Genomic DNA, 60,225 nt, shown 5'->3' on the forward strand with positions numbered 1-60,225 from the left:
GTGTTGGGTAGCTGGTATACTGCCCGGATTGACTTTGATAAGGGTACATATCATATTAGCTTTATGCTGTAGCCATTGGTCAGTCATCGTGGTATCGACGTCTAAGTTGTAGGCTAGAAGTGTTATTTACAGTTGAGACTTGTGGCTGTGAGCTTATTCCAGCAGAGAGAACCTAGACTTTGATAAGAGTGTTATTTTGAGTTGATAGTCCCCACAGCTGATGGCTTACATCACGCGCCTCACACACGAGATCCAGGAATTCCGTGATATATGCAGCCCGAACAATGGACTGTCTGTTGTGTACCTAGTTAAACAGTAAATCTCTGGGCCATAAGTCGTAGAATGATTCGATGCTCATCAATCATTGTTTGTTCTCATGAGGCTTTGCCATCCCGTAGCAGCTTTGAGAAAGTTACGTACATTTTAGCCAAAGTTGAAAGAGTAACAACACGGTGACTATTCGTAGTGTAAACACATTTCCCATTACTTCAACTTCAACTGAGTTTCTTTCCTTTTCACAACCACCAGCCTCTTGTCTTTTTACACCCGCTATCTAATCTGCAATTTTCTTAGCACACTCAGCCTCTATTCAGCACTATTCCATCCAACACTATGGAGTCTGAGGAGTTCCACGACTGGCTTTTATGTCTAATGGAGGCAATCGCCGGTCCTTCACAAGAGGTCGAGTGGTCCCTGGAGGATATCTATATGAGCCACGGCGATAGGCTTAGATATGTCGCCATGTCTAATGATGAATATACAGCCTTTTTACAGTGGCGAGAATCACAGAAAGGGCAGACAGTCTTTTCCCCCTACTCATTCCTTATAAACCCTCTGATTGCGACTACTATTTGCTGTTTGATCTTCAACATCGCACTCCCATAGACTCAGGAGTTCACTTATGGTCTTTGTAACTAAGGTCAGGGGCTTGATGGACCGGATGGAGAACAACCCGAAACACAAGAGCCTCGAGGACTTTGACATAAAGACACCACCATTCTTGGAGATACGGGGGCGTACCACGATTCTAGCTAAATCATTTCTGTCTTTCGCTTTATTGTATTTGCATGAGATGAATGGCGATATCACAACAGCCTCACTTGCGCTGCGTCTTCGAAGCACGCCCTCAGATGAATAGGATATTAGGAGTCAGGTCAGCATATCACTGTTCACGAAAGTAGATCAAGCAATACTCTAGTGTCAAGATAGCATTCATTTCATTTCTCTGCTTTAGTTTGATGTTGATAATTCTTCAACTTGGAAAATTCTTGGCAATAGTACGTGACGAGTTTAGTGAGGACTCAATTCCCTAATTCTTTCGCTCTCTGAGCTTCTAATATACTTGTTCAGAACTACATACTCATCTGCTCATAATACGACTGTAATTCTTTTAATAAAAACCATTCGCCGTTTATACTCATACTATCCATTTCCGGGGAATGCTCTGGTCCGCTGATTACTCAGGACGATCACGTGTAGATACTACCGGGGTCTAGATCAAAACAGCGACCACTTTACAAGACCCCGAACCTCCCGCATTTCACTCTTGGCGGCTAACGATCCCCCCCAAACAGGTCCACCCCTAACAATACAGAGATAACCGAAATGGATGCTCCAGCTGAAAAGGCGCAGCAGCATCAGGTTGCATGCTTTAGCTGCCGTGCATCGAGGCAGAAGTGCGATCGCCAGGATCCTTGGTAAGTCGGTCTAGCCCTGGCCATCTTCCCGCAAGACTGACACGGCGGTTTTAGTTCTCGTTGCGCTTCCCATGATCGCATTTGTAAATATCCAGCTCGTTCGAACAGGGGTCGTAAGCATGGTAGCACAAAGTAAGACCATACCTCACTCATAAGGCGTCTCTAACCGCCTCACAGCAAACCTGATAGTCTGGAGAAGCTCCTCGCTCGCATTGAAGAAAGCGGTGCTCGCGAGGAAGTCCTCACAGCTCTTTTGGGGCAAACTCTTCCCAGTCCAAATACAACAGTGTCTATAAGAGGAACCCCGTGGACACATGGACAGGGTACTGATTCAGCGCCCGAGTATGGCCACGGTACGAGTCAATCGTCGCGTTCGGTCACTCACCGACGTTCAGTCAGTTATGACGAGAGCGATGATGCCGATGGTTTGGTGTCACCGATAACGATGGTCACTGCTGCTATTTCAATGAGTTCCTCTGCGGCTTGTGACAGACTTAGATCTCAGATGCCGATGCAGCCGGGTATGCGCGAAGCCATCATGGCGCCGATAAAAGAAAGACTGGCTTTGTATTTTGGTAAGCGTGAGATTACGAATACCTCTTTTGTCTGTCGTCTAACTCGTATCAGGCCCACATAGAGCACAGCAAAAAGACTGGGAGGTTCTAGCAACTCAAGCAGTTGATTCCCCATTCAAGTTGGAGAGAGACACTTGCGATCCACTTGCTTCAAGATTGATCGATGATAACGATGCTGCACTATACTTCCAACTGTAAGTCACCACCTACTTACGGTGTCGCTGTAATGCTGACGGATAGAACAGATTCTTCCAGATTCGCCATCCTTTGATCGGCCTTCTAGACGCCACATTACATACCCGTGAATATGTCTATGGATGCTCATTTACTTTATTCTCCGTCATCTGCGCTCTGGGGTGTGCTGTCTCAGCACGTCCTCGCGACAGAGCCATATATCCCGTTCTATCATCATTGGCCAGCGGTAATATTAGATGGTGTATCGCTGCGTCTGTGAAATCCCTCTCAACTATCCAAGCCATTATCGCCTACCAATACTGGGCACCTCTCTCAGCAAGGCAGGCCGATGATCCATATTGGCTAACACTAAGCCATGTAAGTCCTTTCATATAAGTCCACATGTGTAGGTACGTGCTGACTTTACAGCAGGCTGTTCAGTTAGCCAAAGAGATGGGCATTAACAGATCAGACGTTGTGAAAGAATATGTCAACGCAGAATTTCCCAATGCTTCGCCAGAGTTGGCCGATAGGTATGCCAGAAACTACGAGAGAGCGTGGCTGTACACTTTTATCGTAGATAAAGGCTTTGGAGCCCTCAATGGTCGCTTACAGTGTATGAGCTGGAGGGCAGTGCCTCGTACTGCAGTAGATTGGTGGAAATCACCTATGGCTGAACCAACAGATCGTATCATCAGTGGAGTAATCGAGATTAGGGGATTATTGGTAAGTTCGATACTGTCGCGGTCGACATCTAGCTGACGATCCTTGTCACAGCTCCAAGCAATGGAGAAACGTAGACATATAGTCTCCACACCAGCTTCCATCCTAGAGTGGCACAAAGAAGCTTACGAGCGCCTAACTCACGTCCGCAACGAACGCTGTCAAGCAGATGACCTGCCATCTTCGAAATATCTCCCTATCCTCGCTTTCTATATGGATCACAGCATTCTAGTCTTTAACGCTCAGGCTTTGCGAGACTTGACTGCCTCTGAGGATAGTGCGGCAGCATCTGCACTTTTGATCATCCAGAGAAAGAGTATTGAAGTTGCTGGTCGTATCTTTGATCACTTGGTAAAAGACAAAACAATGAACGACGTCTCAGTTGGCTTTCAGAATAACCAGTTTATTATGATCTGCCACGCCATGACTGAGATACTTCGGGTAAGTCTATGCTTTTCGTAGGCAATTGAACATCACTAACCTGTTACCCAGGCCGTAAAGAAAGGCGGCATTACAGCAGAAGAAACTGCCGCCGCTGCAGAAAAGGTTATCAGTGTCATTCCATTCTTTGACCGCGTGGTGCAACAGCTTCCGGCCTCATCATCTGTACATCTCTACTTTGATCTTGCTCGTTTCTTTGCATGCCAGATCGACTCTTTGCTTGCGCCACCTGATTCACAGGCTTCGCGAGAAACGATTGATCAAGGAATGTTTACGGATGAGTGGTTCAAATCTGTTGATTCGGGTGTGCCAGATGTTGCCACATATATAGATATGGGGTATTTGGGAATGGATCAGTCAATGATGGATGCTAATGGGTTCTTCGATTTTAATGACTTTAATGGTATGGCATAAAGGTTTGACGGCATTGGTGTCGGGGGGTCAGGCGTTGGTAATTTGTGGTCAATTATACGATATCGAACTTGAGACACTCTAAATCTAAACTCATCGGTTTCAGATCTTGCCCATCTTCCCTGGGTGTTGAGGTAGTATACCTTGCTCGCTCAGCACCCAAACTTCGGATCTTCCACCGTCTTACTCCAAGTACGCAAAAGGATGCAGCAATGTACATAAATCCAGTAAACAGCTGCGCGCCCAAGTAGCTCCCTGTTCCTGTATAGATCTCCAGAGCAATAGGAGCACTAAACGTCGACGGAGCAGCCATAGCGACCCAAAGACAACTCAACGCCGAGACTAGGTTCTCGAGACCCATAACCTCGGCAATGACGGGTGATATGTTGACCCAAAAGACACCAGCTGACAAACCTCCAACCAGTGCAAATGCCAGGAGCACGCCAAATGACTTTGCATTGATCCATATCGCAAAGGTCAAGATTCCGGTGATGAATGACATTATAAAGGTGAGGTTAATTCTGCCATACCGATCGCTAAGCCAGCCGATACAAGGACGGCCAATGGCTTGGCCGAACATGAAGAATGCTGGTATCATCGATGCTTGTGACGACGAGAGTCCAATAACATTCGCGTAGTTGGCGAGTGTGAAAATGAGGACGAAGTAACCGAGCATGCTGAAGGCGCCGTAGCTCAAGACAAGAAGATACTCCGGTCTGTGTAGAAGTGTCATGTCGAAAGCGAGTCTCGTTGCTTGGGAGTTGTATCGAGTTCGTATAAGAAGTGTACAGGTGATGCTCGCCACCGCTGATACGATTGCCAGAATCCGATTAGCCCATTCCAAGCCCATGTTGCGAATAATGGCCCCAGTAGCGAGTGAGTATGTCAACCCTCCAAGACCAGCTCCAGCGATGGCAATGCCGTTAGCCAAGGCTCTTCGTCTCGTGAACCACTGCGATATAATTCCATAAGACGGTAAAAACAGCAATCCCATTCCAATTCCAAAGAGTGCTCCCTGAGAGAGAAACAATTGCCATATTTCAGTTGACAAGCTTGCACAAACAAGACTGACAGACTGTACTATAGCCCCAATAAGCATCGTCGGCCTTGTGCCAAGTTCTCTAGCCATGAATGTCGCGAATGGGGATATCAGCATCATGACGCCTACGCTGAGGGATCCAGCCATGGCATATATAAGTGGCGTTGTGCCAGGGAATGTATTCTCTTTGACGAAGTGGGCTAGGAAGACAGAATATGCTGCGTTAATACCCCATGAGTGGCCGTTGATGATAGCCACTGAGGTTGTGACGATCCAACCATATCCTCCATCTGGGGCTTTTTCGGAAGTCGGCGAGATCTCTTGCGTCTCCAAATCCGGGTGTGTTGAGGTATCTTTGGCGTTCATGTTGAAGCTCTATAGGTTGGACCAGAACCCAACTTCTACTATACTTTGAGACTATATATCATCTCATACACTGAGATATGAGACATTCCGTAGATATGACCATAAGATCGGACCATCGGCAGACTTTGGGAGCAGGCTATTGTAAGCTCATGTCTTTTCTTAGCGTTGCCAAGTCCGTAGTTCCATCTCCGCCATAGCTAACCGAAGACTCGGGACCTTGACATAAAAGGCCCGATATAGACTAGCATATCCTCGGAATGATGAATGGTGAGTTCATCGAGGGTTCTTATTGCTTTGTTGGCTACTTTCATACTGGGTATACATGTACTCATGTATCGATCAGATGTTGGTATATATCTCGAGACCGTTCTTGGTGTCTGACTCCACTGGAGCTTCTTCTTCGCTCCCATAAGAAGTTCCAAGACTACATTACATATCATATTCTCCCGTCTAATTTTGTCAAAGGCTGCGGTAAAAGGTTCGTACAGGCCTTTAAAGCGCCAGGTTCTCGAACCAGTCAATGACGGTACATCGTCCAGGCCCCGAAGTTATTGGCCAAACAACTGACTTGTATGTGTCTCCGACATGATTCAATAGCTTCCCCGACATAAGTATTCTTCCAGTCCGCTGTAGGATTGTTTCAAGCTGGACTACTGATGCTAGTTCATTTCGAGCTTCATTGCTTAGCCGTGAACGACCCAGCATTGCTATTGAAGGTCTTGACCTCCAATGTTCAGAGCCAAGCTTGGGGGTAGAGCGAGATTTCTGTTTCTATCGACATGAAAGCCATTTTTATCATTGCCTTATTCAATACCTATGCGTACGTTCTTTTCTCTGTCCAACTGGGCTTCGTGCCTGATATGTAAGTAATTCGTTGCCTCTGGTCGAGTTCATCATTCTATCAGCATTGTCCTCAATGATGCCACTTTCAACTGAAGCCTTAATTCCAGGATTCCGTGTTCGCAACTTCTTATGCAATTCCGATAAAAAATGGTCGAAAATAGAAGACGAAGAAGTTCGGAAGAACAGACGCTCCTCCATGATCCATCCCGTTTCAATCTTGATCTAGACCCGACGATGAGAATGGTCCAACTCGACTCTTTGACTGGACATGGTCGAAAATTCCTTCGTCTAACCAAAGCTTACATACACTATCGCTGGCAGAGGAGCAAAGCTCATCAGTCATTCCGTGGGGCAGGCTTGCGTGCTTATAAACCATCGGGTTCGAGGCATTCGCTGTTCGCTTCCTCATTGCAGCATGCGACGGCTGTTGTTATTCCAAGACGACCGAGTGCGAAAATAATAACATCAAGTATTACAGGCAATTCGCTGCGAAATCGCTTTGTAACTTGTTCGGCAAAGAGGGCAATTAGTCTACAGGTGCAAGGTCCGTTGCGAAATTGTTGGCGAAGCGTCCCAAAAGTTTGTCTCATTATTGGCACCGCGCATTATTGCCCACGCTCGGAGGCGGAAATCGTGTGCATGGCCATGGACTTGGAGCCTTGACACTATTTTAAGCGCTGGGGTGCGCCATGAATGGGCTCTCGCTCCAATGGGCTGGCTGTGCAATACACCATTCATTGTCTGCCAACATGATGCAGGCTGACTGTAAGGCTCTCTGGGCTGACAGCAGCTGAAACCCGTAGCAGCTTCCAAGTTGGGCACCTTGATCTAGGGCAAGTTCAGGCTTTGATCTTTCTTTTCTGTACTTTCTTCGTTCTTGCCGTTTTCATCTCAATGGCGGACCCTCTTTCCATCTCAGCGAGCATCGCTGGGTTAGTTGCTCTTGCCGATCTCGTCTTCCGATCAGGCACGAAATACGTCAAGAGCTACAGAGGCGCCCCAACAGAAGTTGGGAACCTCATCCGCGAAGTTAGGAGTCTCTCTGTCATCTTACACAACCTTTCCCTTGTCGCTTTTGACCTAGAAGAGACTGGACCACCCGAAACAACTGCTGCTGTTCACGAGCCGCCAACTGTTCTTCAACCGCATTATCTCCACGACTGCCACCAGCTGCTGAGGCGCTTGGAGACAGGTCTTTCGCGTACAGAAGCTTCCTTAGATTTGAGTTCTGGGCGCTCAAGAATACAAGCTCGACTAAAATGGCCTTATACTTCAACCGAGTCCAGGGAAATGATCCAGGATATACAGCGCTACAACCAGATCATCCACACAGCTCTTGCCGCTGACTCTCTAGCCAAGCTCAAACATTGCTTATCCCGACAAGTCGAAATGAAGGATGGCCTTGAAAGAATCAGTCGCACCGCGGAAAAGATCTTGGACATACAAGTCAAGATTGCCCTCGATGCCAAAAGGAATAAAGTCCTCAAAGATTTTGGCCAAGTTAATCCTCGGGGTGAATACGAGACCAACGACAGCCTACGGCATGGCCTCACCGGCCTTTGGCTCACGCAAGGTCCAGAGTTTGACTACTGGTACTCAACTCCGGCTTCAAGGCTCTGGTGTAGTGGTATACCTGGTGCTGGGAAGTCAGTCCTTTCTGCAGCCGTGATCAAGGAGTGTTTGCAAAGAAACGCTCATGATGCACAAAAAGCAACCGCGTACTTCTTCTGCACCTATAGACATGAGCGCTCCCAGCATCTGGTCAATATTCTTTCTTCTCTTTGTATCCAACTCGCCCTGCAGAGCGAAAACGCTTTCCAAATCTTAGAAGAGTATCACGGCCAACTATTCTCAAGTCACCACCTCTCTACAAAGCCCACCGCCGAAACGCTCACACAGGTACTACATCGTATCTGTGCTTGCTTTACCCGCGTCTACATTATCGTCGATGGTCTCGATGAGTGTGACAATCGAGTCGAAGCAAATGTAAAGTGCTTGGCCGAGCTTGCGCTGCCACAAGGGTACGATATTATCAACATGGCGTTATTTAGCCGGGACGAGAGCATTATACGCACACGTCTGGAGAAAGACTTTCCTCATGTCGAAATTGAGGCCCATACCGAGGACTTGCAACTCTATGTCGCCTCGGAACTTAACGAGAGGATTGCTTCAAAACGGCTGAGGCTTCGTGACCCAAATCTGAAAGACCTCATCATGACGAGATTGGTTGGGGAAGCTAAAGGGATGGAAGTTCCACTTGTTCCAATACCACTCACTTCTAGCTGACGGGTCTCGAGGTTTCGCTGGGTAGCCTGCCAACTGGACTACATGTGTGAACTCCCAACAGACAGAGCTCGACGTGACGCCTTGAGCAAGCTTCCCCCTTCGCTCTATGCAACTTACGATCGTATCTTACTAAGAATTGATGGTTGTAACGATGCGGTAAAGCGACTGGTCAAGGGAGCGCTATTAGTGCTCGCGACGTCTTTCTCCTCACTCTGCTTCAAAGAAATCTGCGAGGCCATTTCCTTGGAAGACGGCGCAACAACTCTCGAAGATGATGAGATTGTAGAGGAAGATGAATTGCTGCGATGGTACAGTAGCCTTGTTCGAGTCAACAAATCCGACTCTTTCGCCTATGGCAAAAGAATTCAGTTTGCACACTTTACAGTCCAAGAATATCTTCAGTCCTTGAAGACTCTCAATTCGGATCATCAATACCCAAAGCTCAGAGAATACGCTGTTTCGCGCGTAGATGGTATCGACTTTTCTTTCCTGTGTTTACGCTTCCTCACTATGGAGGACATGGAGCGATTTCCGCCAACCCCTGACATAACACGTAGTATCGGGGACATGCTTGCTCGACGCAGACGCAGAACCTTTTACTGCAAATCAGTACTATCTTGGACACCATATAAGACACCACCGTCAAATATGGAAGATGAGACAAATAGGCTCCTGCGGAAACTCTTCCAACCATCCAAAACGCCCTCCTTCTGTCTATGGGCAATTGACTTCATATTCAGTCATCATCCCTCGTCTTCAACAGACGTCTCTTCTGAGTCAAGAAGAGTTCTATCGAAAGTCATTAGTGCGGTGCTCAGGCCTGAATTCACGCCTCTTCACATGGCAGCTGCATTCAGTATGTACGACATATGTCAAGAGTTACTAGAGAGTGGCTCTGATGTGCTGGTATGCAGCAGATTCGGTACTCCATTACACTGTGCCCTTGGCGGTCGAGGTTTCTTTTATAGTTTTCTGAACTTAAGAAACAATGATACCATATCCGGTGGTCCCATTACGGATCGAATAGTTTTCTATAGTGCGCACTTGGCTCGGCTTCAAACAGTCCAGTTGTTGCTAAACGTTTCAGTCTCACCCCTGACATTCTCATTACCATCCGAAACTATGATATCTCTCACTTTATTATGCCCTGATCTATTCACCAACAACGTCGAAATCATCATCAAGCTTCTTAGGGCTGGTGTGTCAATCACGGCTCAAGATGTGCAGCTCTTCAGAAGTCTTTACGATAGGTGCCTGCAGATGCCTGCTTTCACATCCGAGACCTCTCAGATATGGTCTCTCTTTCCACAATTACTCGAGGCCCTTGGCGAAAACAATACACCAGACTGTCCTAGATTTGTCCTTCGCCAGAAAACCACAGACTTTATCTTAAGAGCAAGCGAAAGAAGGCAACCCCAGTCCCCAGATAGGCAGTCGCTTGATGGCGCCAGTAATGAAGAGGCCCTCAAATACTTCCACTCACTGATCAGGTTGAACAATGGAGCTGGGATGAGGGCTTTCCTTGCCACTCCGAGAGCTGAATTGGCAAAGCCGGCGGACATTGATCCCGGGAATCTTGGATGGAATGCTCTTCATCTTGCATTACGTGAGAGATCTTATCGAGTTTTGGATCCATTGTTAGTCTTTGGACTAGATCCGTGTTCGCAAATCCACTAGGTTCCAAGCCAGTTCATCTGTGCTGTCTGGATAACACCGGTGAGGCGCTTCAAATGTTACTGCGCTTTGGTGGATCAATTCTTGACACCGACAAATTGGGCAGGACCGTGTGGCATGTAGCCGCAGAGCTGAACTCCGTGACGCTTCTGGAGAAATTACTTGACTTGGGCGGCGTACATGCTGCGCTAAAATTCACGTCCAAGCACCATGAGACCCCTATTTGTGCGGCAGCGACTCAATTACACCTCGAGGCTGTTTCTCTTCTCCTGCCTTTTTGCAAAACGGAAGAACACTGGACAAGCAGTAAAGCGCTGTCCGCCATTCTATATGAACCCAGATTCTCTGGGATCGTTCAATCCCTACATGGATTCGGCATCTTGTCACAAACGCCATGTGGTACGCATGCTCTATCATGTGCATTCTATCGTGCTATTCCTCTTGATGATGTACAGACTTGTGAGAAGCTTTACGGTCTCGGCTGCCCTTTGGTGTGAGCTACCCTTTCCTGTGCTTGTGACGCCATTGGCTCTGGCCATACTCCAAGGTTCTTACAAGGTGATGATGTGGCTATTTAGGAAGGGCGTGCCTGTTTCAATCATCATGCCCCATCCTACGAAGGATACCCATTTGACGGTTCTCGACCTTTTCTTGGAGCGGCCCGATCTCAACAACCTTCTTTCGACATTGTTAGATGCATATCTTGCAGAGAGGGGATCTTTTGCACATGAACAACGCAGTATTCTTAACATACCTCTCGTTTCAGGTAACACAGATGGACTCATATTAATGCTGAACAAACTCCAGGGCAAGGCCTTGGGATGTGGTGAAGTCACGTAAGCAACTCGTACCATTCACCGAAGCAGCAAGCGGCTGACTGAGATACAGAAGGTTCTTCCTGGATATTTCAGGTGACTTCATCTTCAAAAGCACCACAAGGCTTGAATCGCTCAGTGCCATCATTGATCAGAAGGATATCCGTCATCAGAACCGGACTCCTCTTTTTGTGGCAGCCACGCTGAACAATGTGAAAGCGGTAAATGCTTTACTTATTCATGGGGCCGATGTCAACGCAACCGACGACAGAAATCGCACGCCTCTTTTTGTTGCAGTTGAGCAAGGTGTGACAGAAGTTGTAGAGTTGCTCATTGGTCACGGTGCTCATGTCGACGTGATGAGCACTTCATCTCACGGACTCCTTGATGTGGCTTTCGTGCAGAAATCGTGGAGAATGGTCGACACTCTTCTTGAGGCCGGCCTATCAAGAAAACGAACAAATGTGGACGGAAGAAATCTCCTCGGCCTTGTGACTTTATGGACTTGCCAACCAGGCGCCAAACCCAACATTGGACTCTTCAAGCGGCTCCTAGATCTTGGCGTCGATCTATATGTATGTGACAAGTTTGACTCTTCCGCATTCCATTATCTTTTTACAAGACCTTACCGGGGTTACTTATTGTGCATGTTGGACATGAGACTCAATCTACAAGTGGAAAAGCTCAGCACCTGGCCTGACCATTTCTTCTGCAACGGAGTAGATAACTTGGTTGATATAACCTATAGCCTTCGCTATGTCAAACCTTCAATCAAGATTGAAGGTGTCCGCCAGCTATGTGGCCTGGAAACCCCTGGTGCTCATAGTTTGTTGTGTCGAGCAGCCTGCTGGGGTTCGGTCACGGCGATCCTGAACCTTATCAAGCTCGGTATTAGTGATCTTGAACACCATTGTCATGAACACGGATCGCCCTTAAATGCTGCCGTTCAAAACCACAGATGGGAGGCAGTCAAGTTTCTTATGCTTCATGGCGCTACGGTTCCTGAAGATCTTTTGAGGCCCAAGAATTCTACTCCGAGTACTGCAAACCCAGATTTTATTATTCGAGAGTGGCTATTTGTTGGCAGGCACACGGAGCGAAAGCGACTTTCACTTGGCCTTTGGGACGATGAGCCGGAGATTAAGAGCTGGTCTGGAGCATGGGTTGTTCGGGTGCCATTACAATGGCGGGATAGGAAGTGTTCTGTAGAGAGCATCTTGGAATACGCCAAACGAAGACATTGGCTTGAGATTGAGTACAAGTCAAGCGATATTCGAGATGTTCAATTAGTGCGGCCAAAAGAAAGATGTAGGAGCATGTCGAGTGTTGAACGCTAGGGCTATTGCTGAGGATGTGACGGTCGCTCAGCGCTGCAAGACTGATGGCCAACAAAGGATGCAGCCACGCATACCTGGACAGAAAATCACCTACAGCTTCGACCGACCTCTGAATGAGGCCGGTAGAGTTCAAAAAATTGCGTGCAGCCGATCATTTTCGTCCTCCCGGAGAATCCACTCGGTGGCCGGCACCGGTCCGGAGGACGGAGCTGGCCTTTCGGGCCGTTAGATCCCACCTATTTCGGTTGTGTGATGTGCCTGCTCTAAGGGGGCCTTGGGGAGCAAGACCTAAGTTTAGGGTGATAAAATGAACTTTATAAAAGGTATCCTAAACTTATCCTAAATGTATACTAAGCTACCTAAATCTTTTTATCAGTTTAGCTTAAGGTCCTAAGTTTTGTTTCCTCCCCTAGGGGTAAGAAAATCAGGACCAAGCGACGAAAATATTGCGGTACATTAGCCTGAACTTAGAGAGCAGACTTCCACTTCTCAGTGATTCGCAACACTGAATGAACATGTCGATGGGAGGCGCAAGTAGATCAATCATGGCAGGATATGTTTCATTCATATATTCGTATATACACTCTATCTCATACAAGCTATCGTCACTCGACCCATTGGGGAGTGACGTTTGGGTATCTTTTATGCCGCCGGTAAGTTCAGGCGGCGCAGCAGGGCTCTATCATAACCTCTTCTCAGCCGCGACGTTTGTCGAACTGACTCGCTGCTTCTGCGCATCATGGATATCGCAGCGTCATTCTTCATTCGCATTCACCATTTCCAGGTGCACGCTCAGACATGGACTTCAGCAGCGTTCTTCTTCTTGTTCTTCTTGATACCGACAAGGCCAATGATCTCCTCCCAGAAACCAGTAGGAGGGTCAACGATCAGGGCGCGTTCCTCGTAAGCATCAATGACAGGTCGCTCCCAGACAAGATCACACTCCTTAGCACTGACGACCTTGGTGCGCTTGATGAGCTTCCAGCCGAGATACATGAAAGGAGCGATGATTTGCATAGTGTAGTTGGAGAAGAAGTTCTTGGCATCGAATGGAGCCAAGGATGTGTATCCATAGGTGTAGCAAACGACTGTGTGAAGGATAAGAGCGATCCAGGCACAGTAAGGCTGGAAGTAGCCGAAGTAGGGCATCTTCTTGCGATCAACGCCCTGCGCCTTGCAAGCACGGTAGTAGAAGAGGAAGGTAATATTCATGGTGATATAATCCACGATACCGCCACCAGTGATGAGGGCGAGAAGGATAGTCAGTGCCTCAGCGGATGAGCTGTCGAGTTGAAGGAAGGCCAACAGAGGGAAGAGCATGGTAACGGCAAAACACCAGACAGGGATACCGCTCTTAGTGGTCTTGCGGAGGAAGGCAGGGGCACGTCCATCGAGGGCGAGACTATATAAGGAACGGGTCGCACAGTATGTGTATGTGTTGCCGGCAGAGAAGATAGTCGTGAAAAGAAGGGCATTGACGAGATGGGGCAGTCCTTCAATACCGAGGTTGGACATAGCGATGACCCAAGGAGAGGCAGCAGCAGTGCCACCACCGGATCCGCTGCCAAATTGAACCTCCACGAGTGTCTCATCAGTGTGGCTAAGGACGATGCCACAAGTAAGGGCAGCGCCGATGAAGAAGAGACCGAAACGGAAGTAGCAGGTCTTAAAGGCAGTCTTGACATATCGGCTGGGGTGCTTGGACTCGGCAGCGACCATAGAGATATAGTCAGGGCCGACGACGAAGAAGGCAGCGGAGGCCAATGCACCCATGAAGCCTTCCAGACGTCCAAGATCACCTTCGGTTCGGAATGTCGCGAATGCATCATGCGCATTGGACCAGTAGCGGAAGCCATAAGCGTCACCTTGGGGATTACCCCCGACCATCGTCACGAAGGTAAACATGAAGAGGATAAAGATCAGGAGGACCTTGCCGAGGGCCAACCAGAACTCAGCTTCACCAAAGACACCAACAGCAAGAATATTGCACACACTAGAAGAGGAGACGAATGTTTAGCATGCATTCACACACAGACAGGGAGAGGGAGGGAAGCAGAATTGAAGAGAGAAACCATGGAGCGCATCCGTGACGATGTCCATCAGGATGCAGCTCGGGATTTAAGCCTTACCCATATGCGATGATGACTGCAATGATGAAGCCAGCAGTTGGACCAGCGTCAGTAATATTATCACTCCAGAATGAAACAACGAGGTTCAGAGCGACGATTTCGAAGGGGATCAAGAGAGCCTCGTAGAAGAAGAAGTTCCATCCGACCATGAAGCCTAGGGCGTCATCGACCCAGTGGCCGGCAAGACGGATGAAACCACCAGAGACAGGCATGTAAGTGTTCATCTCAGCAATCGAGTTGTTGGTGAGACCGAGGACCATGGCGTAGAGAGCTGTGCAGACGAGGAGACTGCCAGGGCCACCTTTGGCCAAACCAGCACCGATACCGATGAACAAGCCAGTACCAATAGTGCCACCGATAGCGAGGAGTTGAACCTGACGATTGTTGAGACGGCGATGAAGGCCATCGGCGTTACCACCATCATTCTCGACGATGGGACTGGGGCTCTCGGCCCTCTTGGAGGCCTTTTCCGAGTCGGAGGACATGTTGGAGACGGTTCGGCCGAGTTGCTGTTAAGTTGATGAGACAGCACAAAACCACTGATCAACCTCAGAAGTGATCTGGGGTTGCGGATATGTGGAGATGGGAGATGGGGATGAAGAGAGAGAAGGAAGTCAAGTACATAGAGAGCGAGAGCAAAGGGATTTATGAGAATGGAACTCATAGAGACGATCCCAGACGAACAACCCACAAAGTCGAGACTCAGACATGGTGGTGGTGGAGAGTTCAGTGGGTCGTGTCGTTGGTGGTTGCAATGATCAATCCTTGGATGTTTGATGAACGAACCCTTGCTGAGGAGTGAGGGTGAGGGCGAGAATGGCAGACATCGCGTCATTATGGAGTCTCGTTAAGTAAATGGAGAAGCGAGAGGACGAGTCCGAGTGAAGATGGTGGATATCGACGATATTAGAGGAGGCGGAGGCAACTGTTTTGTTCTCCACTGAACCTCTCTCATCAGGAAGAGTGTCCTAGTAGTACCCATCAAACAACCTCATAAAGCTCAAGGATGACAAGAGTCCGTCCGTTCAACGAGAGCGCGTCTTGCAAATTAAGCTTCTCCTTCTCCATGATGTTCATTTCGCAAGTCGCCGAGATCGTCGCATCGCTTCAGATACGTACCGCTCTCGTTGCTGTTGTTGTTGTAACATGACTTATAAAAACTTGTTGACGGATGGCGATCCGAAGGAAGTTTACGAGATGAAATGCCAAGACAGATCATGACGTCACAGTCTCAAACTTTTCAGTTCAGCTCTTTAACATGTCACGTGTACTTTGTTTCACGTGACGTACTTCATGATTCGTTTGCGGCAAAGGCGCAAGAAAGCAGTGAACCAGTGGATCCTCGGCTGAGAAACTCTGCAGAGTTTTCGCGATACCCTGTCGCCTGTAAAAACAAGCAAAGACAAGCAGTACATGATTCGTTACAGTGTCTGACAGTGGATGGTGTGGGTACAGGAAGAAATATGGTGCGGTTTACACGGACATTCCGCTGTCAAAGACCAGAACCGGTAGCTGGACCCGACCACCTCGCTATAGTGATGGCCCCCGATCGTGTGCGAAGAGAGTCCAATGGACAATCAGAGGGAACCCGGTTCAAGGGGACTGACTCATTTACATAATGGACTGTAACGTTGGAGGCTGAGCGGGATGTGAGGTGTGATATGACGAGCGTTGTTGATGGAAGCAAGTTTAGTAGATCCTCAAGGAACAGAAAGTTTACATCCCAATACGCCGACATGACAAATCCAGGATCTTTTCACACAAACAATCCCTTGTTGTCCATGACATGAAGTCCAAACCCGCCCATCCCAAGCTTGAGGCTCAACGGCAGAGCGACCGCCAAATTTCTCGTCATTCTTTTGCCTCATTCTCTCACTCGGAGAAAAAAAAAGAGAACCGCCACCGCCGAATCATCGCTTACTCGAGACCCAGAATAGGCAATGCGTCTAGGATTGCGCTTATTGGCGGCCAAAGCTGTAAGCGCCAAGAAAACAGTAATGAACTGAGTTTTTGCGTTATTTACGATACGTACAGAGTAGATACGACATCGTATTGAACGTTGAACGATGCTCCACTGATGGATGTTGGGATCCAGGGATGATGCAAGGGACAGGACATGGCGGCTGGGCTAACGTTTTTTCAAGAGTGTGACGGCATTGACGATATTCCCCGAGACTGGAGGGTATTTGGCTTGATGATATGCTTATATTTACTTTAAGGGAATGTACGCGTATACATCGTGCTATTGTAGATAAGATATTTTCGGTTAGAGATGCGATTAGATAGATCATCAGATTGTCAAAACGAAACGTGAAACCGCTTGGATATCTCGTTCGCGTATCTCAGCCCATTCAGAGACAAAAAAGTCAGGGCCCTTGCCGGCTTCAGCTGGTCCCGACTTGCCCAAGAAGGATAGCTTCGCAAGATCAATCTCGATAAATCGAATCTTCGTTCCAGTAACACTTGGTACAAATTAGTTTCTATCGACGCGATGCTTGTCATGGCGCTAAACACAAACATCAAAGATCGCCATGCAGGAAGCGTTTCCTTCTAACCTCTAGGAATTACAGATCATTTCCATAAGAAGGGGCATCTGTTAATTCATCAGGGTCTTATGCAATGTCAGCTTATGTTTGATCTCTTGTGCGAAACGTAAAGCATGCCAACGATTCTTAGCCGCTTAGCATTTTGCCTTTACAACTTGCTATCGACAGGTACTCTATAAACACGAGAACTTCTCTGAAGCGTGTCAATGGCACCAACAACGACAACGATAGTCATCATTCATAAACTCCATACAAAAAATGATAGAAAATAAGCGCTGACACTCTTTTTTAACTAGAATTACCGCCAAGTTTACACTGCGGTGGCTTCATCAGCTCTAATCAACATCCTCACATGAAAGAAAGTTTGCCTACCCTGGAGCTCCCGCTTGGCCCGTGCATTAGCCTTGCAGCTTTGGATAAGCACCTTGATCCCATTCTAGAAACATTCAGGCAACCTTCTTTCAACATCACTCCCCAAAATGTCAGAATACTGGAAATCCACGCCTAAATACTGGTGCAAGCACTGCGAGACCTATGTTCGCGACACAAAACTCGAGCGCCAAAACCATGAATCTACCGCCAAACATCAAGGCGCACTGAAGCGCTTCCTCCGCGATCTGCACCGTAACCACGAGCGAGAAGAACGCGAAAAAGACCGCGCCAAGCGGGAAGTCGAACGTCTCAATGGAGTTGTTGGAGCTTCATCTGCAGCGGCAGGTCCGTCGTCAAGACCCGCGCCGCGCACACAACAGAGCGCACCGACAGAAGCGTCTTTGAAGAAACAGAGAGAACAGCTTGCTGCGATGGGTGTCGCGATGCCGAGTGACTTCCGACCTGAGATGGCTATGCCTGGCGAGTGGACGGTCACGAATACGAGAATTATCGAGGCGAAGACAGAAGAAGACGAAGAAGCAAAGGTGGAGGCTAGAGCCAATGGTGTACGGAAGCGCGAAGCAACGGAGGACGAGAAGGAAGAAGAAAACGCTGTGCGCGGACTGTTCAAGAAGCCTAGACGATGGGGACGAGACTCAAAAGCTATGCCACAACAAGAAGACCAGGAACTCGATGCGCTACTCAGCGGATCGACGTTTACACCTAGGACCGTGAAGGAGGAAACAGAGGATACGACGAATGTCAAGAAGGAGGAGGATGCGACGCCGGATACAGCTGTGAAGGCAGAAGATGCGACAGAAGTCAAGACGGAGGATAACACAGACGTCAAGACAGAAGCACCTGCTGAACCTCTGATAAAGCCAGAGCCAGAGGAGGCTGAGTCGGGAGTACAGACTGTGGTGTTCAAGAAGAGAAAGCCCAAGGGCATTCGACAAAAGTGACGAGATTGTCGTTGTGTACTATACAACTACTTACATTGCTGGAGCATATAATGATACCAACTATACGAATAATGAATGACATTCACCATATCCCACTTCTACCGATATCCTCAAAAGCTAAAACGATATGCCGTGGATCAGTTTCGTAATTCGGCATTTGGCCCAATGTCCATATCCGTATATCCCGTCGGAGTTAAAAGTCTAAGAGCGAAAAATGAAGCCCAATGGGGATAGCTTCAAAACCATCCACAACAAGACTCCTCTCGCAGACCCAGATATCCCACGTTTCACCAATTAGCACGGAAGAAGTTGCTTAGAAAGCAAGCACATCCACGGAATCGTCCACGGAATCGTCCACGGAACGACCATTGTTTGTGGGGTAACATCGGCATCTCGGCCTCGATTAATTGCGTCACACGGGTCCGCTTCAAAGAGGATATAAACTCGACCAAGCTACCTCCGAGAAATTTCCCCTCCATTCTACAATTCCGCAGAAGAAATACACAGTCAAATCACTATCGCAATGGCTTCTAACCAACCTGCCAAGTGCTGCACCGAGGGTGTTCGCCATGAGTAAGTGTACCCCGACAAAGGCATTCGCGCAATTTTATATACTGGTATCTAATGCTTCGTTTGTAGAGGCGAGCCCACCGGCAAGATGATCAAGCTCGATAGCGGTCTCGACGCCTACATCGCGACAGCCCCCGCGGATAAGGCGCACAAGGGAACCGGAATTGTGTACATTGCCGATATCTTCGGAATTTGGACCAATAGCAAGTTGATGGCTGATCAATTCGCCGCCAATGGCTACACCACCATCATTCCCGACATTTTCAACGGCGATGTTATGCCTCTGCCTATGCCTGAGGGTCTTGATATCATGAGCTGGATCACAAAGGGTGCCAAGGGCGATAACCCTCATACTCCGGCTCAGATCGACCCTATTATCGCCGAGTCTATCAAGACGCTCAAGGCGCAGGGTGCTACCAAGATTGGAGCTGTCGGATACTGCTTCGGCGCCAAGGTATGTTTTTTAACCTCGACTTACAAGCACATCGCTAACAGTCTCAGTACGTTATTCGCAACTACAAGGCGGGCATCGACGTCGGTTACGTCGCTCACCCCTCGTTCGTCGAGGATGAAGAGCTCAAGGCCATCACTGGTCCCCTCTCTATTGCCGCTGCTCAGACCGACAGCATCTTCCCCACCGAAAAGCGTCATCAATCGGAAGAGATTCTGATTGGCACTGGCTTGCCCTTCCAGATCAACCTGTTCTCTCACGTCGAGCATGGATTTGCTGTGCGCGCTGATCTGAGCGACAAGAGGAAGAAGTTTGCCAAGGAGCAGGCGTTCTTCCAGGCCGTGCAGTGGTTTGATGAGTACCTTCTTTAGATGAGTTAATGATATAAAGATACTTAATAGAGGTTTAAGAATGTAAATGGTGTATGGCATGCGCAGTGAAACCTTGTCTTATGCTGAAGCGAAACCTTGTGACGGCAGAGGATCTAGAACCTGCACACTATGAACAAGAGAGGGGATTGAGTATTACATAGAATCAAGACACATCGTGAGATTTGGGTAGACCAGTCCTACAGTAACTATTTGTTATACCCGTCTTGGCTTTCACCAAGTCAGATTCGCGATTCTCTTCCCGCCACGGTATCCAGATCCACGGATCCATTCTCATCTCAAGCCACTGACACAACCCCTGCATGAACCCCCACTGCCCCAAAGTTTCAGTGTCTTCAGAGCACGCTCTCCCGCTCAGGGGGACCTTCGGTGCCGACTCCACTGTGGCGCACCCACTGTCAACTGAATGGAACCGGTTCACTCAAGTCCAAGTCCAGGCTCAGTTCAGCTGCGTCTTGTCTCATGGTGATTCAATTGCTGACAAGCCCATTTCCCGCTGCAACGTCTCTTCTTTTTCACCTCACGCTACAAACTTCCAACTGATTGACCTTCATTACAATAACTCGAGAGGGAAAAACATGCTTCGAGAGTCTCAGCCTTGGTGATGGCCGCCTCCGTCGATTTCATCAATTCTCATCACCTCCCACCGCTTCTATCTCCGTCCTCGACTCCTCCTCCGTCATGCGCCGACACGACAAACCACAAACTCCCCACGATTCCCTCCGACGAAGACCACTCTTCCGAAGAAGGTTCCCATAGAAGTAGTAGCGTGCGTCGCGTCGAGTCCAACTCGTCTATCTCCGAACCAGCGGTCGAGGATGACGAGGTTCAGGAACAAGAGCCCGCGGAGGAGACTCTAGACAAAGAGAAGGACCAGGATGACAGTACCGCTGTACCCTCTGGCAGGGCCAGTCGCAGCAGTACGATAAGCAATACCACGAACCCTAATGTTCGACGTCTCTCCGCGACTGAGATGCAGCGCCTCACAAACTCTCCTGAGTCGTTACCTGTTGCCCCCGCGCCAGAACGGAGGTCAATTGACCAAGAATCTGCATCACATCTTCTCGACCAGCGCGAGGCTATACGACAGCCTACGATGCGCCTCGATGATGCACCTCCCCCGGTGCAGAAAAACGGTGCCTCTGTAGAAGCTCGTCCTGGCTTGACTTCTGCTCTGCGGACTGCGAGAGATATTCAGATGGATATTCACCGACGCCCATCGCCTGGAGCGAGAACTCTATCTACGCCTCCTACGAGTCGTGTGACAGCTGGCGATTCGAGTGGGACATCTTCGCCTAGACGATACTCTTCCTTCAACTCGACTGGACGCCCTACATCTCTACATCTCAACCTCGATGGTGCAGGTGGAACATCTCCTATTCTCGGCGCCCGGTCAACACCTGCGACAGCTATACCACTTCAAACAGACTCAGCCGGCCTTCGACCACCGTCACCAATTCCACCGATCATTCCTCTCCCACCTATGTCGTTACCTACACATCTACAGCTCGAACTGGCAGCTCAAAGACCTAGTCCGTTGTATATCCACCAGTCCCACGCTTACGATATTCCCTACGAATCCAATGCTGTCAAATTCGAGCGTCTCAAGAATGTTATCCTCCTACCGCCCCATCTCGAAATGACGCTTAACTTTGGAGCTCTAGCATGTCTCGATGCGTGGCTTTGGAACTTCACCATTCTTCCCATGCGCTTTATCCAAGCTGTCAGCATGCTAGTCCGTTGGTGGGGCTATGTCATCCTTAAAGAAGTTCGATGGCTACTCGGCTTCGTGTGGTATGGCCTTGGACGTCTTTGGCGAAGAGGTAGGACCTCACGAGCCGACGAGACCTCTGATGAAGGAAGATCACGCAGTGAGAGTCGTCCTCGAGGTCGTTCGAACGATGAAAACGGGAGTCATGATTTTATGGCAAACGGGAACGGAAACGGACACTTCAAGCCTTTGCAGTCTCGATCTCAACCCAAATCTGGCGCGTTTCGTCATAAGAGGACGAAATCCATGCCTTCAAATCTCTCGGCCTTTCACAAAGCTGATCTTCTCCAAGGCGCTGTCATAATATGCAGTTCCATGGCCCTGATGACTCTTGACGCAAGCCGCATGTACCACTTCATTCGAGCTCAGTCCGCTATCAAACTCTACGTCATATACAACATTCTCGAAGTCGGTGATCGACTCCTTTCAGCTCTGGGACAGGATATTCTGGAGTGCCTCTTCAGCACGGAAACGCTCTCACGTAATGCGTCTGGCCGTTCCAAAGTCCTTCTCCCGCTGGGCATGTTTATGCTTGCTCTTGTATACTGCTGTCTTCACTCGATTGCATTGTACTATCAGGTCATCACCCTCAACGTTGCCGTCAATTCATACTCCAACGCCCTGTTGACTCTTCTTCTCTCCAACCAATTCGTTGAGATCAAGTCAACTGTCTTCAAGCGTTTCGAGAAAGACAACCTCTTCCAGCTCACCTGTGCCGACATCGTCGAGCGTTTCCAGCTTTGGATCATGCTCTTCATCATCGGGATGCGTAACGTCGTCGAGGTTGGCGGCCTCAGTGTCCCGGGTGCCGGCTCAGAGTCATATGACGAGACATCTGTACCTCATCACAGCCCCTCTATCCTACCACACAGCTTTACTGTACTACCCTCGTGGCTCATGTCAGGCGAAGTTCTGTCCCCCTTCTTCATTGTCATTGGTAGTGAGATGCTTGTCGATACCATTAAACATGCCTATGTGACGAAGTTTAACAACATCAAACCAGCTTTCTACAGCCGTATTCTTGATATCCTGTGTAAAGATTACTACACCAACGTAAGTTGCTCTCATCGCTCATCGTGTCACAACTGACGCCCCTAGGCTTTCATGACTCCCTCTCTGACCAAGCGTCTCGGTCTTGCTGTCATACCCCTATCTTGTCTCTTTATTCGCGCCTCCGTTCAAACCTACCACATGCTTCTATCGACTCATCTACCTATGCCTATGCCTATGCCCATCCCCCAATCAACGCAGACATCCCTCTCCGAAGAATCAGCCACACCCTCATCACCCGCTATGATAGCTGCTCTCAACCGCTTTGACTCTCTTATCCGCGACTCCCTCGGCCGCGCAACATACGGCTACCCATACGGCTCACCCCTCAACTCTCGGCCCTGGTACTCCTGGACATCCGACGACTTCATCGCCGCCATTACCATGGTCGTCGTCTTCTTCATCGCCTTCCTCGTCCTACTCATTCTCAAACTCCTCCTGGGCATGATTCTGCTGAAGTACTCTCGCAACAGATACACGAAGATGAAGCGTGCAGAACAGCAGGGCCGTGCTCCTGAATCTTTTGATACACCCGGCGGACGAAGAGTCGGTGGTTTTGGCCAGGTTGAGGTTGGAGAGGAGAGACAGCGATGGATTCATGCTGATAGGAACGAGGGACTGAAAGGTGGTAAAGGACCGGGTAAGAGGGTAGAGAAGACGGAGAAGAAGAAGGATGATTTTGAGAAGGTGATGAGGTATGAGATGGTTGCCAAAAGGATTTGGTAATCCCATTGTTCTGTAGCATTTACGGCGTTTACTTTCGAATTACATGATCAAGTTTGAAGACAACAATTCTCTATCACCCTATCAAGACATACACATGTGCACTTGTAAAACAGTATGAAGGAAACAAATGTCCATATGGAAAGGTATCTTTCTAATCCTAGGTATCAAAAGTCCTCTATCCTCGAAGCCATTAAAGCTTCATCGTGAAATCCCAGCGCTTGCCATCCCTGTTTTTCCTTTTCCCATCATATTCCATGCCCTTATATATCCATGCAGCTCCTTTGCATGGTGCCACTACGTTATACTCTATCAACGCATCGTAGTCTAGTGCGTGCTTTTTCTTCATCAAATCATATCGCAATTCGTCACTTTTATATAATCCACCAAACCGAAATTCGTCAAGTCGTGATGTGTGTCTGTTTACTGAATACCAGCAAGCTTGAGCAGGCCAGGATTGTTGGCCAGGAGGTCAGGCTTAGCCTTGTACAGGTTCTGGACGGTGTGCTGGAGAATCTCCCGAGTCTCAGACTCGAGCTGCTCCTCAGGAGGGCTGAGGACCTTCTCGAACACGTTGATAAGCTGGGGAGTAAGCTGCTCAACAGTGGGGTTGGACTGCTGGTAGAGCTTGAAGATGTTGTCGTAGATAGGAGCGTTCTCCTCGTAGTCCTCCTGGAGGGGAAGGACATTGACAACGGCGGGAAGAGCCTGAGCAACGAATTCGTTGTTGGGGTTCTTGGTCATCAAACGAGAAACTGCACCAGCAACGTTGTCGGTCATGCGCATCTCGTTGACGGTCAGGAGAGGCTCGAGCTTCTCCCAAAGAAGAGGGTACATGGGGAAAGTCTTGCCAGTGTCGGCAGAGTTGAGGACAACGAGGCCAATGGCGTAAGCAGCGTTAGACTTGGCCAGAGGGTCGGGGTCTGTGAGGCGGCGGACAAGAGCTTGACCAAGAGACTCAGTGAAGGGAGTGATGGCCTCGCCAGTGTACTTGGTAATCTCGGCGATGGTGCCAACAGCGGTGGATCGGTGAAGGTCCTCGCTGGAGCTGGCAAGTCGGAGAATAGGCTTCTCGAAGATCTTCCAGAGCTCACCGAAGTTGTTGCCGAGAGCAGCAGCCAGGCCGACAACAACGTCAAGAGCGGTGTCAATGACGAGCCAGTCGTACTCGGAAGAACCAGCATCAACCTCTTGCTCCTCCTCCTCGTCGCCAAGATCCTGCTGGCAAGGGTGAGATCGGGTAATGATAAGACCAACGACCGAGACCATCTCCTGGAGGAGACCATCCTTGGAAGCAAGAAGAGCAGGACCGCAAGCCTTGAGGGTGGCAGCGACGTTGCGGTTGATGTCGGTAACAACGGAACTATTTGACTGTTAGTGACGATTCAAGACCAGAATGCAAGAAACAAGAAATAACAGTGCCATGAATCAGAAGTAGATTAGACGTTTTCTCAGCAACCGCATTTTGCGTCTGAGTGAGCTGGGTATAACGCAAGGTATTCATCATATTGGCAGAAACAGAAAAGACAATGGGGTAAACTAACCGTTCGCTGTCGTCGGACCAGATGGTCATAGTGGCCTTCTCAAGAGCCTGTCCCATGCTGATGAGCGAGGTAGGGGGAGTGTGCTTGGGGGGGAGACCAGCCTCCCACTTGACACCAGCGCTCTCCTCCCAGACCTGGAAGACACGGGCATAGGTGCGCCAGAGGGTGGAGATGGCGGTCTTTCGGCATCCCTCGTATGTGTGCTCGGTGAAGGGAGAAACCTTCTCGATGGTCTGCTCGACGTATGTCTCGAGGTTGGAGCTGTTGCAAGAGTTGGAGATGACATCACCAAGGACGTCAAGGGCAATTTCCTGCTCAAGAGCGACAGCAGTCACGGCACCGAGATCCTCGAGGTCCTCGATATCATCCCAGTCCTCGTCACCGCCAGTGGCGATGGTGATATCGTCCTGAGTCTCGGGAGTCTTGACCTTGACACGCTTGCCACCAATAACGATGGCACCGTCGCCAAGCTGGCTAGCGTCAACACCAGGAAGTTCGATCTCCTCCTCCTCGAGCTCGAGAGAAGAGAAAAGACCCTTAAAGACACCGGGAAGGAAGTGATCGAACTGCTCGTGGTAGACCTTGGACAAGTTGGACCACAGGATGAAACTGGTCTCCTTAAGGCGGGGGTTGTCAAGGCCGAGAGCCTCCTCACTAGCAGACATGAGGTCCATGACATAGGGCTGGAAAGACTCAGAGCCGACGGCCATAGCGATGCGGCCCAAGCTGTCACAGGTGGAGCTTCGGAGGTCAAGAGACTCCTCACCCTCCTTGATAGAGACGAACTTGCCAAGAGAAGACATGACATCCTTGAAGTAAGGCTCAAAACCCTTCTCCATGGAAGAGGCGATAGCACCAATAGCAGAAGCAGCAGCAGCCTTGACGCCAAAGTCCTCGTGGTCGAGGAGACGAACCATAGGTCCAATCAGGTTGGGACCATACTGGGCCATGATCTTGGTGTCAATGCCGTCACCAAAGGTATCAAGGGCACCGCAAGCGCAGCGAATGATGCTAACATTCTTCTTGTCGGAGACACCCTGAGAGGCAGCCTCGAGGTTCTTGAGGACGGAAGCGATGATCTGCTCGTGGTGAGAAGACATCTCGTCGGCCATCTCCTCAGCGAGGTGGATCAGACCAACAAGAGAGGCATGTCGAACCTGGGTCTCGGAGTCCTCGAGGAGAGAGATGATGGTAGGGAGAAGAGGCTCGAGTTGAGTAGAGATGAAGTCGGGAGCACCCTCAGCAGCGTTACCGAGAGCGAGCATAGCCGCCATACGGAACTTAGGGTCGTTGTTGGTAGCGAAGTGGGGGAACTGCTCGAGAAGAGGAACAATAGCCTGTCGGGGAGGGAGCTCGTTGGACAAGGTGTCGATGAGGCTGATGGCGGTACGGGCAGGAGAAATGTCCTCCTCGTCATCATCGGCATCGAGCTCGGTCACAATGTGCATTGCCTTGACCATGAGCTCAGCGGCCATGTCCTTCATGCCCTGAATCTTCATGCGTCGGTAGCGGACACACTGGATGAGGAAAGCAAGAGCCTGAGATCGAGCATCCTCCTCCGCGTTGACGTTGCCGCCAAGCTCAATCATGAAGGTAAGGAGGTCACGGAGGTGAAGGGCAAGGAGGGAAGAGTCGTAAGCAATGAAAGAGTGGAAGACCTCGAAAACGATCTTGTAGCTCTCCTCATCCTCAGCCTCGACGGCAGCCTTGAGAATGTTGACCAGGCTGGGAACAAAGTTCTGGATGGCCTTGAGAGACTCGGGGTCCTCCTCAGGCTCGACGATCATGAGGATAGCACCAATAGCACGGACAATGTTGATGCGGACCTCCTTGCTCTGAGGGTCCTCAATGCGGGCCTGGAAGAGCTTGAGAAGCTCATGTGTGTGGTCGGCGAAGTGGGTAGGGTCCTCCTCGAGGATAGCGTAGAGGAGGAATGAACCAACCTCACGGGCAACAACATTATCGTTGTTGGTGAGAGGAAGGAGGTGTTTGAGAAACTCTTCACCCTCACCGTTCTCCATATCAGCGCTGACAATGCCGGCGATAAGACGGGCGAGGGAGTGGCGGACACCAGCGGAGGACTCCTTGAGGACACCCTCGAGAAGGTGGTTACGGGCGAGCTGTCGCTGGTCCTGGGCAGTCTTCTCCCAGAACTTGGGGATCAGACGAAGGGCCTGGACCGAGGCGAGCTGTCGGACACCGGTATCTCCATGTGTGAGGGAGATCTCGACGAGGGCGAGCAGCGACTCGGGTTGTGTGTAGAAGTTCTTCTGGAGCTCGGCGGTAACGGCCTTGACCTGCTCTGTGTTGGCTGGAGAGAAAAATTGTTAGTTTTGATGCTTGGGTAGCGAGGCAACAGATAGCAGCAAAGGAAAGCAGAGCTTGCCAGCTGTTTATCGTTGAAGTAGATGATAGAACTTACGGACTTGACTCCCTTCAAGGAGCTGAGCAAGCTTCCCCTTATCCATGATGATTTCTTTGTCGAAGCTTGAACGACAGAGAAAAGAAGAGAAAGAGAAAGGAAGGGGAAAAGAAAAAGAACCCGAAGGTTTATAGTAGTGAAGAGAAGGAAAGAAAAGAGTCGCGAGAGACCCGCGCCGAAAATTTTAAATTATTTGGGGTCCCCTCGAGTCGAGTCGAAATTAGCATGGAAGAGAAAAAAAATTCCCAGGCCCCGCTCTTGCAGGTGCACGCGCTGGTTGGTAGCGCCCACTGCCCAGCGCATGGAGCCCAGGGTCTGGTGTTGCCCCTCGTTTCTTCCACTTTTAGCGCGGGGCTTTTTGTGGTGATGATTTCCCTGACGGGTTAAGAAGACGCCGAATGAAGTTGTATGTAATTAATGCTCATGCTTGACCGCCTTTGGTGGGTGGCAGTGATGTGTTGTTGTCTTTTGTTTCGTCGGCCTTGTCTAGACTCGTCTTGTCTCTGGTGGATGGCATGTCTATTGTTGAAGCCTGACTACTCCAGGCATCGCTGAAGATGTCGGATAAATGCAACCTTGACAGCCAAGACAAGCCCTCGAGTTTGCTGGCACCGGCCGAGATGCTGCACTAGCTCAGGTGCATGGCAGCCATGAACCATGGCCAATAGTTATTGGCTGATAGGCCCATGATGACGTTGGTTGGTTGCTTGACACGCGTTAGGCTGATTGATACGCTCCCAGAAGTCTGGGTCTCGGATGCTTATCACCAAGCGATCAAATACAGCTTCATCCAAGAGTTGGTTGACAGTCTGTGGCACGAAATATTACTGCCATACTGCTATGAACTGACCAAGCAATGCCCAGTACGCGTCAAAGAAGATACCACTGCAACACTGACCCAGGCCATAGCCTGTACGTCACCAACCCTGTTCTTCAGACAGCTTCATAGCTCATAGCTCACTCCGGCTCAACTTGACGCAGCTCAACTGTTAGACAAGTCGCATCATTTGCCGTACCTGACGGCTACAACAGTTACCAGTGAGGCTTTGTACTCCCGTCCACAACGCATGATACGACGCGTTCAATCAACACTCTTCTTGCCAGGCACACAAATGCGATCATTAATCTTGAGAGCCTCGCAATTGAGGTCCGGATTCTTGTTCTTCAAGTCATCAACGCTCAATCCATTCTTGTTCGCAATCTCCCAGCATGTATCGCCTTTGTGAATCGCATACGCAACCGTGCCCTCTGGACAGTCCGCTATGGGAATACGCTCGTCCGACGAAGAACCCTTGTAGCCGAGGAACCAGAAGAGCAGGACGAGCGATAGGATGACGAGCATGAGAAAGTTGAGAAAAGGCTTCATCTCGGTGAACCACGTCATCTTGGGGCGTTGCTGCTGGCTTGTCATGAGGAAGGTCTCGGTCTCTTGACCTTCAGGACGAGCTTCGCCAACCTTTGTGAGCTGCCCGTACTCATTGCCAGGCGCGCTCTCCCAGTAGCTGCCGTCAGCGTCGCGGAACGTGTAGACCTGAGTGTCAGCATCGTAGCCTACTCTCTGCATGCCCTCAGGGAGACGCTCCTCGTCGGTATCGTATCGAGAGAATCGAGACATTGTGATTGATGATTATTGATTGGGATAGTAATTTGATGTGATTGATTAATAGAAGAAGGAGAAAGATGGAAGAGCTCAGGCTGCCTCCTTTGAAACATGGATATCACGTTCCCTCGCTTGTTCTGGGGACCGCGTCATGCCTTAGGTAAGCATCTTACAGGCATACTTCTTGAAGCGACCGACCACCCAAGCAGGCCAAGTTACCGAAAGCGGAAAATAGACAACAGACTATATGGATTACGACAAGTATCATCGGTCTTGATCAAACATCATGACTGCAGCCTCAAATGGTTGGTTGTTGGGATGTCAGCAACATGTTGACGCTGAGTCGTATGATGAGGTTTGACGCATTCTGGATATGCACTGGGAGTCATGCTTTTCACAATAGATGGTATCCATAGTTAAGGGTCATCGCAGCAATATCCCATGCTCTCGTATAGGGAGAGCAGTTTAAACAGAGTCCTATATCATAGCACTCTGGCTCACCTTACCTTGGTCTATCGCCATGTCTCTTTCCAGTAAGAACCGGCCGCCTTTCTTGCCAGCTCACATGTCTTTGCAGCACATCAAAAGCTGTATGAACCTACCTATCCAGAGGGACATACCTACCTACCTAATATCTGAGCTTGGAGGCGTACCTGCCAGGAGGAAAGCGACGATATCGTAGTGACTCTCTCCCCAAAGCAGTGATGGTGCCTCTTCTTCCATACGCAACCCAACAGCTCATTATCAACAGTCACAACATTACATCGCCCATCGCCTTGAGCTATCCCAAGTCATAAGTAATATCGCACAGCTTCTACAGACGTTCCCCGATCATCAATCACATTATTCCCATCAATACCTGCCATCATGGACAATCCACCTCAAATCCACGATCTGATGATCGTTTTCGACGCCGTAACAGGCGGGATGCCCGATGTCGCGGTGCTGAAACAGGCCATCCCGGACATCATCAACTTCGTGGCTGTCGCTGACTGCTTTGAACGTATTGGAGTCCTAGCCTATCGCAATTATACTTATAGTCCTGAGAAAGTGGTAGAGTGGTCAGGATGGTGCTATCCTTCTCATGACCCCGGGTATCCCAGTACAGACCACATACTCAGATTCGTTGAAACATTAGAGATGCCTACCGCCAATAAGTGCAAGTTAAATTGTGCTTCAAAAATGGCCCTTGCCAAGGCGTATCATGAGATGAAATCGAACTGTACTATCATCCTTCTTTATAACGATGCTCCTCCCCTGCTCGAGCATATCGGTGGGGATCATTACGACTTGGAGCAAAAGTCACTCGCAGGGTATGGTCAAGCAGGCCCCCGTTTCCGCAATTGGATCAATGTTGCCAATACTTTCGCGGGTATGGCTTTGGACAAGAACGCTGTGGTGCTTTCTTTCAGCCTTGGATGCCATGATAAAATCATTGATTGGAGCCCGTATCTCTATCTATCTTTCATGACAGGGGGCGAGCTCTATCGTACGAAATACACCAGTGTCTCTCGACTCACTATATGCCTGCTCCTCACTTGGATGCAGGCTGATGGAAATATCGACATACCACAGGCCCTCAGAACAACCTACAAAGCTAACCCATTACTGTCACATTCCCCTATCGAGGACAATATGGATACTTTTTGCGGCCTAGACTGTGGAAATCTCCAGCTTTCCGATACTCATACTGCACCACGCAACTGCCTCCGTGTCCCATATGGCGCTTTCAGCAACATTAACCAGCAGCTTAACAAATTTACCAGCAGAGACTTGGCCAATAACTACATTGCTCGCCCCATATCGTCCAAAGACGTCATAGCAAGACATATTAGTCGAATCATCGAGACCAACGTATCGGTCCTCGCTATCCATTCCCTATTCCAGCGACTTTGGGTCCATGTCTGTACGGACCGAACTGGTAGCTGGATAAAGAGGACCCTCAAGCAAAAGTTCGAAGCTGAGGTCCTTCTGATTTCCAATGACGAAGACAGGAGGCAAGTACAGGCTTGGTTGGACGAGGCGGATACCATCTTGCATGAGATGGGAGAGGAGATCTAAATGCCCGCGGACGTCAACCTCGGGGACAACATCCCACCCGAAGAAACCAAATGGTGTAGGTATTGTTTTGACAAGAATTCGATTCTAAAATCCCTATGCACAAATCCACGTTGCTTTATCAAAATGTGCACCAAGTGTGCCAATAATTGGTTTAGCGAGGAGATTCGCCTGTGCATTCATTGTAACAGTCCCTTGTTCTATTCAGATATTCCTACCAATTGATCTGGTGTATAAACTTTAGTAAAAAAGAGTTTACTGCCAGAAGGACAACTCTATCCCAGGTATAGATTAGAACTTCGCAAGATCGTAATTAAAATTCGAGCAGTCACGCTATCATGTATTGAATTATGGAGATATTGATTTCAGCATTGCCCATGGCAGCATAAGGTGAATCGAATTATACACTCAAGCTTAAGTCATCTTACAGCCTACGAGCAACCTCATACAATCGCTGCTCCTTGGCAATTTTGGTGCTATGCATATCGGTCCGGCAGTACTTGTAGTGGAGGACGTTCGAAGAGGCAGGGCATTGTCCATTCCCCATATCACACTCTACCAAGAAGGTATCTTATCTGACAGCCCTTGGATCTCTGATAAGTCTAAAAGAAAGGTCGCCGCATATGTCACGAATACTTTACTCAGTGGCGAGCAAGACCTCGGTCTGCCAAGGGGGTTTGAACTCTCAGCGTCGCCTCCTTTGGTCGACTTGACCAAGCTCGCAACAAATGAAGATCCCGAATGAAAGCGTTTACACATGGCTGCCATGGATGTAGCACCCATGATGCAACACGTCGAGTTCTACTCCCCCATACACAAACAAGCACCACCAGCGACATGGAATCTCTGGCTCCACTTGTCCAACAACGAACGCTGGACGACATGGGCACTCGCGTACATCAACGACGTCGCGCCCGCACTCATGATCGAGGGCTACTGGCTAACCGACTTGGACGCACCGGCTCCTGAAGATATGTTTGTACTTGACAAGATCTTTTGGATGCCAACGGTTTCGATGAGTTTAGATGTCAAGAAAGCCCTACCAAAGGAGGGTGAGGAGTGGTTGAGGATACGGATCAGTGCAAAAGTTACCAAGAATGGGAGGTATGATGCCGAGGTTACTGTCTATGATAGGGACGATGCTATCGTGGCGTTGAGTAATCATGCTGCGCTGATATTGGCTGGGGAGAGGAACTGGGGACGAAAGGCGAAGCTGTAGGGTGGCTCAAATTCGACGGATACATATTGCTGACGGAAGTTTTCCAGACTTACGAGACCTACCTAAGGATGGAATCAGGTGCTTCAATACAATGTCGGCTAAGATACTACACATTCGCTTTATCTCCAATTTCATTATCGTCTCGTGGGGAGCTCCTTGATAGTCTCTCTACGCTCAAACTTCGAAGGAGGTGTCCCAACAACCATTTGGTATTACGGAGTATACTCAACTGTCCAAGAATCAGCGCCAGGTAGGTATCGTATGAAGGCTATTATAGTGTCAATTATCAAATGGTCATCATTAAGCGTTCAGCTTTCTACTTTCATCCAATAATCCATTTGATTGAGGCTCAGGTTGATGCGAGCCGGGACGGGATGATTCTAGCGCCCGCTCCCCGCAATCAACCAACCATTCAGGGTGAAACCCGCTAAAGTTTAAGGCTATCAGCCGCAACGTCATGACGGGCCGCAACCTAACTCAATCTAAGACTCATGACCTGACGAGGTAAAATTCCAGTCAGAGCTTCCCTTCTCAAGGTCTCACCTTAATATCCAAAGAAATATGCATACATTCGTGGTGACACTCCATGTTAAACCCGTTATTTAAACCCTTTTCTTCATAATTACTTGACCTCCTGAGATGAGGCCTGCAATGACCCTCGATGCGGCCACAGCCCCCAAGCGTTTCCACTGCATCCACTCAATAAGCACTTGACCCAATTGAACCCTGGACTCTACAGCCCTGGGTGGCATCCCCTGTCCTTGTTAAGAAAGATGCGCGACTGCGAAGTTCAAACGAGGCTCTGCGCCTGTGGGTTTGCCCAGTTCGTTCTCCTTTCAACACTTATTCCGCCTTTTTCCACTTGTTAACGATGGCGACGCCTTGAGCGACTAACTACGCCGGAATTGGTTTACGCCAGTGCGAGACGATTGCTTCATGTCGCGTTGACCTCTGTCAAACTCAGCCTCCGAGCCCACGACGAGCAGGGACAGTGTGCCCATAATTGATTGCTGGACTGTCCGGCACTCAACGACTCCGCACTGCCGTTCTCCTACGTGGTACCAATCATCCTAAACCGAGACGAACGAACCGGTCGAGAGAATATTGCAACCTCAACACCATGGCTGAAGCAGACCCCGAAGTCGTGGTGGCCATCGTGGCTCTCCTCGTGTCTTTGGTTGCTCTGGCAGCTACCTTCATGCAGGTCATGCAACAATACTACGCCTCTGCAGCAGGATATGCTCAATGCAATGAGAAAGTCATGGGAAAATGGGCCCTCACAAAAACTCGTCGCTTCTCCTGGGACGAGCTTCGTTTCGAGGTCGAGTTCGAGGCCCCTGTGATTTTCGTCTCGCCCCCAGACAACCAGCATGGTCCAATTCGTGGAGCAGAGATATACTTTCTAGATGGAAGTCCTGAGAGTCTCGAAAATACGTGGTCTGAGCTGGACATCAATCCCAGAGAGGAATATGCCAACAAGACGAAACGAGAGCGTATCCATACTGCTGATAATGAGCGAGCTTCGTGGACATTGCTTCTCAGCGCCGTACAGCGTATGGAGCACGAGTCGGAGAAGTGGCAGAAGAGTCAATACGAGGGCATGCATAAACAAGTTGGGCCTCCCAATGCGCAGTCACAGCATCATGATCTTCCTACCAACCCTCCCAGTCTATACGAAGCACATACTATGACAGTTGCTCTTCAACGGAAACGTAAGAGCTGGGATACAATGCCTGCGACTGTTCTACGCCCTTACGCGACGACCACGATGTGCCATCTTATCGAGATGTTGGCTGCCCTCGGTATCTACTGGAAAGAATTCGACCGAAAGCGTGAACGTTACCGTGCTGAGGGCAATGGTTTTATGGTTATTGGCGAAAAGGTCACCGATCTCGGTTTAATGTTTACGTTCAGTATTTATGGGAGGAGTCGCTTCGAAGCAAATCGAGTGATCCCTGTTGACCAGGTGAAGGAGCTTTGTTTTGGCTATGTGTCGACGATTTACAGCGTGTTGTTGGACCAGCGACGACTTCGATTTCCTGAAGATGATCCAGAGAACTTGGCTTTCCTTCAGCTGGCGACTCGTGAGGAGATTTCTCAGACCCTCATCCGAATTGGATGTAACAACAATGCTGTCCGTGCTTTCCAAGATGCTGGCAAGCATACATCACATTTGTTTCCTGGTAGGTTTCTCTGCCTTTGATGGAAACACATATACTAATGGGTTTAGTCTCCTTCGAAATTCTCGGTATGCTGAGTCGCACTTTTCACATCAAGAACAGCATGTTCACCCATATTCCCAACCCGACATCAGATCGTTGGGATAAGCAATCGGTGTCATTAGTCAAAGTGATGGAAGCTTATGAGGACCTCGTTCCGACTTCACTGCCCGGAGCCCGTCGAAACCCCGTCATTATCGACAAGATTAAGAAGCACGTCGACCAAATTCTAGCCTTCAACAAGGACGAAAGCGTAACCGAGAAGATGTGTACTCTGAAGGCACTCCACGAAGCCATTGACGATTGCGATCAGATCTTGACAGCCAAGGAACCTAGCGGCACTGTTACCCCTTTTGCAGAGCAGTTGGGCATCAAGGTTTACGAGTCCGAGGTACAGAAGAAACGACGAGAAATGGTCCAAGATGTTTTACGATCGCACCTCCAAGAAGTCTTACGTCTACTGAACGACGGGGAAGACCGTTCATCCGAGACGCAATCTCTGCATGCTGAATGGAGTCCAGCTACACCGCATACGCGGCAGGATGGACAGCCTAGAGTTGCGCCCATCGGATTCGAGGACATGCACGAAGCCAGTCCTGATGAGCGACAGCACAAGTTTTTGGAAGTTTACTTCCACGTTATTCGTGAGAAGGTTATCCCTCGTGCTGCCCGTTCAACGGATCGCAGAACAAGCCTTGTTGGAGCGCCTGCAGGGTATGGTTTCCGTCGCGCAGGCACAGGTCGCACACAAGCATCCAGCATGCGTGGCATTGAACGAGCATCCTCGCCGCCTCCCCCCATGCCAGCCCCTCGTTTGCAAACCAGCGTGGAGAACATTCCTCTTGGACCCATAGCCAACGGCCGTCCCTCCATGTCTAGCAGACCTGGCAGTGCTGTGAGTGAAGCGTATTCGTTAGCAAGCGAGCAACCCAGACCCAGACTAGAGGCTGCATTGTATGAACAGGAGGTCTCGCATGATGATGTTTGGTGTACGCTGATTTTCCGCATGATATGCTGGTTAATGTTACACGACTTCAACAAGTTGGATGTACAGTTGAGTAAAAGTGAGCTATTGGGAAGCCGTATGCCAGTTTACATATCATGATACATTGGATGAGTCGATATTTGGAAATGATTGGACGTTAGCGAGGGGTTTGGATTGATATCATGATAACAGCGTATCGCGATATTGGGAATACCACAAAAAGCGAATGTCAGCGATATTTGGTTAGCACGTTAATATAGAATGGATCACAATACACTCATCGAAGAAGGCTAGGAACGAATGACCCCTGTGTCAACTAAAGACTCACCGTCTGTTTCAATACATGATCCAACATTCCTCAACCGCATCATGAGGACCCAGCTCTAGAATCGGCGAAACGCCCAACAATGCCCCGATCGGACCACCCCCGCATCCAGTGTCGGTACCCGTCCGGTACAGGAAATCCGGATAAGCCGAGCGGATGCCTTGATTGGCAGCCTGACTAAGTCGGAATCGGAGTGCACGTGAGGTTGGATCGGAGGTGAGATTTTTTACAGTAAGCCGTGTGGCGAGGACTCGGCGGTGACCGTGGATAAGGATTGGATGGCCGGGAATGGAGTCGGCGAATGGTGGATTATGATTTATCATGGAGACAGAGTTATTAGGAGAAGGTTTGTTGTGAATAGATTCAAGAAGGGATGGGTTATAAACAAGGGGCGTCAGCTAATAAGTCACAGAACCTCAGTCAGCTGAAAACTATGATCGAGTACCCAGAGTAGAGAAAAGGAGTCGCTACTACTGCACAATATTATCTCCTATTTTATTGGACTGCTCCCTTGGATCCATCTTGATCCCATTCGGGTTATCCCTTGACGGAGATAAGCATAACAATAGAAGCTGGAGTAGAACCCAATACAAGTCCAATTCATTGTTTCGTGTAATCGATCTATTCCTTCAATGTTCCAGTCTTATTGTCAAACCCTCCGGGTTCCAGCACAGACGAGGAGATATCACGTGAGGTTGCCTGTTGCAACCTGGGCTGAATACCATCACGGGCCTTGGTTTCTAGCACGGAGGATTCAGTGGAACTTGCTAGCCTAGACTCTAGAGCTCGATTTGGACCGTCGTAAACCTGTTGGCAATCGACCAAGGCGTCTGTCAAATTAAAATTCAGGGCTGACTAACTCTCGAAACCTGTCTCTGTCTTGAACTCATTCCAGCACCCGTCGCGTCGCCGGAGCCGTGGTTCGGCCGTAACCGTACTTGTCGTAGAGCCAGGTTCCTTCCGTTGTTTGACCAAGGCAACGCACGCTCCGAATAGCGTCTCGCTAGACCGGGTATGGATGTACAGCACAATCACCAACAGACGGTCCTTTCCTAGTTCCCTATCCTATCCTGCCTCTTTCGAACTCCGTCTGCTGCTGTGATGAGGTTGCAACGACGTGCATAAAAGTACCCTTTTTCACGATCACCTCCAAAGTCGTGTTGGACTCGTGCGGAGAGGTACTTTAACTCGTCCAGTGTCATGTTCCCCTTCCCCAAGCACGACCACATTTTGACCCAATCACGGCCGTTGTGACACTGGCTAGACCCTGTCGAAGTCTGAGGAAAGCACGCAGGGCCAACCAGTCTACAGCTGCACTATTCCCCAATGGGACTAGCCGTGAAAATGGAGAGTCCACATCCACCTTGGCCCGAGAACCAGAGACCAACAACTCCTCCGTCACATCAGCCTGCACCACATCTTCTCTCTCACCAAAGCCTCGTCAGCAAAACGAAGCCCTTTCCCCCCAAGACAGAGAAGGGCCAGAGACACTGAATTATACGGGCGACGGTTTCTTTTTTGTTTCCTTTTGCCCCTTGTTACTTCGTGTCTCGTTTTTGCTTCTTAATTATCCTCGTTTTCTCTTGACCCTCCTCGCCACACTCCCTTGTACACTCCCCTTGCCTTGCCTCCCCAGCCTCAAGTGCACGCGTGCTCGCTCAGTCAGATAGCCTTACGACCCTTCGTTCCGCCGCCCTGGCTTCCGCGTCTCCATCACCTTCGATTTCCTGTGTTTAGACCGTGTCGTCTCCTTTCCGGTCTCGGGCCTGAGGTTTAGCCTCATATCGAAAGCCCTTCGCGTCCGTTGTCGATATCCGTCCCTCTTGTCGACATATCTCAATAACGACCATATTGTCGCAGAAGTTGCCGGCACCAACAGTCTTCCCACTCGATCGAGGCCAGAGAGTTTGATGCCAGTGGAGTAAAAGCTCGAAAATACCGAACCCTGGAGACCTGGCCGTTAGACAACCAAAATTGAGTTCCGGTGAAGCACCTGCATGTCCGGCACAAACACATCTCCCCTTCCGCGTTTTCTGCTCCCCGCGCGGCTTAGCTGTTACAACAGCACGTCTCTGATACTACGACCCTTGGAGCTCCGCAGTCAGTCTTGATACTAATCCCATCAAGACTGCTAAATCGGAACTCGTCCTTAGCCTTGTGCATTTGACGGATGAACACAAACACGCACAAACACCGACCGCATCATGACACCATCCCCAGCAACTAGCCAGGCTCTTGAGCCTCGTCACCCCAAACCTTCCCAAACAGTATCCGTCAACATCTCCGAGGGGACCCAGAACCGCTCCCGCCGCTTCCAGCTCGAGGTGAGCGAGTGTGTCGAGACTAAGACTGTTACGACCACTACTCGTCTCACGCGAAAGTTCCCTCAGGTCTTCGTTCGTGACCCTGTACCTCTGGAGAATCTAGACACAAAAGAGTATCCTCTCGCCATGAAGCCTACTCCCCCAGAACTGATTAGGTTCTCGTATAATATGCCAGGTGCCATTGAAACTGACGATGAAGTTGAAGATGAACCCATAGATAACCAGGTTAGTTTTCACGTTGTGCTTACTTGCTGTTTGCAACTACTCTGAAGAACAGACCATGCTGACATCTACACAGTTATCCTGCAATGCTCGTTCTACCCCCACTCAGCTTAAATCCGAGTCCCCTCAAGAATCCAACCTTGTCCGGATGCCCAAGCATCGATCACAATCCCCTTCAGAAGGATATCCTCGCCGTTCCCGCGCTTCTAGAGCTACCACCACAGATTCCCCCGAATCTTCAGCACCAACTTCGAATCCTCGGCGACCTGGCCGTTCTATTCCCCTGAACGCCGTATCGGATAAACTTCGTCGCTCCATCGCCCATAATTCGAATCGACAAGGAGAGAGGTCATCCAGACCTTCTGGGGGCTTCCTTGCTACTCCTGATACTTCGGAGGTCGTTGGTGCGGCTGAGAGATCAGCTCGCCGACGCTCGTCACACCATGAACGAAATCAATCACCCGAAGCATCTTCCTCGGCTGTCAGCCCTCAATACGAAGCCACTAGCCCTGTAGAGAGTGATTCACATACTGTCTTTAGCAGCAATGTCGCTACTCCACCAATTACTGATGCTGACGCAGAACCATTCGCTGATGCTGATGGATCTTTACAACAACCCATCCGTCCCTTTAACCCCCGTCCCAGTATCGATGTCGTTGCCGCACAAGATGCTAGTCTTCCTAGTCCCAGACTGTCGCCTACCTTGGCAGCCGCTCAGCTACATACTGCCGATGACGAAGATGAGACACAGCCTAGCTTCCAAAGCTCGAACCTTGATCCCTCAAGATGGCTTGATGAATCACAGCCAATGGAAGATGATTCCATGACTGCTCTCGTTCGCTCTGGCCATTCCCAAGATGATTACGCCCTTGCTCGCACCGATGGTGCTTCCCAAGGTGTGGATTCCCTACAAGTCGTCGACACACAAACACTCCTCGAGGCATTCGACTCCATGAAAACTGAAATGAAGACATTCATGATGTACCAGTTCCTTCGCCGGTGTCCTCGTCCTACCCTCCGCGTTGTGGCCAACGCTGTGAACCCAGCTCTAAAATGCGATTTTCTCCGACAGTTACCCCTGGAACTTGGATATTCTGTTTTGTCTCATCTCGATCATCGAGACCTTTGTCGAGCTGCACAAGTCTCAAAGCACTGGCGAAACATTGTTGATCGTAATGAAACAGGGTGGAAGGAACTGTTTGACCGAGATGGCTACACCCTCCCACCTGGTGAACTCCAGAAGGCTATCATTCAAGGTTGGGGCTGGCAAGATCCTGTTGGTGCAAGTGGATACGAAAAGGATTTGAGCATGCGAACCCGGTTGACTTCAACTGAGCATGAGCTTACCCGGACTCTTCGACAAGAGACAGCCTCCAAGTCTCGGGCTTCCAAGCGCAAGCGGGCGATCAACACTTATTCGGCCGAGCGATCTAAGCGACGTGCCAGTGCACAGGAAGCCGTGGCTCGTGAAGAGAACAAGTCGCAGCCCGAGGCTCGTCAACACAAGTCGGAAGGACCACTGTCTGCCGCGAATGCTGCTGCTACAGCTGTCCCTGATCCCCAGCTTGGACTGCCTAGTCTTCGCGAGCTACATCTATATAAGTCGCTTTACCGCCGTCATCATATGATCCGTAAGAGTTGGACCAGCGGCGAGGTCAAGCCTGGCCACGTCGCGTTTGCAGCTCATCCTCGTCACGTTATTACGTGTCTCCAGTTTGACGAAGACAAGATCATTACAGGTAGCGACGATACGCTCATCCACATCTACGATACCAAGACAGGCAAACTCCGCAAGAAGCTTGAAGGTCATGAAGGTGGTGTCTGGGCACTACAGTATGAAGGCAACATGCTGGTGTCTGGCTCTACTGACAGATCTGTTCGCGTCTGGGATATCGAACGTGGCCTTTGCCAGCAGGTATTCTACGGACACACTAGTACTGTCCGTTGCCTGCAAATCCTGATGCCCACCGAGACTGGGAGAGATTCCAGTGGACAGGCCATCATGCAGCCCGAGAAGCCTCTCATCATCACCGGCTCCAGGGACAGTCAGCTCAGGGTCTGGCGACTTCCCGAGGTTGGGTCTCGCCGATATATCCAGACCGGCCCCCCAGCTCATGAATCCGACTGCCCTTACTTCATTCGAGTGTTGGCCGGACACACGCATTCTGTTCGCGCCATTTCCGCTCATGGTGACACCCTCGTCAGTGGATCCTATGACAGCACTGTTCGAGTTTGGCGTATCAGCACCGGTGAGGCTCTCCATGTGCTCCACGGTCACTCTCAAAAGGTTTACTCTGTCGTCCTCGACCACGAACGCAATCGTTGTATCTCAGGCTCGATGGATTCGCTGGTCAAGATCTGGGATCTTGCCACTGGCGCATGTCTGTACACTCTCGAGGGACATAGTTTGCTCGTCGGTTTGTTGGACCTCCGCGATGAGCGACTGGTGTCGGCGGCGGCTGACTCGACTCTTCGTATCTGGGATCCAGAAAATGGCAAATGCCGCAATACGCTCATGGCGCATACTGGGGCTATTACCTGTTTCCAGCACGATGGCCGGAAAGTTATTAGTGGCAGTGAGAAGACGGTCAAGATGTGGGATGTCCGAACTGGCGAATGCGTTCAGGACTTGTTGAGCGATCTCAGTGGTGTTTGGCAAGTCAAATTTGACGAACGACGATGCGTGGCTGCTGTCCAGCGCGATTCACTCACCTACGTCGAGGTATGTTACAACGCAGATAAGTTGGAAGCAACAAGTACTAACATGATGCAGATTCTTGACTTTGGAGCTGTCCGAGACGGCAAGCCACCAGAGGAACTTGGCAAGCGTATCCTTCTCAACGAGCCCGAGGTTCGAGCAATGATTGAGGAAGAAGCTTAATGCAATCACATTACGGATGAATGGATGACGGACCACGCATATAGGCAATATGTTTTTTTATTCGCAACGGGTCGTTCTACACGGGCAATCGATGAGACAACGGCGTTGAGGCATCGTATATTTACGCATAAACAACACACATAGTTACGAAGTACCAGCATGAAACGGGCGGGCGGGCGTTTGTTGCTATTGGGATGGATGCATGCATATACCTATTGTTTTTTATTCAGAAGTTTGATACATGTCATGGAGGCTCAGGGCAGACAGAGGTTCAGTCCAACCTTTTGCCTCGCGATGAGTTGAAAGATATATGAACAAAAGCCATGCTTAGGGGTTCAGCATGCGGTTATAGGAGTCAATGAATTTGGTACACTTTATCGAGCCTCAATCCGTGATGTCTGTGAATGTTTGTCCGAAGATTCCGTGGTGCGGTCGTGTTCCGCTGATGGTGATACAGGCTACAAAGGATCCTGACCATTCGAGGTCAAGGAATGAAGATCGAAGGATTTCTGGGTCGAGTGGTGGAGATGGACTAATCGTAAGCGTACACGAACAATTGCACATTTTACGGTTTTTCCATTAAGAGCCAAGTAGTAGAAAACAGCTACTGTCATGGCTGATGCTGAATTGGCTCAACCATTGACTTCGTGAAGCTCGAAATTAAGCTTGTTTGTTGAACCGTTGGTAACCTAACTTAAAGCCCATCCCGGTCCCGATGATACCGAGCTGAAAGCAAGGGTTCAGTTAGCCCAGGCTGACTTGCTTAATATCCTTGTTTGTGGGTTACAATAAAAAGCGCGCATCTGATGTGATCAGATCTAGAGACAATGCTCCGCGAACTAAGAAGCCTTAGGAGGCATCATAAGGAATGCAAAAGACCAAAACATGTAATTCGAAGGTTGCCTAAGCTTATACAAACTTGTTCATCCAAGACTCCAGCCTCTTACGATAAAGGTCCTAAGTTTCCTTTCTTCTCAAGCCTAGAGGAGGTATCATATTGCCTCATCTGGTCAGATCAGCGCAGGGCGTGATCGGGTTTTATTGTGACCCATCTACATCTGACGTGGGGAGAGTATTTAGGCAGTCAGGTCCCCTCATTCCCTGGATATTGTGTTACTCAGGATTGAAGAAGAGATACAATGGCTTGGCTAAAGGACTTTGTTGGCAAAGTGGGAGAGGAGTATAAGAAACAGGTTCAGTTACAGCAGCAGCAACAACAGCAACAGCAAAGGCAGAGAGAGTCAGGGTATTATGGACAAGGAACGAACCAAGGATACCAGCAGGGAGAACATGAGAGGGGTTCATCTTCAGGATGGCAGCAGCAGTACCAGACTGGGCAGCCTCAGTATCAACAACCTCAGACTCAGTACCAGCCTCAATCACCGCAATATGGACAGCCTCAGACACCACAGTGCCAACCTCAGCAGCAACAATATCCCCCTCCACCATCACCATACCGTCCACCGAGTGCTCAACCCTCTCAAGCACCTTCACAAATGTACACCACACCGCCAACAACACAGCCAGCTTCACAAGCTTACCCTCAGAGTCCATATCCCCCTCAGGCACATACCCAACAGCTCGAAACCCAATGGCGTGAAGCAGAGCGCCTCGCAGCGCATTACAAAGCAGAGTATGAGGCTCAAATGAAGAAAGCTACAGAGGATCTCGCCAACATGCGAATTGAGCAAAAGAAGCAGGCCCAGGAGCTAGAGAAGTTGAGAGCTGAGGAAGCGAGGAACTATCAACTTGCGGAGGAGGAGCTGGTGAGAGAACAGCAGAGACTGTATGATGAGATACAGAAACAGAGACAAGAGGTGGAGAGACCACCGTTGCCGCCGAGGATAAATACGGACGTGGAGGATGCTGCACCACCTTTACCGAGAAGACCTGTTTCTACAGCTGGGAGTGTGAGTCCTGCACAAAGACCAGTATCGTATGCAGACCCGCCAGCTCAAAACTCGTATCTTTCGCCACAGAGCCAGACACAGGTGCCTTCTAGTCCTTCGCAAGGCTATATACCACCTCCTCCACCCGGACCTCCTCCTGCTCATGCTACGACCCAGGTTCAGCCGCAATCTGGTGGGTATTTGTCCCCTACTTCCGTGCCTTCGGAGCAGGCTTCGCAGCAGACACCATACTATCCTCCACCACCGAGCCCTCAAGTACAACCTTCTCCAAGAGTTCAGGAGCAAGCAAGTCAACGGAACACGTATCACGCACCAGCTCCAGCGACTCCCCAGCCGCAACAGGCGAACACCCCATCATATCCACCACCACCACCTGTTCAAATTCTACCTCAACAACAACCTATCGCTCAACCCAAACCTGTCTCTGCACCGAAGCCTCCTCGTGTCAGAACCCCTGAGCCAGCACAGTTGCATGCCTGCGGTGCAAAAGTAGGTATCGAATGCTCAGGCTCACTAACATCCTTCCCCCAACACTGGTTCTATCATGCTGCTGTGCCTGAGTTCGTTATCTGTGCTCGCTGCTATGTAGATCTTATCTACGACACCAAATTCCGGGACTCGTTCCGAAAGGTCTTCTACGACGATGGACATAAGCGCAGATGTCGATTCAACACCAGACGGATCAAAGATACCTTACTTCCCGAAGCCGTTGAGTCTGGTAGTCTTGATAAACTTGTGGAGTTTATGGGGAGGAGAATTAGTATCAAAGACTGCAGAGAACAAAACATCACCGAAGGAGAGTCGTGGTACAAAGCAGCTGACATTCCAAACGGGACAATTTGCGAAGCCTGCTTCGAGGACGGTCTCATAACTTCATCCTTTGCCAAGTATTATCAACTCTTACCCAACGAAGGTGGTGCCTATTGCGATTTAAGCGTATGGTTCTTGAAACGCAAGTTCATGGACTATGCGAAAGAGAACAAATGGGCCCAATTCTGTCAAGAGTTCAACCAGCGGGCACAAATACCAGATTGTCCCAAGATCAATACTATCAACGCCAATGAGCGTGTATGGTATAAGCCTATCAATGGACCGAGGAACCTACAGGCTTGTGCAGCGTGTTATCATGATTACTTCTATGCTTCTGAAGATCAGGATAAATGGCAGCAGGTCGCTGGAGGAAACTTCGAAACCAGGTGCATTCTTGGGCAGTTGAACCACATCATTCCAATGCATCAGGCACTGGATGATGAGGATAGAAGCCTCTTTTGGAATGCAGCGTGGGAGATGGACAAGTATCCTGTTTGTAATAGGGAGGGAACGATGGGAAGTTCGTGGTATACTCCGATCAACGATCCTCCGAGCTGGGGAATATGCGCGGCGTGCTATGAAGGCATCATCAAACCAATTGGAGGCGCACGATGGTTCATGAAAGACAACACCACCAAGCCAGACGAATTGTATCTATGCGGTTTCAGCCTGGGTCATCCACGAGCGATTCAGGCCCTCGAAGCATATGTCAGCGCACGAAATTGGGGAGATAGCAAGCTCTTTATCGACTGGACTGCGCAATGGGGCCATGTTCAACAATGTCCAAGGAGGAACTTTAGCAAGAATAGACGATGGTGGGGATGGGGAGTCTTGGAGATCTGTGAAGATTGCTATGCTTCTGTTGCAAAAGGCACAGCACTTGAGCCTCGGTTTGCACTCACCGGCGTGAGAGAGCCAGAAAAGGAGCGCATGTGCGATATCTACTCGCCACGCATGAGAGGTCTATACACCGAAGCCTGCAGAACTGGGGATCTAGAAGGTCTCTTGGCTGTTGCAGAGCAGAGACATATTGTCTATACGCAGACAATCATGCAATGCGAGCAGATCCTCAATCAGCAAAAGATGGCAGCCATGCAGGCGCAGACGTTGGGCATACAGGGTACATTTTATAAGAGCATGGGATGGGCTCAAGATGCTACTATGGGACATAGCTATACCGTTGGAAACTCGTATGCTGGGTATGGTCATGCAAATGAATGGGTTATGCAGGGGTATTCGTACGATAGACAGTCGAGAGAGGCTGCGGCGGAGGTCATGAGCGGAGGGCCTCTTATGAGGGTACAGATGCTTGAGGCGAGATGGCGGGAGGTTGAGTAAAGAGTATCAATATATGACGACGCTCTCGATGAATGATGACTCTAATAGTAAACTTACACACATGTCAAGGTCAAATTCTGGTTCATAACTTTTCTCCGTAGCGTACATATATCCAACTTACAGCCCATTTTAAACGCCTAGAATACCAATTCCCAAACATCCAAAGTCGAAGTTCCCATCTTGAGTCCCATCCCCGACGCCGCCTTTCCAAGAATCAAGTATTTCCCATCCCAACTAAACGACGCCGCCGTGACAAACCCGCTCTGAAACTTGATCGTATACAGCACTCTCCCCGAGTACATATCACTTACATCAACACCGTCATCTGTTCTACAGCACAGGAAGCGACAGTCCGCCGATACAGCGATGGGCCATCCCTCGCGTGTTCTTCGCCCGCTGAGGTTGTACGACTCGAGCGCTGCGGTGCCGTGATTCCAGTGGAACACCGTGTCGCCCCATAGCGAAACGATGACTTCTCCATCGGGCGATGTCCCGAGGAATACGGGCTTCTTCCATGTATCGGTCTCGAGCTTGGCGATCGATGCGCGGGTTTTTACGTTGGTTATGCGAATCGTGCCGTCGCGAGATTGTGTGATGAGAAGCTTGCTGTCTGGTGTGAAAACCGCGTGTGTAACCTCATCCATATGACATGGAATCACAACGCTTGCCTTGTTGACATTCGCACTGCAGTCCATGAGCCCAACCCGACCTCTCGTGCTCCCCACCGCAAGCCAATTCCCGTCCTGCGAGAACGCAAGTGGCTTTCCACCAGGCCACTTACAAACCGCGATTTTCCGTCCATTGATGTAGTCGCCAAGGTACACAACCGGTTTCTTGAAGTTGATGCCATCATGGCTCGCCGCATTGAGACCCTTGCCGTCTTCCTCGCTGAGATATGCCCACTGCCGACCATTGCGCGAGAAGATCATGTTGACGCCGTGCTGGTTCTGCAAGCAGGACACTTGATTGGCGCTTATGTCGTAGAAGCGCGTGGGAGACTCGAGGGTTGAGATTGCGATTGTGGGGGCGTTGTGGCGAGATACGTAGGCGGTTTCGACGACTTCATGGTTGGAGAGTTCTTTCTTGGCGAGGTGGCGGAGTGAGATGCGGAGGGGCGTTGTAGAGGTTATACCGATGGCATTGTAATCCGGAATAGGCGGCTCATTCGTCTCTGAGTGAGGAGACGACGCAATTGTTCTGAGAGGTTAATATAATGAGAGGTATTTGTGAGAGGGGACGTACTCTGGATGGACGATGCTGCTGTTGCTGTGGTCTCGACTCTCGCCGTCATCAATTGGTGGTGGAGCAGCCGATGAGCTTTCTGAGATAAAGTCTTGAGTAGCCTCGATGAATTCTGTGATGATTGATCGTTGGCTCTCAACGCGAGGGTCTTCGCTGTCTGACTCTTGGAGGAATCGTGAGCGGATAGTTGATGCCTCTTGAAGAATCTGAGAGCTGCTGTAGCCGGGAAGCTCTCTCTCACCATCATGAGGCTGAGAGTTGATAGCCCTATGAGAATGTTAGTGAATATCTTATAAAATGGAATGAGGGGAACTTGCAGTAACACACAGTCGAGTCCTAGACTCATGGCACTTCTCAAACCCTCAAGCAACTTTGCAAAGGGCGACAACCTCTCGGCAGTATGTTCCAACCACGAGGGCGTCCTCTCCTCTGCCGTCCTTCCCGTATCCAACGCGTCATCCGCCTCCTCCAACAACTCCCCAGCCTCACTGACAACCCCCTTGATCGCCTCATCCAACCGTCCCGGCAGCGGCGCGCTTCCGGACTCCAGGGCCTGGGCGTTGTGATGCAGCAGCCTCGCTACCATCTGCAGCTCCGCGAGCTCCCGGGACAAGCTAGCGAGGTCCAGCCTCGCCTGCGGATAATACGTGACGAAGTTGCGCAGACCATCTACGACATGTGTCGTGGAGGTCTGCAGTGCGGCGCAGAGGGAGGATATTGAGGACATGGTTTGTTCTACTGGATGTGATTGATGATGTGAGGTTGCGTTACGAATGCCGATGCCGACGGTGCGGGATAATTTGGTGGAGACACTACGGATATCCGGAATTGACGCGGGGAATTGAATTGTTACTTGCTTTTTTCTCAATTGTTGATTATTAAGATATTAGATGTCATGTCTATTGTTGACATGTAGGAATTGGATCGAATTGGGGGCTTTAGTGACTGGATTGAGATGACATGATCGACTGTGGTATCTGGGCTAAGAAAGATCCGGGGCTCAATTAGTTCGATGGGGTGATTGAGTCGATGAGGCAGGGATTGCGCAACTTTAACGGTCTCAAGTTGTAGGGTATATACTCTCTGCTTGTTGAACGTTGAACGCAGCATCTCCGGCTGTTGCACATAACCCTCTGAGAACTGTAGCCTTCAAGTTACACTCAAATTCTCATGACTCGGTTCATATCGGAAGTCTTGATGAGCACTTGAGTGTTACCTACGTATTTGCCAAGACAAGCTCAAGTTGCGGGGTGAAATCTTGGGGACCCCGACAATCGGACCAGACAGAGCCTGACGTTGACTGACAGCTCAAGAAACATGGATGAGTTAAGACAAAGCCACCACAAACAGGATGAGCTATTGAAATAAGACAGAGTCGTAGTGAACCACGACACGAGACATCAAGTGGAGCAAAGGTCAGCAATTAAGTAGACTACAACCAACATATCCCGTCTTGAGGCCTTCAACGCAGCTTTTCCTGTTTATTTCACTCAGGACAGGTCTAGGGTGAGCCAAGCCCGCCGATCAGTCCCATACAGCCTAGACAGCCCATACCATTCAGAGGAGCAGAATCTGCCACGGGAGGGCTAGACTAATGATTGCCTTTCCTTTTTCTCCGTAGGGGACTAGCCTGGGGAGACTGCCACATGGCATCGTCTGCTTCAATCCGAGCAACTGTCTCGTCTTGGGTTGGTTTGTTGTTATCGACCCATGCGTTTCTTTGGGCAGAGACGACGAGGTATTATTTCAAATTGTGGCAGTGAGTGATTATTCGAAGCTGAGTATGATGGATGAGAGTTTGCTTTGCCACAGGCTTATGTGGCCTTGACAAAAAAGATATCTGTTGATGGTACTCATCTGTAAGCGTCTGACTTACGAGTCGAGACCATCCGCCGTGGGAGGAAGTGTGACAAGGCCAGCTGAAAGAAAGACAACAAGAAGAGAGGAGAAGAGACTAACATCAGCCACAGAAGTCGTTGGCTAAGTGTGGCTCAGCCATTGATTGGGCTTGACCTCAACTTCATGCTCTCTTTCATCCCCGTGACCAACACAAAGAGGGAACATCCTGGCAGGTCGGCAACACAAGATCGACGGCCCAGCATAACCCTTCACATCTCGCCTCGTACGGAAACGCATCCCCGCATGGCCGGACCAGCCATCTTCTTTTCTTCCTTCCTTCTCTCCCAGGTTCTCCTGCTTCTAGTTCCTCCCCAATTGTCGGTATCGAGAGACTCGATACCACCTACGTAGTGTGCAGGCGGGCATACGCCCTGTCGATATTTGATAGGGTGCCAGACAAACCACATGTGTGATGCGAATTGGCGCGCGCTGAGAGCCTTAGCGGGCCTCGACAGAGAGAGGGAACGAAAAAAACAGGGATGGGCCCTGTTGGGCATGCCATGCACAGGCGCCTGACGAAGGAGGTGGGCTTTTTGGCCAATCGGCAGAGACTCCAGGTGATGGAGGTGAGACGATATGGGCGTCAACTTGCGAGAGGACTGTGATTTCGGTATCGTGTTGGAGATTCAGGTTTGTCTACGGAGTACATACAAGATACAGCAGAGTCTCATGAGTGACACGATATGTACGGATACCGAGGGAGAGACTCTAGGAAGATACAACGCTCGTCATACCGTAGTGTTGAAAGATGGACGGGCAGCACAGTTGAGTCAATATCTTGATCACATCTTCCCAAATCTCCATCTGCAATGCGATGCGGGATCCAACTGTAACACGACCTCATCATCGTGCAGCTTGTCACACTCTGGGCCTATTCGCTTACAGCTACTGTGCCTGAGAATCGCTATCAGCCAGTTGCTCTCGATATTCAGCCAATCCGTCATTTAACAGCCCAACCCATCCATCCATCCCTTCCAATCCATGCCATGGTCTCTTCTGCCGCCTTAAGGACAAACCAAACTCAAACCGATGTACCGTACATGTTGATTTGAATGCACCTTCTGCATGCCCATCTGCCCACGGGGGATTTATTTGATTCGATACCTCCTGTATAACCACTTATCAACCCCTTTTCCCCCATCCTCTTCCTCTTTTTTTCTTCTTTATCCTCTCTCCCTCACCTTACTCTTGCCCTACTCTTCAAAATCTGGGATTACCCTGTCCCTCTTACTCCCGGGTTTTCCTCACCGACAAATCCACCGCCTCCAACAAGCTTAGCTTTTCCACTTTCACCTGTTTTCCCCTCCAGCTCCAGCTGCCTCCCAGACCAAGACCCTTTTTTCTCTTTGTCCATTTCCATCAAGTGGACCGAACTCTCTGTTCCCCGGCGCCACCGCCTAGAAAAACTAACTTACGTGCTCCGTCTCTTGAGCCACAGCGAGCTAGTCCCCTGCAATTGAACCCCCGGAGGCCGCTGTACCGCAACGCTCTGGGCTACCTCTTTCAGTGGGTTATGCCGGGTACGGTACAAAGCAAGGAACCTGACCGACCTCATATTTTTCTCGGATTACCCATTTCTCATCTCTGTGTTCCCCCCCGCCCACTTTTTTGATCTCTCAAACTCACCCCCACTGCGGATCAACCTCAGCTCATCCATCCATTCCAATTCCCACCGCGGGAACCGGGAAAGCGTGAATCATTTATTCCATCGCGCTCCCTATTTCTTGTAAAGGGGATCCTAGTCCTTGATCGGATCGTATCCTTCAAGAACGGGCTGGGCATTGTGTTTGTGCTTGCCCTTGTCCTTGTATCTACCTCGTCAACTTCGTTGCGGTCTGAGTCTTGAGTCTGTCGCATTGGCAAGCATCAGCTCCTTATATTGTCCTGTCTCGTCTGTCTGTCTCATTACGATCCAGAGATAGACATTCCGACAGACAAATAGAGAGAGCTGGCCTCCTCCCTTGGACATATATCCCGCGCATCTACAGCTCTTGCTCTCACCCCGTCGCACCTTTGCGACTTAGAGCAGGAATACGAAACCTACACCGCTGCCCAACATGGCGCTCGAACAGACAATCACCATTGTTAACAACTCCGGCAAGATTATCAAGACCGTTCGTCGTCCCTTTGCGCTTGCGCTCTCCAACCTTGGCTAACAATTCCCAGGGCAAGCAGCTCTTTTCCATCTTCAAGGAAGCCCAAGGCAACTACAAAGACAAGAAGGCAGAGATCAAAGCCCAGCAGGGTGTACAGCGCTCTCAATCCTTCGACGTCAATGCTCAGCCTCAAGCCTTTCCTGTAGAACACTTTCACATCGATGATGACCGCTCCCGATATTATCCTCCTCGCGCAGGTGACCAGCGCAGCGAAGCTGGGTCACAACGCAGTCGCCGATCGCGAAGCGTCCACTCGCGACACCCCCGAGAGGACTTTGCCAGTCGCCGTGCGCTGACTCTTGATAACCTCGAGAGACACACCGAAATTTCTGCCACAGCCCCCAGCAAAGCTCCCACCCGAACTGTATACAAGGAGATCCCCATGGAGCTTGCCATGCCTCAGCGCAGCATGGCTACCTCTGCCTACGGCGCTGGCCCTATGGTCCCCCGAAACCGATCGACCGGAGAACTAGTACAGATGAGGCCGCGCAAGGAAATCGACATGGACCTCGCCTATGGAAGCGTTCCCCCCGATCTGAAGGACCGCACCGATCTGGACCCGCAGTACTATGATGAGAAGCAGGCCATGGGTCTTGTTCACCGCGTTGAGGGTCTCTTAACCGAAGCCAAATGTATCCACCATTCGGCTACAACGACAATGGCCGAGCTCCAGAAGAACCCAGACCACGCGGCGGCCGTTGCACTCTCGCTTGCTGAGTTGTCAAAGATGGTCAAGAAGACATCGCCCGCTTTTCTGGGTCTTCTCAAGAGTGGATCGCCAGCTGTCTTTTCTCTCTTATCGTCCCCGCAATTCTTGATTGGCACGAGTATCGCTGCTGGTGTCACTGTTATCTGCTTTGGAGGATGGAAGATCTTCCAGAGAATGAAGGAGGAGAAGGCGGCACGAGAGGCCCTGGCGTATGAGGGTGTGCCTATGGACCGTCCTGCACCTCTGCGCACCCAGAGCGAGTACGGTGTCGAGTATGGCCCAGGTGTCGATGAGGCCCTCATTCTTGATGACGACTTGAGTTCAATTGAGACCTGGAGACGAGGCATTGTGCCTTATGGAGAGGATGAGAGTGAAGTTGACATGGAGCTTATCACACCCTTGGCCGACAGGGAGACGAGAAGCCGTTATGGCGGGGATGATTTCGACACAAAGTCCCGCCGAAGCACAAGAACAAGTAAAACACACGAGAGTTCACGAAGTCACAAGACACACCGAACAGACGACAGCCGCCGTAGCCATCGCAGCCACAGGAGTCGTCGTGATGATGACGACAGGAGTACACGACGTGAGGATTACGCAGAGAGCATCGCCGACAGCGAGCGCAGCCATCGCTCATCAAGGAGTAAGCGATCCGAGAGGATCGAGACGAGGTCAATCGACAGTCGAAGCAGCAGCCGACGAGACGACGAATCACAAGTCACTGTACGACCCAAGGTCAACCGCAACAACAGCAACATGCTCAAGGCCCTCTTCAAGAACAAGGAGAAGAAGGAGCGCTCGCTTGTCATGGCATAACGATCTCGCGGGATTTAATACCCCCTCGTATCACACATTTTTATCTCATTTTCTTTTTTGCATATTACCCTGGCGCATTTTAAAGACCGGTGGATGCCAACATCTACGGTAGACGAGACAAAGATTTACATTACATTTACGGATATTTTTTTCCCCTTCAAGTACAGAAAGATCATGGATGGGCCAAGAAGAAATGCCCTTCCCACCAGCGATTTATTCCCTTTCGTTTTTGTTGGTTATTTCTTTTCCTTTTTATGAATACTATGAAAGATGCTCTTGCACACGCTTGAGTGGAGGTGGATTTATTGCATTACGCACGGAAGACAGATGACGGAGCTGTTTGCATTGGGTTGGGTTGGGATTTGTTTGTACTTAGGTAGCCCTGAGGGACATGTATACCAACCAATACATGAGAAGTTTTATGCTTCTTATTTGGATTGTTCAATTGTGTGCGCTTGTCTTAAGATTGTGACGTTTGTCGTGGCATTTTTTTGATGATATCAGGTTTGGTGGGGGTTTGGAAGCGAGATGTGAAGTGTCTGTCACCATGCAGATTGACGATGGATGCGTTGGCATCGCTAACATGCTTGCATTGCGTGACTTTTGCTTCGTCGTCATTGGTGCAGGGATTGCACATGACTGCCTGGCCTTTGCTTTGTGATACTTACTACGGTTTGGTGCAGTTATCTTGACTACAGTGGTGAGCAAAGACGTCTGTTTGCCTCTATGTGCTTTCCGAGCAACCTTTCATAGCCGACAGTAAGTTTGACCAAGCTAGCTTGCATAAAGTAATTGTGTTTTGGCAACTGTACGGATTGACGCGGAGCGTTTTTATGTTGTGGTGCGGCTGCTTGTGTATGCAGTGTTGCCTCAACAGTAATGCAGCTTGTTCATGCTTGCGAATCAATTGACACGAAGGAGGAATTTGTAGGATACGTGCCTAAGCAAACATGCAGGTCGGATAGTACAGCAGGAAAGTGGTGTCTTGTACTCGTGAAGTTTGTGATGATGATATGGGAGTTGTCGCTATCCTTGTCTTTGCTTCGCCCAAGGTGCCTATACGAGACATTTACTCAGCGATTGTCAGCTTGTGTATCATTCATCTGCGCAAAATGGTGTATCTGTTGGAATAAGTGACTTGGAGATGACGCGTCGACTAAAACTTGTCATCCTGTGACTGTAGTGGGTGAGTTTGTCTGTGTCCCCGTGCAAGTATAAATACCCCCTTTCTCCCCTGACACCTTTTCTTCTCCTTTACTTAACAACAACTTTATTATATATATTATACCATCGTTTCATTGATGAAGCAACCTGAGATCGACATACAAATCCCGGAACAGTATCTTCTGGGAATCTCTCGGGCAGACCATACCGGTTTCTCAAGTCAGTGATCATCACAATCAGCATCCATCTCTGTGATGGCGGCAGCGTTGCTGCGAGAGATGACGGAGTCTCGCGGACCTGAGACTCTGACTTTGAAGGCTATGAACATGTCTCGGGCTTTATATGAATGACTCTTTGCAACAAGGTGTAGCATCGGTATTAGTACGTTGTCCCATACCTTGCTTTCATGAGTACCTACACTAACGTTAACCAAGCAACCCTGGATGTCTCGTGATACCTGCTACGCGATCCTAAAACAGCAGAAGTACCAGGCTTAGCAGCAAGACATTCCTCGTTCCCCTCGCCGGTTGTAGATGCATCGGCATTGACACCGCATCTTCCACCCCATCTATAGACATCAAGAAGTGGGAATGCGGGGAAGTACGCGGGACTTCGATACTATACTCGGCCGTCATCACCAGCAACTGCGGAACCGGCAAGACTATCGTCATCTCGGGCTGGAGGCGCATCAAGGAGCTCGAAACCGACGCTTTGGTCATACCCGAAGGTAAACCTATATACAGCCCGACCATCTAGATGTCGGTGACCACACCGTTGAAGGGTGCAAGGTTCTCTATAAGCACCCGCACGGATTGTATTTCCGGCAACAGGTCTTTTTTTATATTGCTTTTACGCAGGTGAATGGGAACATGATCGACCTGCCAGACGACGATCCTAGCGCAGAGCGGCACCTGATATACTATCTCTACAATCTCGATCTCATTGGCCACGAGTTCATTTCAGAGAACGGAACTTCATTTAAGAAGAGCTATCAACAACCCAACACAATGATGCACCGAAAAAACTGCTCGAATCTGCTGGCCACAGGGCATCCTCGAAAAGTGTACAAATAGTCTAATAGCAATAAACGCTGTTATTAAGAAGCACAGTCTCACAGATGAAGGTTGGCAATTCATACTTGCGCGCTTTCATCAACCAAGATGGTGGTGACCGGTCAGATGAGTAGAGAAAAGGGATGCAGACACCAGGTTTACCATCACTTTCCATCTCCGACTATCCGGTGGGATTATCTGGCAGCGGAACTTCGTACCTACTATATGCACAAGACGACAGATGAGATCAAGTCGACATACAACTTACTTTCAAAGAAACCCCGACTCAGGTCTCCTTATTTAATTCGGGAATAGAAGAGGTTCGCAGAGGTGACTTGTTCAGCGCGAGATCTGGCGTGTAAAGCAGCACCTATGTCTAAAAGGCCTTGTATGGGATCCAAAGGACAACAACGATCTATACTACTATACAACTGCCTTAGAGGACAAATGAACAACCCCATGAACTGCCATCGTGAAGTCCTGCAACATGATCGCAGAGACCGGTAACGGCAACGGCCAAGGCCAAACTCACATCGAACGAACATACCAGTACGAGTTCGACCGCCATGTCCTGGCTGTCGACTGTATTGCTATGCGTGAGGCTAATATACGCGCCACGCAGTAAATGTGCTCCATTCATGACCTTCTGAAACGGACAGTCTGGTCTTTCGTTGACCAGCCCATGCATGGTCCTTAATGGGAGCGTTTGTGTATTTCTGGCAACTGGAGAGTATATAAATAATCCACAAAGAATTTTCAATGCATTGAATGTCATTCAAGGCATGGAATATTGTCGGCTGCTCCCTTGCGTCAAGAACATACACGACAACATCAAAAAGTCCAGCCCATAGCATATTCCTCCGCCATTTCTTACCTCACAAACCACCTTCACCATGTCTCGCTACATACAAGATAGGAATATTTTATTGTACGGGGCTCAAAAGTCCCTTATATATACCTTGTTCTGGTTGCAACCCGAATGCTTGCATAGGAGAGATCGGGAAGACAACCACCGGGGCTGCAGGAGCTCTAGCGATACAGGCCCAGCTCCGCCAGAGTCAAGCGTTTGGATATCTCCCTGTACCTTATGCCAGATATGCTTCGACAGTGCCGGCTTGACCCTTGTGGCGGCCGCGTTCCACTATGCGGGCCGCCTCGTTCATGTGCCAGTAACCTCCTGCCCCTACAGAACGCCGACTCATACAACAAAGGAAGGCTGGTCTGGCAACTCTCCACGCACATGATCATCATCGACGATATACGAAAAGCGAATCGGATCTGCCCACGAAGTAGCAATCAACAGCAGCTGCACAATGAATCTCGAAAACGGAATAGAACCCAACGACCCCAAAAGGTGAGGGGGTTACCGCATATATCCCACAAAGCAGAACAAACTATTATAGAAAATCTGGCCAGCTTCATAAGGTCCTTTGTCACGACGAGAATTTACGCTATATCAAGATCGACTCGATAGATATGTCTCATCTCGTCGATCAAAAGGCTCAATGACTGTGGTCAAGCCCTTTAATTGACGACAACAGCAAGGAGCTCCCGGCCATATGTTTGCAAATGACACAGAGGAAAGCCAGTTATCTCCGGGTTGAGCCGCAATATCACCATCCACGAGATTCACCTGGCACCCCCATCTCCCGAGAGCGGGTTTTGTGATGGCTATCGATTTCTCATATTCATTCTGGCCAACACTCGAAGTGATCTGGGCCGTCAGTCCTCACTTCTTGCTGGAAAGTCGATCTCTATACCCCAGGCGTGAGCAACCCCAGCCTCATTTGGAGAAAACCGGGATCAAATCGGCCACCTTCGTGGAGAAAGGCACCGTGTACACCACTTTCTCTCCCGGGAGAGCTCAGGAGAAGAAGAGAAGACAGGTACCGGTCGTATGAAAGCTTCCAATGATCGACATAAGCCGTTAATTTATAGACCTGCTATCATCCTATGTCCCAAAGCGCCCAGAGGAGATACGCTTATCCTCAGCCCAAAGATGACAAAGGAGTACGTTGAGGTCGGACTGATTGTCGGAGATGTCCCTGAAAAGCGCTCGCGCAAAGGTACCAAGGGTACCCTGGCCATGAGTACTGAGGCGAGTCTGAGATCCCCGAGATCACTAAGGGCCAGCATCTCAACATCAAGTCTCAGGGCAGGGTCCCCAACTCCGGGATGCGTCAGTACATAATCTGGCCTTACATATGAGCGGTATATATAAACAACAAGTCCCTATCTTTTCCTTACTATCGGTCTCAATTTTCGGTCGGATAACGTAACCATGGATATGAGCAGCGTGACGATTGCCACTCCCAAGTCACCACCGCCATTTACCAGAAAGCACATGGCTTTTCAAGCATATTGGACTCTACAATAGTCAAGTCCACGATGGTGATCAAGACAAATACGATGGACTAGGCTATGAAGCGCTGGGCCCCGGCCAATTTCGAGGATCAAGCATCAAAGAACAGCACCAAAGGCCAGCGTGACCTCTACAGAAACCCCGTGGAGCGTTCTGGTTCCTGTCGGTGCACCTCTTGACTGCTACACCCAATGGAAGCTTTGGTAGTTGATGACCCTGGCAAAGGGCCGCGAAGAAATGTTCGCCACGGCATTGCGGCTCTGGGTATAATTGAACACCATGGAGACAGACCTTTCGGTATGCATGATCTTTATATCTTCGCTGTTGGTAGCCTGACCTCTGGCTGGTTGTTCAAATCGGTGGCAGTAACCTACATAACCGTCATCAAAATATATCTAGTGTGGATATCGCATATTCAACGAGCACGGCATGGATCTCATCCTATCCCCGAATGGTACACACACAAGAGATAACTCCGTCATTTTTGCAGCACATAGCGATTATCGGTTGCACTCTTTCCAAGAATATGATGAACATGTCTAGCATTTGAGTCAAGTGCTTGATACGCATCATTGTGGCCCCTGCTTACGGCAGTTGCGGATGACATTGCCAGGGTTCGATAATGGAGATAACCAATGTCCTGATTGCGGTTACTACTACGAGGTCTACAAGACCTTAGGTGTGCAGATGTCAAGCCGGCCAGGGAGAGGATTCCAGCAGGGGGCGGGCGATGAGCCGCCTACAAAGAAGGTTAAGCCATAGGTCCGGCTTCGCCAAGGACGTGACGAACCTGCTACCGCCAGGGACAACACCGCCGGCGATATTCACGACCTCCGAAGACTCCGCTTCCAAACTCAGAGGGAATAAAGTCAGCATCACCAACCATGTTGATGCCATACTAGAATACGAAGGCATCTCCTGCGATGTCAGTATGTTCCCCAGGTGTTAGGAGTAAGTCCTACACCAAGTCTTTTGATGTCATATATACCTCCTAAGGCCAGATCGAATCAGTGCCATCCGAAACAGAGGCCGCAGTGCACATCAGTATCCAGCTCCTTTTCACTCACCACCAGACCCATGCATACACACCTTTGCTCTATCCCACTCAATAGGTTATGAGCCCTAAGGAAGCTAGCCGTACAAACCAATTTCTTCAGATCCAACTCCTTCGCCTCCCGAGACTCAAATTTAGACTACAGTGATCCCAAGAAGGAGAGCGTGGTACGACAAGCCTATTTTTTGACGTGATTGACTGGTTGAAAGTGAGGTATACCACTTCGGATCCTTGCATCAGACGGAAAGACAGCATGGACAGCTGTAGACTCCCAGACCTAGGTATCCGGAGATACTTTGAAGCCGGACTGGAAAGAGATGGTGGCTTATTTTGGCTCTCTCTCCTCCGCTTCCTCCTCTTCATACCCCCCAAACAACAAAAAAGCACAGAAGCTCTCCCTTACATATCCTCGGTACACTGCTATAACTCTGCCCTCCTTTTGGCCTTGCGAAGCGTGCTGCGGTACTAGGGTGATGTATAATACAAATATTATCTCAGATCTCCCAGATGGAACCTATGGAGTAGAGATGATGGTGAGAGTAAGTGCGCCGGCTTTATTGACCGGTTCCTTAACCAGTTGAGAGATCAGCTCATGAGTGATGTATCGCCTTATTAAAGCGCCATCATCGAAATACAGATGGTATTCAGCAGGATTTGGGCATGGAGCGACCGGCATAGCGTCGCCTGGCCACGGCTGACTACAGCCAACCTCCTCCTGAACGTCAAGATATATAATCTCATCACTCTAGGCCAGACTGGGCCAGCTCTCTGGTTAATTGACGTTCCTCACTGAGTCTCAGAACATTAACTGACGAGTGTACTTCTTAGGACCGGCAGATGATGCCCCCTGCGAGTTTTGCGAAGCCATTGTCTCTGCTGGGTATCCAGCTGACCTTATATCCGATGCAGGCGAAGGCTTGCTGGAGGAGTATAAGGGTTGGGCTGTGGCTGCCTGCTTACTTATCGACATCCATCCCGAGTGGTCCGAGGAGCCCGAATCATATCCTCTTATACACTAAGTCGAGCGCTTTCTCAAGAAGGGAGGGACTTTGACGCTCCCCAGGTGGCCGATTATCCTGGCTGGGCTGTGCTAGAAGTTCAATCCAACCATGGCAGGCCAGCTAATGGACGCTCTCCACGAATCTAGCACGTACTCATATCTCATCACCTCCTGATGAAATGATATAATACCACGTCCATAAAGCTGTCCTATGTTCTCACTCACCCTTCTTTGCAGCGTCTTGAGGTGGGACATCCATATTACGTGGACTTTGAGGAAGATGCGGGCCTCAAGGGGAACCTCAACCAGAGATTCATCAGTCGCGAACATCTCGTGCTCTTACTTATTAGGCAAATGGCCCATATCACATCCTTTCCTTTTCTTCTTTGGTTCCCTTCACCCTCCGGTCTTTACTTTCCTCTATAACCCCTTATTATAAACCTTTACCACGGACTCCCATTACTCGCATTTCGAAAAGACCAAGCAACCCTGGATGTCTCGTGATAACTGCTCCATGATCCTAAAACAGCATAAGCAGAGCACTGGACCCAGCAGCAACCAGGTACCTTTCACCTTTTCCCACGCCTCCCAACGGAGATTAAACACCAGGTATAGAAAACAGCATATATTATTTCTCCTGTCCCCAGATATGATTCTTTAAAAAGATTTGGCGAGACCTCGGGCCCTCAGTAAAGAACTCCTGTTGGAAACAGAGAATGGGATCATCTCTGGCGGCTCGTACCGGGTTGAGTGCCCTCGAGGCGACGATTCCTTGAGGCGATTCATGGGACTCTATCATGGAGCTACTGATCTTGACATCCGGAAATTTTATCCCCGCGAGACTACGCCAGATTGTCGCGGAGTACATGAAGTTACCATCGGCGATACTCACGACGTTTATACACTCACTCATGTCGTCCACCACCTTCAGCATCAAAGAACAAGCGTCTGAGTATGCCATCTATGGCACGCGGGTAGCACAGGGTATCAACTACCAATGGCCCATGGGGTCTAGTTTATGCCAGCCTCGAAGTCGGAGACAGCAAAGGGGCAATATGCCCATGATATCTAAGGCAGATGTGAGGCTCTCCAGTCACTGGTCGGGCCAACAAGTACTGTAGCCTTTCACGACCAGTCCTTCAGGCTTCAACAAGAGGATGAGAATGCGCCATCTTATTGCAGATAATAGAGAATGCGATGGACCAAACGTGTTGATATGGAGAGGTACTAGAGCCTAGGTGTCGTGTCATTGCGGCGGTCGTTGGTCCCAGTCTGACGGAATCTGGGGTAAGGAAGCGCCAATGGCCAGAGAGGATAGGAATAGAAATGATATGAGAACGGCCTTATCGTGTAACTGATGTAAGACAGGAATGTATTACATGGGGGGATAAGTAGAACAGAATGGAAGGATACAGTGTTGGGTAGAAATACAAACAATTAGTTAGTTACATGAAACGAACAAAATCGCCAGCCAAGACCTGAATGTGACCATAACAAGGATCCTCACTCCCGATGCGACGGCTCAGTGCATTATGCACCCTTATCCCAGCACCAGCCTAAGGTACTAACT

At 49.7% G+C, this 60,225-nt stretch overlaps 16 protein-coding genes across 16 annotated transcripts; 11 read left to right on the forward strand and 5 right to left on the reverse strand.

Annotated features, from left to right (window-relative positions):
- Positions 1-1,605: 1,605 nt before the first annotated feature.
- On the forward strand, positions 1,606-4,024 carry FTJAE_12643 (fungal transcriptional regulatory; the record flags this gene model as incomplete). Its single annotated transcript, XM_037345710.1, has 7 exons — positions 1,606-1,697; positions 1,875-2,272; positions 2,325-2,466; positions 2,518-2,824; positions 2,879-3,172; positions 3,224-3,610; positions 3,662-4,024. The coding sequence occupies 7 exons, from the start codon at positions 1,606-1,608 to the stop codon at positions 4,022-4,024; spliced, it is 1,983 nt and encodes a 660-aa protein (XP_037200303.1).
- Positions 4,025-4,076: 52 nt separating this feature from the next.
- On the reverse strand, positions 4,077-5,426 carry FTJAE_12644 (monocarboxylate transporter; the record flags this gene model as incomplete). Its single annotated transcript, XM_037345711.1, has 1 exon — positions 4,077-5,426. One exon carries the CDS (start codon positions 5,424-5,426, stop codon positions 4,077-4,079), a length of 1,350 nt encoding a protein of 449 aa, XP_037200304.1.
- Positions 5,427-7,163: 1,737 nt separating this feature from the next.
- On the forward strand, positions 7,164-12,381 carry FTJAE_12645 (heterokaryon incompatibility protein het-E-1; the record flags this gene model as incomplete). Its single annotated transcript, XM_037345712.1, has 7 exons — positions 7,164-8,457; positions 8,617-9,411; positions 9,643-10,161; positions 10,233-10,720; positions 11,037-11,065; positions 11,118-11,619; positions 11,728-12,381. The coding sequence occupies 7 exons, from the start codon at positions 7,164-7,166 to the stop codon at positions 12,379-12,381; spliced, it is 4,281 nt and encodes a 1,426-aa protein (XP_037200305.1).
- A 792-nt stretch (positions 12,382-13,173) lies between these two features.
- Positions 13,174-14,995, reverse strand: FTJAE_12646 (amino acid permease; the record flags this gene model as incomplete). Its single annotated transcript, XM_037345713.1, has 2 exons — positions 13,174-14,374; positions 14,511-14,995. 2 exons carry the CDS (start codon positions 14,993-14,995, stop codon positions 13,174-13,176), a joined length of 1,686 nt encoding a protein of 561 aa, XP_037200306.1.
- A 2,540-nt stretch (positions 14,996-17,535) lies between these two features.
- FTJAE_12647 (formin binding protein) lies at positions 17,536-18,390 on the forward strand (the record flags this gene model as incomplete). The annotated part of the gene is made up of 1 exon (XM_037345714.1): positions 17,536-18,390. One exon carries the CDS (start codon positions 17,536-17,538, stop codon positions 18,388-18,390), a length of 855 nt encoding a protein of 284 aa, XP_037200307.1.
- Positions 18,391-18,913: 523 nt separating this feature from the next.
- On the forward strand, positions 18,914-19,782 carry FTJAE_12648 (hydrolase dienelactone hydrolase; the record flags this gene model as incomplete). The annotated part of the gene is made up of 3 exons (XM_037345715.1): positions 18,914-18,963; positions 19,030-19,414; positions 19,462-19,782. 3 exons carry the CDS (start codon positions 18,914-18,916, stop codon positions 19,780-19,782), a joined length of 756 nt encoding a protein of 251 aa, XP_037200308.1.
- A 622-nt stretch (positions 19,783-20,404) lies between these two features.
- On the forward strand, positions 20,405-23,347 carry FTJAE_12649 (TAPT1 like; the record flags this gene model as incomplete). The annotated part of the gene is made up of 2 exons (XM_037345716.1): positions 20,405-22,624; positions 22,670-23,347. 2 exons carry the CDS (start codon positions 20,405-20,407, stop codon positions 23,345-23,347), a joined length of 2,898 nt encoding a protein of 965 aa, XP_037200309.1.
- Positions 23,348-23,767: 420 nt separating this feature from the next.
- Positions 23,768-27,356, reverse strand: FTJAE_12650 (importin subunit beta-4; the record flags this gene model as incomplete). The annotated part of the gene is made up of 3 exons (XM_037345718.1): positions 23,768-24,707; positions 24,889-27,199; positions 27,311-27,356. 3 exons carry the CDS (start codon positions 27,354-27,356, stop codon positions 23,768-23,770), a joined length of 3,297 nt encoding a protein of 1,098 aa, XP_037200310.1.
- A 1,035-nt stretch (positions 27,357-28,391) lies between these two features.
- Positions 28,392-28,925, reverse strand: FTJAE_12651 (peptidoglycan-binding protein; the record flags this gene model as incomplete). The annotated part of the gene is made up of 1 exon (XM_037345719.1): positions 28,392-28,925. One exon carries the CDS (start codon positions 28,923-28,925, stop codon positions 28,392-28,394), a length of 534 nt encoding a protein of 177 aa, XP_037200311.1.
- Positions 28,926-29,777: 852 nt separating this feature from the next.
- FTJAE_12652 (uncharacterized protein) lies at positions 29,778-30,971 on the forward strand (the record flags this gene model as incomplete). The annotated part of the gene is made up of 1 exon (XM_037345720.1): positions 29,778-30,971. The coding sequence occupies one exon, from the start codon at positions 29,778-29,780 to the stop codon at positions 30,969-30,971; it is 1,194 nt and encodes a 397-aa protein (XP_037200312.1).
- Positions 30,972-31,734: 763 nt separating this feature from the next.
- Positions 31,735-32,187, forward strand: FTJAE_12653 (uncharacterized protein; the record flags this gene model as incomplete). The annotated part of the gene is made up of 1 exon (XM_037345721.1): positions 31,735-32,187. One exon carries the CDS (start codon positions 31,735-31,737, stop codon positions 32,185-32,187), a length of 453 nt encoding a protein of 150 aa, XP_037200313.1.
- A 1,120-nt stretch (positions 32,188-33,307) lies between these two features.
- Positions 33,308-35,511, forward strand: FTJAE_12654 (modin; the record flags this gene model as incomplete). The annotated part of the gene is made up of 2 exons (XM_037345722.1): positions 33,308-34,370; positions 34,418-35,511. The coding sequence occupies 2 exons, from the start codon at positions 33,308-33,310 to the stop codon at positions 35,509-35,511; spliced, it is 2,157 nt and encodes a 718-aa protein (XP_037200314.1).
- Positions 35,512-37,920: 2,409 nt separating this feature from the next.
- FTJAE_12655 (f-box and WD-40 domain protein) lies at positions 37,921-41,143 on the forward strand (the record flags this gene model as incomplete). Its single annotated transcript, XM_037345723.1, has 3 exons — positions 37,921-38,265; positions 38,318-40,984; positions 41,036-41,143. The coding sequence occupies 3 exons, from the start codon at positions 37,921-37,923 to the stop codon at positions 41,141-41,143; spliced, it is 3,120 nt and encodes a 1,039-aa protein (XP_037200315.1).
- A 1,139-nt stretch (positions 41,144-42,282) lies between these two features.
- FTJAE_12656 (uncharacterized protein) lies at positions 42,283-45,201 on the forward strand (the record flags this gene model as incomplete). Its single annotated transcript, XM_037345724.1, has 1 exon — positions 42,283-45,201. The coding sequence occupies one exon, from the start codon at positions 42,283-42,285 to the stop codon at positions 45,199-45,201; it is 2,919 nt and encodes a 972-aa protein (XP_037200316.1).
- A 137-nt stretch (positions 45,202-45,338) lies between these two features.
- FTJAE_12657 (ribosome assembly 4) lies at positions 45,339-47,170 on the reverse strand (the record flags this gene model as incomplete). The annotated part of the gene is made up of 4 exons (XM_037345725.1): positions 45,339-45,464; positions 45,513-46,398; positions 46,444-46,710; positions 46,767-47,170. 4 exons carry the CDS (start codon positions 47,168-47,170, stop codon positions 45,339-45,341), a joined length of 1,683 nt encoding a protein of 560 aa, XP_037200317.1.
- A 3,229-nt stretch (positions 47,171-50,399) lies between these two features.
- FTJAE_12658 (uncharacterized protein) lies at positions 50,400-52,023 on the forward strand (the record flags this gene model as incomplete). The annotated part of the gene is made up of 2 exons (XM_037345726.1): positions 50,400-50,456; positions 50,509-52,023. The coding sequence occupies 2 exons, from the start codon at positions 50,400-50,402 to the stop codon at positions 52,021-52,023; spliced, it is 1,572 nt and encodes a 523-aa protein (XP_037200318.1).
- Positions 52,024-60,225: the final 8,202 nt, after the last annotated feature.

This window comes from Fusarium tjaetaba, assembly GCF_013396195.1.
Source record: "Fusarium tjaetaba strain NRRL 66243 chromosome Unknown NRRL66243_c0000350, whole genome shotgun sequence".
Classification (NCBI taxonomy): domain Eukaryota; kingdom Fungi; phylum Ascomycota; class Sordariomycetes; order Hypocreales; family Nectriaceae; genus Fusarium; species Fusarium tjaetaba.